General features: G+C 46.7%; 1 protein-coding gene across 1 annotated transcript; it reads right to left on the reverse strand.

Annotated features, from left to right (window-relative positions):
- Window positions 1-9,053: 9,053 nt before the first annotated feature.
- LOC135399636 (probable serine carboxypeptidase CPVL) lies at window positions 9,054-36,302 on the reverse strand. Its single transcript, XM_064631356.1, has 5 exons — window positions 35,975-36,302; window positions 28,412-28,715; window positions 25,677-25,881; window positions 11,579-11,701; window positions 9,054-9,162 (listed from the first exon to the last, which is right to left on the reverse strand). Exons 1-5 carry the CDS (start codon window positions 36,234-36,236, stop codon window positions 9,160-9,162), a joined length of 897 nt encoding a protein of 298 aa, XP_064487426.1. The 5' UTR covers window positions 36,237-36,302; the 3' UTR covers window positions 9,054-9,159.
- Window positions 36,303-72,089: the final 35,787 nt, after the last annotated feature.

The following is a 72,089-nucleotide window of genomic DNA, read 5'->3' on the forward strand; positions in this document are numbered from 1 at the left end:
ACTGAACTCGACCGAGAAGTATAGATCTATACAGTACACTAGAATCGGCGTGAACAGAAACATGAATTTGAGAATATTATGGAAAGTAACCAAGACGAGGCTTCCGTAACTATAACTGGGTTAGTCCGCCGTGATCCATGCTGGAAAGGCTGCTTTCGCGGGGAGACGCGCTGACGCGTTACGAGCGAGATAAGAGGTTAGAAATGGAAGATAACCGCATGCGGAAGAGGCGAAAATTCAATAGAGAGTTTTTGTATAGACCGTACGCTATCGCGTTTTCGTACGTTAGGAATAGCGTTCATGGTTGTGCGCACGCCCATAACAGGAAGAGAGCTTCACGCAGTGCACAGAACCACCAACGCTATCTCTTACGTACGCAAAGGCGATAGCGTACCATGTACTAAAGCTCTCTAATATCTGAAGTGATACCGTTTGTGTGTGTGTGTGCAATTTACCGTCTATCCACACGAGCGACATTCCCCCAGAAGCGGAAGATGCTAGACTAACACTAGGTGGCATTGGTTAGGTTCGTGCTCCGGGAACGTTCTCTCTTTCAGGGGATCACTTAACACCTCCAAAGTGACTTCCGGTGCACGTTCCCGGATGCACCCTGCGCACCTCTTCTTGACAGTCGGAGAACGCTGGGGAAGAGCGGGGCCAGTTCCGGTGTACTGTCTTTGGAAATGGCGCAACCGTTCCAACATGTTGCAACCGCCCATTGCATTTTGTGTTTCCGGAATCATCGGATGTCGGCGGTGAATAGTGATACGATTCCAGAGGACTGCTATGGTTTCCTGCTATGTTTACTTAGAAGCAGACGACAGAAGAAAGCTGGATAGGTGGCGCGCGCTCAGCGGCTCTGGCGCTCGGCTTCCGGATAGCCTCACAAACACCATTAAGTGGAGACACCAAGGGTACATTCCCCTAAGAAACCGGGATATGGCGCTCGGGAGCCTGCTTAACGCGCCCATTGCTAACCGTGGGGAATATCCTGCTACACAGCCTCAAGATATGCCGTAGCAGACGACAGGAAAACACGCTGACGGTGTCGCCTGCTAAGTGTCGTCTGCTAAATGCGCAGAACGCCACTTTCGATATTCCACACCGTGAGAATGCTCAACATAACTCGGGACGTACTCGTAACTTCGGCTCTGGGAGCAGTGTTTTCGCTTTTTCTTCCACTAGAATATTCCGCGTGAACACACGGTTATGAGAAACAATGATCTAATTCATATAAGATTGATAACTAATCCAGAAGCCTGGATATACATGCGCACACTAGTGATAGTCAGGAGGGAAAGGATTAAAGATAAAATGTTGTATCGACACGACGGGGTCTCCACGACACGACCCTCTTTCCGTGAAATAGAGTTGATTGTTGGTTACTCGAAGGTGCTCACTGCGCAGGAATCCGTTCAATACTGTAGAGAACGACAAGAAGAAACCCAGGTGAAAAATGTTTGCAATTACGAGCGGTTTACGAAACAATTTCCGCTTGCAAACCATGTTACCATTTTGTGCGTACCAAACCATTTAAAGTGGAAATTGTTTCGAAAACCACTTGTAATAGCGAACATTTTTCACCTGGGAACGTTGATTATGCCAAAGTTGATTGTATCTCAATGGGGGAAAAAAAAAAGGTAGTCGCCATAACTGACAGTACAGGATGGGTATAGATTGATACTACACGGCGACCTGACTTGAACTTCGTGTTGGAACCCGTGGTAGCTTTCGTATCGTCCCCGTCAATTAGGGAGGGTGGTACCCTATGGTGCTCATAAATCACCGGCAAACAGCATCGGCGATCAGACAACTTCTTTAGTGGCCTCGTCGGCATTGTTTCGAGAGAAGCAAGATAGAAAGAAACACAGCGAGAGTGGTTGGCTAATGGAACGAAAGGTAGAGGAAGCTATTAGCTCTTAATCTTCGGTCCCCCGTCTTCCCCTATCGTTGGCAAGACAAATGGATGACATCAGCTGCTTCTGAAGTGAGTAAAAAGAACGCTCCTGAAATATGGCTATAGCTTATTCGCTTTCAGCGCTAGCCCGGTTAGCTCCGAGCTATCACTATTACCGGCGTAATTGAAACCTAGCAGTCGTCGCGAAAATACGTGAGAGAGCACAAACCAAAAACGTACAGCAACACTGCACCGGGCAGCAACACTGGCCGTTTTTTGCTAAGAGACTATGTTTCACGTAGTCTATCCTTTCAGCATCCGCAGGATGTCGTGTCGATCACATCACCTTTTTGCTCTTCACTACAGGGTCTTAAATAGTGGGCCCGAGCGCTTTGGGGCACACACACACACACACACACACACACACACACACACACACACACACACACACACACACACACAAAAATCAGAAAAACAAAAACGACGTCAATAAGATCGCGTCCTGACTTCGCACAATGGTTTATCCAGACGCCCCCAACTCCCTAAGATGTTTGGCGGCACCTGTTTCCATTCCTTCCTGTGCACAGAATGCGCTGTCTTACTCCAGCCTTGGACAGGCCGTTACAACTTTTACGTAACTGTAATAGGACCCCACTCTGGATACACCTCTGACTGTGCATGCCCAGAACGCAAACCGCCCTCTGATATCTTCTTTTTCTTTTCTTTTTTTTATGTGCGCACGTTTCTCCTTGAACATAGTGTGCGCCCAAGCAGCACAATGTACTGAAAGTCGAGTGCAATAGGGGTGGACGGTATGTGTCTTATCAATGTTCTTTAGTTTCACGAGACTGCTCAAGGCCTTCCACCTACCCGACCACCCCTATTGCACTCGACTTTCAGTACATTGTGCTGCTTGGGCGGCCCCAAGACTGACATGCGTCGCTTTCGCGTCCGGCTCCGATGCTCGGGTACAACCAATATGTCATTAGCACTATGGTGTGGGTAAGAATTGAGATCAAGTTGTTTGCCATGTTCTTGCTACGCTGCTACTTTGGACCCGGATGATGCTTTCAAGGTCAATAGTCATTCTCAGAGCAACGACATTGTAGCCGTCCTCTCTTTCCAGATTTTTAGATTCCTTTACGTCATGGGCAAGGAGTCGTTGCTGCTTACCATGAGTTGTTTACGTACCACCCAATGGTCCGGCGCCGCACGCAGAAGGGGTTTCTGTACGAGTGGTGTTGATGGCGGTGGCGAAAACCGGCTTCCCGTTGGTGGCCACACTTTTGTACTGAAATACGTCATCAGACACTAGCGTCCAATTGAAACGCGAACTTTACCAGTCGTCCTTAGAACAGCGCCGTCTTATCTTACGTCTATCTCTCTTTCATAAATTCTTACATGACATTCCCCCTCACAGGGTCCGATTCGCCGATCAACTGCCATCTTTCCCAGCCTCGATCACCCAAATAAAGTCGACCGCATTCTAATGGTTTTCCAAAATATTTTTTTGCCGCACTGTCCTAGAATGGAATGACCTTCCAAGAAACATCGCGACAATAATACAAACTCCAGAATTTCATCATGCCATCTCTGTTCTCGTAGTTGCTACCCGGGTAGCTTCGTATGGGTTATCCTCGTGTCCAGGACTACTTACGTACCCATTAATGTACATCATATGATCCATTTTCATCGTAGCTGATGATATACCATATTGCTGATTCATCATGCACAAAGTTCGTTGTATGGTACCTTATTACCTCACATCATCATGGTTTTGTATTTTGTTGTATTTTTCTGTTCTAAAAGTTATGCAAACTCGCGATGCATTACAGTATCGCTCTAATTGAAATTGGGTATATTGAAATAAATAAATAAATAAACGTCGTCATGTGTCAACCGCCTCCATGCGTTCCAAGAGTGTGAACAAGAAGACGGAAACGCAAGTCTCCGAAAATTTTGCCCAACACGCTGGACGCTCAAGGCTTCCTGCCTGCGATCGGTTGTTCAGACTTGCAGCCGATTGATGACATTTCTTGGTGAGATTGCATCAGAGGAACGAAACGAGGCCGGAGCGAAAGCAGGTGGTTTGCGAAGGTATTATCAAGATTCGAGACGTTTTTTATGCTCACGCTCCTGACACTCTTGTTCTCGAGACTAGAGGCCGTGAGCTCAACTTTACAGAAACCGGGATTGGGATTTGACCAAGCAGAACGAATGGTGTAAAATGCAGACTTGTGCCTAACGCGTTACTAGTAATTGCGTTACTTGTAATCAATTACCTTTTTGAGTAATTTGTCGTGTAATCAATTACTTTACTCTCAAAGTAATTTTTCGAGTAATCAATTACTTTTCTGAGTAATCGATTACTCAGTAATTGATTACTTTTCCGGCAGAGATTAGCTTATCTTTCAGATGTTCTGCCCCAAGTCAAGCCCCTGGTGCCATCAGCCTTTGTTGGGCTGTTCTACTATAGCAAGCGGAGGTCATTGTAATAACGCTCTGGAATTTCAGAGTCTCTCTCCCTACACCAGTGTGATGGTACCTGAAGTATTTGGAGGTTTAGTGAGTCATGGGGAAGTTCCACGCAATGCTCTTCCACAATCGGGTCAACGTCTTCCCGGGCGTACAGATCTCCTTGTCCTACGTGTTTTTGTTTGTCTTGTTATTTCAGCTGTTCCGCTGTTGAACCTTTTTTTTTTTTTTTCTGAGGCGCACAAAGACGGTTACAATTTGCGTGAATGCAGAGTAACGACCGAAGTAACGCGTTACTTTTCTACTCGTTACACAATTACATTTGAAGTCGAGTAATTGGCAATGGTAATCAATTGCTTTTTCCACAGAAGTAACGGTAACGGTAATCAATTACTTTTTTCGAGTAACGGGCATAAGTCTGGTAAAATGTCAAAGAGAGTATTATTGAACTTAGGCGCGGCAAAATGGAACAATCAGCGCCGATGCTTAGTTGAACGTCAAACGCCACCGGCTGTGAACAGGGGCGGATCTAGGATTTTTCCGAGGGGGGGGTGGGGTCCGCTATGGACAAGTGCCAGGTGCATGCTGGGATTGGTCCATTGAACCCTATGTTCAAGTCTGGAATTGAGGGGGGTCAGGAAATCCGCAACCCCCCCCCCCCTAAATCCGCCCCTGGCTGTGAACCCCGAGCACAGCACACTCTAAGAAAAAAAGGAGTAAAACGAGGAGTAATTGCAGCTTCTACTCCCCTAGTCTGCAATTACTCCCCATTTTAGTCCCCTAACCCAACATTTAGTCCCGACATTTACTCCCCAAAAGACTGCAAATTGTCACTAAACTTCGCGAATGGTCTCCTGAATGCAACAGTCTACGTAAATATGTGCCCTTGGTCAATTTGATAGCATAAGGCCGTATAACTCAGCCAACTTAGCAATTTTCCAGCCACACAGAGTAAGAAACAGTTAGCGCATCTTTCTTCGCAAATTGTGCACTATGTATGGCGCAAGATTTTATATCACTCGATATATCACCGTTTACGGTTTGCTTCAAAGTATTTTCATGCATGCGCACCAATTATGTACCTGGGACTCTTACAACAGCGCGTGAAATTCGGTCTTCACTCTGTGACATTCATTTACTCCCGAAAGGGACTATTTTTTGTGGCAATGCAATTACTCCCGAAAAAGGAGTAAAAATACTCCTTTTTTTCTTAGAGTGCAGCTGCCGTAATTTTTTAAGAGTAATGTTATATATTGCTGCGAAAGCATGCACCAGGTTTGAATCCATTGGCGAAATTACGTGCATTTCTTTCATTTTTGTTTCATCAGTCACACAGCACAACCCACGAGAGTCGGTAGACGGCGCGCACGAAACCGTGACCGTCATGGCGAGTTCCATCTTTTTGAGGCGAATGGGAGACGCGGGGCTCCAGCGTTCGCGATATGGGAGGGATCGAATTGGAAGAGCGCAATAATGGGAGAGCGTCGCGGTGGCATCCATTCATTCCGACTCGGTTCTTCCACCCCTGTGGGCATTTTGACAGCGACGCTCTTCCTTTTTTCCCCCCGGTATTTCTGTGTGCGGGTGGAAGACAGCTGTCAAAATGTTCTTCCGCTTCCTTAGCGCTGCTCGGGAGAAGTTTTTCTTTGATCTGGTCATTCTCGTCACGGTGAGCGTCGCTGCGCCAAACGTCTGTGCAAAGCATTCATGATGTCCAATCTCAAGTGTGTTTAAAACAGACATTTAGGTCCGAATGGGATGTGTAGCAGATTACACATCAAAATCAGAAGAAATTGAGAATATTCAGAAAAAGTTTGTAAGAATTTATTATGACAGATACATAGGCAGGAGGCTGTATTATACATACTCTCGCTTGCTGAGACACTTGCAACTTCCCGCGTTGAGTTCACGGAGGTCACTGTGTGACGTTTTCTTTCTCCATAAGCTTTTGAACAATAAGGTCGATTCAAGTTGCCTTCTCTCTGACATATGTTTTCGATGCACTGCTCGTTCTAGTAGGACTCCTTTACTTTTTTACCCGTCCGTGTGTAACTCAATAGTACCTACTTCTCGAATGCAACTTTTGTATAATCAGATAGTGTGCGCGGATCTTGATATTTTCTCTAATTATAGACAATTTAGGTCTGTATGTGTATCGATTATTTGTTAATTCCACAGTATTGTATAACTTGCGCCAATTTTGGCCTTTGCCTATGTATCTGTATTTTGTAATTTTGACTGGTGCACTGCCTAGAAGGCCTCTGGCTGTTGGCAGGTACCGAACAAAAAATAAACTCACTTACTTACTTACTTACACTTGCTGGGGTGTGATCATAACCTGATTAAATGACAGTTCACTGGTATGTATTCGCTGATGTATTGAGCATTGAGCACGTACGTCGTATTCAACAAACGAGGAAAAAGTGTACCCGAATGTGTTCCAGCGTCTCCAAATTTTTTTTTTCCGACCTGATATAACCTAAGAAACGTACACAGTCAAGAGTTAGCTCGTCAAAGTCAACAATGAACGGAAATATATTGATCAGTAAGATCAGTATAAAGCATGCGTTTTCGCCGTCTGTGGTTCGCATATGTCACTATTAGCGTGAAAAGGGTGTAATTGAGCAAAATGCTCAGCACTGGCGTGCAAAGAATATGAATGTCGTGTACTTGAACTAGGTTTTAATTTGTCCTTTTCTCTGTCTTGCATTATCTATTGAATTACCTCCATTGTAACAAAGTGTCTTCAAGTACGAGTACATGCCTGTTTTATGCGTAATTCACATGTCGCGGCGTATTTTTGCCAAGATGTTTGAACATTTGAAGTATTGAGTGAGAAGTAGTGCATAGCTGAGCCATATTTTTTTTTTTTTTTTTTGACACATGTCACTTTGAGTCACCTTCAAATTAAGCATTTCATTTTCCCCTTTCCTGAATACGAAAGGATGTGAGAGGCTTTTCATTGCGTGTCTTCTGCTAGTAAAAGGCATAACCGAAGGGTCTGGGTAGAAACAGACAGAGGAGTTATCGCTTGTATGTTGCCCATGCCGTTCATATCGTTGAAATAAAACACAATGTTGAGATGATCGCTTATGTATCGGCAAGTCAGTTGCCATGCACAACACCGTTTCCAGAGGGTGTACTTTTGTTGGAGTGTGCCGACTTACACACACAGAAACACACAAAAAGAATCAGTTAAGATCTAATTCGATAACACACCAGACGGTGTTTAATTAGAACCACTCCTGGAGGGTGTACTTCCATCTGAGAGTGTTGATTTAGACCAATCATTACGCACAAGAAGGTGTATAAAATTTAAGATTGCACTTGTACGAATGCCTTTTGAGATATATGTGAATGATACATCGAAATGAGCAACCTTTATTAGCAATTTTTTTTAAAGTTTAATACACAAATAGCATACTCCACAAGCTATGCGAACGTCTGCTAAAAAACACACACTGCCGGCACAGTCTCATGCCGACACCGCTTAGAGCGAGAACGGGGGGGGGGGAGGCTCCGACCCCTCCCCTCCGGACTCCCTTCGAGCCATGGAGAAACCCAACTTGATCTAACATACCCAACCTAACCTAACAATCTGAACCGTCGCCACCTCAAGGCCTCCTGGAGCAGGCACAATGCCGATGGTACAGCCTGTGCAAATCTACTTCCAATTGTTATTAGCGGAAGTTAACCGTGATGTACAGATAACTCAACTCGGACAAAGTCCCTATGAGATAAAAGACACAACTGTACACCGAGAAAGCGGTTCGCTAGACTTCGGGTTAAAAGACAGACGCAGACGCTTCCAAAGCAAGAAGGCGAAAATCGGAGCCTCTTCTTTTATTCCAAAGGCATGCGATCAGCGGTGCTGCAGGATAACCGCGACTAGTGTCCTTCTGTATACACAGAGGGCGCTTGTATTCAGGCACCCTAATCCTGACATGCACTGTGGCCGTGATGACACCAACGGTCCAGGATTCGAAGGCGAGTTGATGCTCCTGAGGACAGAGAGAACGCACGTTTTGGAGGGCACGTCCCATTGAACTTTCCCTTTACTCGTCATTTCTATACAAAGTCTACATGAGGAGGAAAGGAGAAAGTGAATCTCATTGTGACCGAGCTGATACCGGGCTTCACCAAAGTGAATTAGTTCTTCAACCGCGAGTGAGCTTCATGTGTAAATAAACCTGCTCACTGAGCTTCGTTTCACCAGCTACGGTGAGCACAATGCCCCGTCAAGCTTGACGCCACAGTGCAGGTACAGGTATACAGTGCAGGATGTACACGCAGACGAAGGAAAAAGGACGAGACGGCCCGGGACAGCGATTGTGTACTTCCTGCGCTATACACACATACTCCAAGATCTAGAGAGATCTAGATCTCTAGATCTAGATCTAGATCTAGACCTAGAGACATATAGATCTCCAAGCTGCACTGCCGTGTACTAGGTGGGAAACTATTGGCAAGAGAGGGCTAACAGGTAAGCAGCCTTTGTGTTTGGTTATGGTTAATCGGAAAATAACTTCATCAAAACACATTTTAATCTATACGTGACTTTGAGGCAACTCCTACGCTATTCCACGATCGGTAAAACTCTTATGCTGCTATTTTTTTCAATTTCATTTTTGTTACAGATCTCTGGAAGCAATAACGTTAACACTAACATTCTCATTATGACGTTTGTCCCTGAGGATTCCGACGTTACTCCGCCACGAGTTGTTCGCCGGCACCGGCTCCACGCGACGAAAGACCAGCGGACGGTGTCGGAAAGTCTTGCTCTGATGTCACTGTTGCCAGAGTACAAGGTGAAAGCTTAGTGAAATCAGTTGCTCTGAAAATATGCTTAATGCCACAAATTTTGCAACTAAATCCAACAACTGTCTCAAAAAGTTTGCCCAGTAATGTACAGAAAAGCACATTCAATGCTGCGAAAGGAAAACATGTTTCTTGGCAGAGAATGCCTGGCGTTCTAGCGGTGCAGTAGGCGAGACAGCGAGCAGACGAGAGCACCCCATAGGACGAAGGAGAAGAGGAAGACGACGACCCACGAGAGCAGACGACCACGTGCAGACAACAAGGCAGCGTAGTTGGCGTATATTCGTAGCGGAAGAGCGCTTTGATTGGCCGGCCTCGTGTTCACCCGCCGTTGACGCTTCCGGCGACAACGGCGAGCCCTTTCACCACCACCACCACCACCACCACCACGCTTCCGGAATCGCGGACGCTGGGCTAAAATATCTGGCATGGGCAGATCGCCGGCGGACGCTCACATTGTTGTCGCCTCGCGCAGGGCGTCCGACGCTGAGCGAAGTTCACAGCTTTTTCGCTGTACATTCGCTCCATGGAGGTTGCCCTATATACAGGGTGTTACCCTATAAAAGTCTACCCGCGTCGGCATGCCGTGCTCGCCAATTACTCAATGCAGGCGGTACAATGTGTTGTCTACGTATAAACCTCATAAGGACATTCATCCATGGCAAATATCGAAGTGATTGAGCACCGTTACGCAAAGTTATAGCGCAAAACGTGAGGTTCCCGTAGGCAAAACAGCCAAGATGGCGCCTCTCAGTAAGCAGACGACATCCCTTTTGGGTGTCGTCTGCTGAGTACGTCGGCATTTTTCGTACCTCACTTGCTTACTTCTGAGCAAAATACGACAGTTACACGAAAGCGAAATGAAAACTGCAGTTCCATCCGGCTGGCAGGATATGCGACACGTCGTCGTCTGGGGAGCAGCATGGCAAGTGCTCTTCTCAACGCCGCCATCTTGATTGTTTTGACTACGGGAATCTTACGTTTTGAGTTATAACTTCGTGTCGCGGCGCTTAATCACTTCGAAATTCACCAAGATTAAATGTCCTTATGAGCTTTATATGAAGATCGCACAATGTGCCACCTGCATTGAGTAATTGGCGAGTACGGCATGGCGGCACGGGTAGACCTTTATAGGGTAACACCCTGTAGAGACAGATAATGCGCGCGCAGCACGATGCACGAAGACGTGTGACGCACCCCATTCCTTCATTCCCCGCTTCACCTCCTGCAATGGGGTAGAGTATCGCCCTCGGCGATGAAACTCCCTACCCATCATCCTGAAATAACGTTGTTGTTGGACGCACGTTTATACCGAGCAAAGATCAAAAGAAAGAAAAAGAAGGTCGCGGGAAATTCTGTTTTAGGAACGAAAGTACTCGTGCACACAATACGTTCTCTTATTTCCCTACAACATCGCTGTGCAATTACTATGCACCGATACTATTATTTTCAAGTGTTATATGTTACACATGTCACGCCACGTTAAATGTAACGCTTGTTGTCATTGCTTGTGTTGTCGTCAATGGACCTTTTTCACATTCGCGTCGTATCCTAGCGGCCGTCCATCGAAACACGATCGGCGCGCGTCAAAAGCACAGCCGGCTCCATTTGGCGCCATCTATTAAATATCTAGGGAACCATCCTCGGAAAAAGGTCCCTTGTTGGGTGGTTCTGCATCCATCGTCCCCGCCTGCACTTCTCACTCACACACAAAGTGTGACGTGTTGTAGTACCTGACATGCACTCTGCACTGCATGTACACTCTGTGGTATTGCATGCGACATGAAAACCAAAGTACCCTGGTTCAAGCCTGGCTCGGTATACATGAAGCTTTCTTGAACGCACTGCGTTTTTCTGAGCAAGAGGAGAGGGAGAGAGATAAAAAGGAGAGCGAAAGCACGCATCACCACGAACATGTATTCAGTCTTCTGGCTTCTGCTAGAACGCATTTTGCACAAAAATGGCAACGGATATCGCCGTTGTCTGAGCGTTCCCCTCAGCGAGCGATAAAACGCTGGGAGTATATGCGCAGGCGCGTCCGTAGACTTGCGTGTGGCAGTGCACCTTGCAGCCTGCCCCCCTCACCATGAAGGCCGCACGCTGCAGCAGAGTTCAGTTAAGGCTTGCTGAAGACAGCATGAGGCTGTAAAGAAATCGTGGTCCCAAGCAAGCCATCGTGAAGGAACACCAAAACGAGTTCCACAAAAGTCTATGCATCTATCTTTTACTTTCACTGAACGGCTGTTCAAATAAGAACCTGCCGATCATATCAAGAGCCGACCAGGGCTGATCATAGGGAACGATGTGTCCTGCGTTTCGAACCATCACTTCCCAAACGTTATAGACCTTGCGCACGTAGCCGGCGATTTCGGGATCGTCGGGATGTACCTTCCACACCATGCGCTTTGTATTCTTCCAGGCGTCCGAGTGTTTCCACTTGAGGTGACGGAGGAAGTTTTCTACTAGGGGGTAATTGACGATGATGTCCAACTGGCCAGTGTAGAACAGCACCTGAAGCAGGAAAACGTTGCATTATTTGGGATATATCACCACAGCTATACACTCGAAAAAAAAACTGTCATACGAAGGGTGGCGCGATCACCCTTCCATTCACATTCAGGGTGCGTGCGTTAGTATCGCTGGTGCGCCTCCATAAATGTATATAGAATCCCCATCATATGTACATAGCCACAGTCATGTAGTCATATGGACATAGTAGCTTGCGCATTTCTCATCGTAATGAATTCTGAATTGACGTTCAGCAAATTTCCTCAAACAAAATCTGAATTTCACCGCCAGCCGCTGCACCCAATGATGCACTTATCGATTGTGATTTGAGGAGAGAAGCAGGGGCGTACTCGTTTTTTGTGTCAATTGACACACATCCAAATTGCAGCAAAAAAAAAGGCGTTCACTTCCCATTTTCAAGAAACTAGGAAGGAGAACGGTATCATTCTGAATAATTCTTTATCATCAGTTTCCTTTGAAATCTAAATACGAGGATGTACAACGTAGATTCATACGAATCTATTATGATAACTATCTCTGAAGGCGTTTCTGTTATGAGTACTCGATAATTGTAGGTCGCTGTGATATGGAGCACCGTTAGAAAAAAAGACCTTGGAAGGTATAAACCAGGGCTAAACTACCATATTTATACCTCATCACCAAAGTCTATACCCCGTTTAAACCATGTGGGAGGTATAAATCGCCGAGGCTATACCTTCCACGCCAGTTGAGGGTATAATAAGGTACTCCTCTCGCGCGTTTATACCTTCGGTATTTTGTATACCTTTAGATATGAACCTGTGGTACCACATTAATTTGTGGTGGAGACATAGCATCCCAGCTAAGCAGTAATTTAATTAAGAAACACAGTCAGTAATACAGTTGCATCGTAATTATAGGGGGAGTGATTTATAGCAGCGGGCTATTTGTTCCTGAAATGACCAAATCTACGCGTTCTCACTCATATACGTAGTTGCTCGCCGGGCGAAGGCGTCCTCACATTTCGCGAAGCCACGATGTATTATACCAGTATCTGTTCTCCACCAAATCCTCCTACGTTGCTTCTTATTGCGTGGCGAGTAATCTGCACGAGCTCTCCTCTACGTTTTACACCTGCACTTTGTGAATATGAGTTTGTGGGTACGTTTGTGTGCGTGCGTGTTCAGGTATTTTCTCTCTTTCCTTCTCGCGGTAGTTGTTGTTATTAAAGCACTTATCGCTCAATATTATTTTGTTCTAATTTTGTTATGAGCTGGATCAGGAAAGTGACACTCTTATATAGCGCTGAAAGAAATCGAATACTCCATTTTTCCTAGGTTACACCCCGGGTTTGAAAATATACCTTCGAGGGGATATATGTTTATACCATGAGGTGCAAATAATATACCTTCTTCAGGGAGGTATAAAGTTACTATACCTCGAAGGAGGTATAGCGTTTATACCTCAAAAGGTATGCGCCCTGGGACAAGCCGTTTATACCCTAAAAGGTATACATTTTTCTAGTCACTGGATTTTACACGTGCAGCTCGTGACTTGGTCTCCCTTTAGAAGTGTGTGCATGGTATTTTTGTTGTGAATGTTTGACCCGAGCTATTTGTTTCAACGCTCTCGCTGGACAACTAAAACATCAGGTTTTCGACGTGACCGAGGTGTATTTACTGAATCCAATAACACGGTTGCGACGTTTATTTAATAACGTACATGATGTTTGTGACAATCTCTTTATATGAAACGTTAAAAAAAATCAATATGCTTTTAATCAGCTTTTGCTAATTAAGTTTACGGTGTTGTGAATGCCCATGTCCTATCGTTTGTGTTTGCAACATTACGAAGGGCCTAGGGGGGGGGGGGATATGTTTATTAAGAGAAAGAAAGGAAAGGTCAGCCAGACGAAGGTCGGCTTGCTATTCCAAACAAAAAAGGCAAAGAAGGGAAGAAGGAAAGAAAAGGGGACGAAAAGAAAAATAAGGAAAGAAAAGGGAAGAAAGAAGGGGAAAAGAGGAAGAAAAGAAGAATAAGAAAAGGGAAGAAAAGGAAAAGAAGAAAAGAGAGGAAAAGGAAAGGAGAAGAAGAAATCAAAAGAAAAGGAAAAGAAAAAGTTAAGAACAAAGGAGATAAGGTAAGGAAATGGTCGTTTATGGGCATATAAAATAAGTAAATGAAATGAAATGAGAAATATCATTATATCATCATCATCAACACCACCAGTATTTACGAATTACATAAGTATACAAACGACCACAATGATACAAACGATACTTGCACATATAGGTTGAGAGCCCAACCATTTGTACCGCCCGGACTGGAAGAGGAGAGTTCAAATCGAAAGCATTATTTACGAAATGGCGCACGTTTTTTCCCCTCTCTCCCAATTTCCTTTCGGTATATCCCAAGGAGGGGAGGAATTCATTTCCACCGAAACGGATCTGTCAGCATTCCCATCCTTCCTCATGTCCGTCTAGTCTACAGCCCAAAGGCGAGAACAATTTTCCCGATTATGAAAATGCGCGAAACTCTTCCTGGGGGAACCATTAAGGCGGCCCCTGTAAGTGAAATCCCCGATGGCCGCTTGGCAGCTTCCGAAACTCGAATAGCGAGTCGCGGAATGCAATTCGCTTCCCCGGCTGTCTGAAAGACACGGAAGAAGAAAAATGCTCCGCCGCCCGAAAGCACTTTCAATTCGCTAAATACATTCCCTGTGGAACTGTAGTGTGCTCGTTGGAAACACAAGTGTGAGCACGTGATGCGTTCAAATGACATATCGAGATGCGCATATAAGAACGGGCGCTGTTATGTCTGGTGTCATTTAATATCTCGTCCCTTATCGATACCTCGAAACATAGCGCTCACATAATGACGTTGCTCCAAACTCCCCGCTCTGCAGAACTTGCAACGTCCCTGAAGATACGCACCACGTCATAATGCATTGTCCAGTGTTTGAGAAACATAGAAGAAAACTTCAAACGACACTGGAAAAACTTGACAACCGTCCATTCAGCTTCTACAAGATTCTTGGACCTTGGTCCAGTCCTCAACAACAAGACAAGGCCATGAAAGCATTATGTGCATTCTTGAAGAATAGCGGCATATCGAGCCGCTACTAAAGAACAAGTGTAAACAAAACACAATAGTACATGTGATGCTCACTACAGAGTGTCACGTATGACAGTCACTGCCATATTGGCGAAACTCACAAGAAATGGAGCTGCAGGCGCCCTTTTGGACAGCCACCAAGTTCCAATTCCCACTCAGTTAGTGAAGAAGAAGAAGAAGAAGACGTTGCTCTAATCATTTTAAATTAAAATTTAGATGAAATCGGCCGGGACGACTTCTGGTGTCAGACAACCCTCAATCTAGTGGGCAACAGGGGGCTCATCTATCCAGCGTATTTTTTTGTGCGTGATTTTCGTAACCACAAGTGGTGTAATCAACGGGGGATTTCGGGGGTCCAACCCCCCCCCCCCCCCCCCCCCCCCCGAAATCGTACCTCTGGTAGTGCATATGGGAGAAGGAATACGCGTTTTCGTCGCCCAGTTCTTGTGCCACGTTGTTTCAGTAACCGTTTTTCGTGTTGTAGGAAGTTGCAAAGGGAACAGCCACGAAGGGAATGTAAATGTAAATCTCACAAACTTTGTTTTGGCAGCTGTCCTGTCCCAACCTACTTACGCCGTCTTATAAACAGACGTTTTTCCATGGGGGGATATATTTATTAAGAAAAAAAAGGACAGGAAAGGTTAGCTAGGCCAGCTCGCTATTCTCATGAGCCTTAACAGCACAGTGGGTGTTAGTCTAGGCTATCCTGCCTGAGTACGAGATGATAAAATTCGTGAAATTCCTGTCTGAAAAAAAAAAAAAAAAGAAAAGGAACAACAACAACAAAGACAGAAGAGCTTCGACAAAACCACGCTGGGAAACTGACGTGTAGAAAGTATTGTCGTACCTGACTAACTTAGTTACCACTATACCATGTCTGTCCCCCCCCCGCCATGTCAGGAAACCACTTACCCCAACTAAGGACTTTGATCAACTTAATTAGTTACAGCTTCATTTTACAGTTACTTTAACCAAACGCGGCAACTCATTACACAGGCTACTTTTGGAAACAAATAGTTACTGCAAAAAGTAACTAATTACATTAACAAGTTGCTTATAACTTAGTTACCACCCAAGGTTGTTTCCCAATGACTCTCGGTGTTCATCTCGGTGCACATAGAAACAAGGCGGGGTAGCTGGTGCAGCTTGGGAGTTTACAGAACGCTCGTATTTTATCCCCGGCGGGCGGAAGCGGGCTCCTTCACTCGTTCAGAGGGGGCAGGAACGCGAGGGGAGTACGCCGGCAGCGACACCAATCCAAACCACTCCGCGAGCACATTTAAGCGATACCGAACCAGCGCACTCACTCACCCCCTCAAAATGCGTGAACTCGCCCGTTTCTGCACGCCGCTAGGGTGTTCGCGGCGAGGAGAAAATGCACCGCTCACGCGTTCCGTAAACTTTTGTCCCAAGCCGTGCCAACTCGTAATGTGACGTACTGCAGCAAGACGACAAGGACGAGTATTCGAAGGAAAGAAGTTAACAGGACTACTGCAGACTAGAGCACTGCACGGGCCCGGGCCCCCGACCCGGCCCGGGCCCGACCCGGCCCGCGGGCCGGGCCGGGCTTGTTATTGGCTGTGTGCTCCGGGCCGGGCCGAGCCCGGGCCGACAAAATACGCCAGCACCGCGGGTCGGGCCGGGCCCGGGCCGTTAAAATACGCCACCACCGCGGGCCGGGCCGGGCCCGGGCCGACAAATATGTTCCCGAGAGTCAGGCCCGGCCGGGCCACGCAGCTAATTCCACACATTGGAGATGCATTAGTTCATATCATCATGGGCTTGCGTCATTCCTGTGCATATTTTGCAAAGACAAGCAAAGGGTACTGCATTATGCATATGATTCGACCCTCTAGAACATTCTCCAAGCCACTTTACATTGCTCCTCACTCCTCACATATTTCACAATCACTTTGGCAAAGCTTGGTGAGAGGGATAGGGACTGGGAGAAGCAGTTTGTCGACAGCATGCTCTATCTCCGCAAAATCTTGACAGTGTAACGATAACGCCCCGTGCGTTCTGGATTTAATTTGGTCTCGTGCGGTTACGGTGTTAAACCGCCATCACTTGTATGTTTGTCTTCTCTCCTTATAAATTTACTTATAAATTTGTTTGATAATCGCCAGAAACGCGTACGTCGCGGCTGGAAATACTAGGCCGGGATCTACTCGCCGGGTCATCGGGCCGGGCTCTATTTGCTTAGACGCCGGGCCGGGCCGGGCTCTAGTCACTGGGTCACCGGGCCGGGCCGGGCCGGGCCGCATAAAAATATGAAGGTCCGGGCCCGGGTCGGGCCGGGCCATTTTTCGATGCGCCCGGGCCGGGTCGGGCCCGGAAAAGTCGGCCCGTGCAGTGCTCTACTGCAGACTCTCAACTAATGTTTAATCACAGGAACACAACACTCCTTAAATAACAAATATCGCCAATCTCAAGCTCAAGGACACTCACAATTCCACTGCCCCCACCCCTCGAACGCTGTTTAGGCAGTCCCAACAAGATTCACATATTCACGCACAGATTAACACACGGATTCACAAATTGTGACCAACAGACCAACAGATGACCATGGTCATCATCCCGTGTAGTTAAGTTGTATAGGTTGTCAGATTGTGCAACAGCATCCTGTCCATGCGAAGAAATTTAAGTCAATTTCCGCCTCCTTTAACGCCACTGAAGGGGAGCTGACACATCTTTCATCACACGCGGCGACAACAAAAGCTTCTTATCTTTCGTACCAACTGATCTTTATGCTTGTCTAGCGCTCTGGTTTGATCGAAAAAAGGCATACACATGCACAATCTCAGCAATGAACGCTCAAGTTCCGTTCGGTGCTCTCAGTTTTTCCTTTTCCCTTTATTGTATCCTCCTGTTGTTCATCACAGCACAGACAACCGAAGACACCACTGTTGTTCCGTGAACCGACTTGTACTTCCCTCATTTCACTTCATCCTGGTATCGCTAATGTAATATTACACATGCAAAGGGATGCGGTACTGCCCTCCAGCGGTGGAACACCTCGTGTCATAGTCATTATTTATCTGTTATTGTTGTTGTGTAAGGCTAATGGAACCACGGCGTTGCAATGATCTCAGAAATAAGGCGGAGTCGACATATCTTTCATGATTTCATTTTCCTTGCACGTAGTACAGTTGTTGTATTGATTGATGTCTTGATCTCCAAGTTCTATCGGATATTCTGTGTTCGTCGAGGAAATTGACGGTCCATCTCGAGCACTTTATCACAGCCTTAATCTTGAGAAGTCTCAGCGTCATTGCAAGACCTCCTACCGATGGTGCGTCATCCTGATGGATGACAGTGATGTCGTTCTCCAACCTTGTAACTCGATGTGGTACTAGCGTTCGCAGCTCCGCCAACCTGTTTATTGTGAACTGTAGACTTTCCAAGTTCGTTGATGTATTGGTTTCGACGGCATACCGTTTAAATCGCAAATGACGCAGAGATAGATGAAGATAGTTTAAGAGCTGATGAAAGAATTTTTTCCAAATTACTGCAGAACAAAGAAAAAAATAAAAACGAGTTGCTGTTGAGTTGACTTGATTAGAGAAGAAAAAAATGGAGAAATAGGCACTCATTACGAGAGCCGGCTACTCCAGATCACTTAGGAAAACACAAATGGCTATAAAAACCAATGAGTGACAAAGACTCTCTGTCAGTCACTCACACACACTGTCCACACACACTGTCAGTCACACTGTGTCCACCAACTTGGAGTCTGCGCCAAATCGCAGAAACGCTTGCATGGCGTGAAACTGGTGGTCGGGTGTCCAAGGGCCCAGAACCTTAACGACATCAAATGGTCTGCCATCCAGCCGAGCTAAGGTAGCTTGTAGTACGAAGTACACAACTTAGTAGATCATTCTTCAGCTTAAAAGGATTTAATTGGCGCTGCGAATTCGATGTTGCTCCTCTTGGGTTCCCAAATGCTCAGTGTTTCACGAGAGCCACATACTTTATGGTCAACAATAGGGATCCTGTTTACCTCCACCGCTATGTTTACTACGGGATCTCTGGCGACACCAGCACAAGATGTCTTACACGCACACCATGCAGCAGTTTTAAAAGGTCATGACATCCAAATGCAGTGGATCCCTAGCCACTGTGGCATTGCAGGTAACGAGGCTGTGGACGCTGCTGCACGCCGGGCTCTTCAACTAAGGCGCGCCCAGGTGTTGCCCATTTATTTCACCAAGGGTGACGCGGGGCGAATGCTGAACGAGTTAAAACAAAGAATGTGCAATACCTCCTGGTTAACAGGATCGGCTCGGGATTCGCTTCTGTATAAGGTCGACCCAGGGTTACGCTTTCGAGTACCACCTTCCTTTACGCGACAAACGACAACTGTCCTACATAGGCTACGGCTCAATGTACCGTACAGCGCACGTCTCCTCTTCAAAATCGGAAAGCGAGACTCTCCGAACTGTAGTGAGTGTGGCGTTGTAGAGGATGTAGAACACATCCTTCTCAGGTGTCAGAAGTACGTCGATGCTCGAAGGGCATTAGAGACAAGCCTCTCTCGTTTGGACTCCCGAGCCTTCGACATCACGAAACTATTAGGTCCTCCTTCGTCCGACAAGGCGCTAAGGGCACTTGAAGACTTTTTGCATGCAACCGGGCTTATGGACATCCTATGACACGGTGAATGTGTGATGTGTCCTGTGTGTGCCCCCGGTGATTCCGCCACTTTACTCTAACTTGGGCGCAGCTCTTGAACTTTTGACCTACATGTTGAACTCAATTATCATCCCTGTTCGTCTCTGGACATCATCCTTTTGCGGTTTCATCATCTCATCATCAGATTGAACTTTCTGTATTAAGTGTACTGGGGTAGCCAGTTTGACTTCGTCGAAACTTACATCCCCATTTTTTTCTTTATTCACATCACATCACATCACATCCACCGCTATTGGCGATCTGTGCTTTTGTTCCCTTCGGATACGTTGTATCACCACGTGGGACTTGCACGTATTTCAAGTGTTCTACCAATTTCGTGTTTGTTTTCCTTTTTGTTTGTTTGTTTTCCTTCTGTTTGTTTGTTTTTCTTTTTGTTTGTCTTTCTTTTTCTTTTTTCCTTTCTTTCCTAGGAACAGCAAGCCGCCGTAGCGGTGGCTAACTTTTCCGTCCTATTTTTTTAATATAATAAACATATCCCCGCCCCTCTTGTGTTGCTGCGCAAATAGCTTCGTTTTCTCGTACAATATTTTATTGCTTGATATTATTGCGTATAATAAATTCTTCCTAAAAACTCGAAATCTCAGTGCTTTGTTATCGATGGTACAGTTTGCTCAGATGCGATGGAAGTGGCTACACATTTCAATATGTACTTTTCTTCGGTATTCTGCCACAGCAATGAAAGTGTGTCTCATTTCGTAGCGAGAATGAACACACCTGGGATAGGTGATATTGTGTTTACTGCTGCTGGTATCTTTAGTCAACTACCGAAATTCAACAAACCTGATTCAATTTTCAACAAATCTTATCAATCGGGTAAAGTTCTAGATGCCTGGAGGAAGGCAATTATTATTCCCGTGTTGAAGCAAGGCGACAAACAGTTGATGTCAAAGTATTGGCCAATCTCTTTGGCTGCCACAACATGTAAACTTTTTGAACACGTGCTTCGTGGTCATATAGTTTCTTGGAAGAACATCCAATTCTTTATCAGTGTCAGCACGGCTTCCGCCATGATTACTCTACTGTTACCCAACTTGTTGATTTTGTACATAATTTGGCGTCTAGTATCAACCTTAATAATCAAACTGGTGTAATATTTATTGATTTTCGTAAAGCGCTTGATAGGGTGTGTCATCTAAGGCTTATCGCTAAACTGAAGAACTCGCCCAGGAATAATAATATTGTTGTCATTGGATTCAAAGCTATCTGTGAAATCGAATACAGTGTGTACTATCAGGTGTTCCTCAAGGGTCAGTATTGGGACCTTTGTTGTTCTCACTGTTAGCTGAGGAAGTGCCAGTTAAGATTGGGCTTTACGCTGATGACTGCGTCATGTATAGTGAGGTCAAAAGTGCGGAGGACCAGATGCTGCTTAAAAGGTCGTTGAATCGAATTTGCAACTGGTGTCAGACGTGGAGCATGGAGATTAATAATGATAAATGCGTTCATATGACATTTACACTACGCCACACACCACTAGTATTTCAATACAAAATGGGAGAAAATATAATAATGCAAGTTAATTCTGATAAGTATTTGGAAGTTACCTTTAATTCTAGGCTTACGTGGTCGGACCATATTGATTTTGTCACCTCGAATGCTTTGAAAAAGTTAGGCTACTTGAAAAGAACTTTAAAGTCTTCTACTGTTGAAACTAAACTATACTTGCATACGTTGATACGTCCTCTTTTGGAATATGCAGTAGAAATTTGATACCCCCTCAAAAAAAAAAAAAAAAAAAAGGAAAAAGAAAACGCATATAAATGAAGCTGGAGGCTGTATAAAGTAAGGCCATTCGTTTCATCTTGTCCAAACATGACCCCCCTTTTCTCCTACTTCTGCTCTTCCTGACCTTGACTTGTCAACTCTCCAGGGCAGGCGTTGAGCACTTCGTATGAAAACATTCCACGCGGTGTACTCTGGTACAGCTTGGGACAAAAGTTTACGGAACAGGGCACTGGCGTATTTCTTCATCGGAGCGGCCCCCTGCTGGCTATAAATAAGAGATCGCATAAGAAACGGGTGGCCGGTTAGTCTATCCATGTCCCATTATATGTGTCCGCTCCTGTTTGCTGCTACACTCTTAAAAATGAACTTCACCGCATAGCACGCTCCTAGCCAACCATTATCTCGAATGATATCGTTACCTGCCCTGATTTGTTGAAAACAGGGGGCGTACGCCTTTTCTGTGACAATTATGAACAGCATAAGTTCACAAAAATGGCGTACGCCCCCCGTTTTCAACAAATCAGGGCAGATAACGATATCATTCGAGATAATGGTTGGCTATAGGAGCGTGCTATGTGGCGAAGTTCATTTTTAAGAGTGTAGGGTGCCACTCCAATGGAGAAATGCGACACCCCGGTGTTCGGTAAACTTTTGTCCCAAGCTGTAACCTGAATATTCCCTCTGCATCACTCGTCACTTCCTCTGGCACTTCCTCGCTAAGGTCGTCCTCACAGACTAAATATTGTACATTTACCTTCTAGGGTCGATTGTCTTAAGTAGAGTTGTTTTTGCACGATGTACAACAGAATGGAATACCATTGATGGCTATGTCCGTGAGTTGCCACCTGCTCAATTTTTTTCCTCTCCTGCTACAGCCTCAGGTTGGGGCTGCAGTATATGCAAGAAAAAATAAATAAATTGCATTTATTGATCCCTCAAGGGCCCGGTGACATTGCATAAGGAGGAAGGAGGGGATACAACACAAAGGAGGATAGACGTTTCTAATAAAAGGAATAGCGACATCAACTGACGTGGTAATTATAAAGACGCGAACTGTGATATACATCAAAATAATAATTAAACTAAGGTAAGCTGTTTTATTGCTGTCTGTTGAGTTAGTACCCATCAGAAGCTATCAGATGTTTGGTTAGTGATTCTTTAAAAAGTGAGGTGCCCGTAATTTTTGCTACATTGCTTGAAAGGTAAACCCAGCGTATTACCGCGTATTACCCAGCGTACTGGAAGGTAAGCCATCAGCGCTCAAAGCAACGCCCAATCTTGTCGTGCTGCTTGGGAATTTGGTACAAGTACTAATCCGGGTACGTCCCATTTTCCGCATTGTCAGTCAATATGGGGCGCACATGGGCAATATGGGGCCCATATTGCCGACATTTTCCCCATATTCGTTCAAACTTGCAAATATGGGTCCCATGTTGCCAAGCTTGAACCAATATGGGGAAAATCCTGCCAAAAAGGGTCCCATATCGGACCCGTATCGCCAACACCCGGACAATATGGGCCCAATATTGTGTGCTGCCTGGGGTGTGTGGTTATGCGGGTTGTAGCCTATCATGATAAATCTTATAGTACGTACGGTTTTGAATTATTTGGAGTTCCGCGCTACCTGCCAAATGATCTACATGATGGACGCATACTCCAGGTTAGGTCAGCTTATATAGTGACTGTAGGCCCAACTAAAGTCACTGAATTGGGAAAGGTACCGCCATCCTCTGATATTTGCGCCACGACCTTAGAACAACAATGGCGGCCGTAGCAGGCGAACATATGCTGCAGCCGCCATTGTTGGTCCAAGGTCTAGGTGGGAAAAATGAAGGATGGCGTCACTTTAGGTACAACTAAAGTCACCGGATTGGGGATAGTAACGCCATGCTTTCCCTTTCCCATCGCGACCTTAGAGCAATAATGGCGGCCGTAGCAGGCGAACATATGCTACAGCCACCATTGTTGGGCCAAGGACTAGGTGGGAAAAATGAAGGATGGCGTCACTTTAGGTACAACTAAAGTCACCGGATTGGGGATAGTAACGCCATGCTTTCCCTTTCCCATCGCGACCTTGGAGCAATAATGGCGGCCGTAGCATGATGCTGCAGCCGCCATTGTTGGTCCAAGGTCTAGGCGGGAAAGGTGAAGGATGGCGTTACTTCAGGTACAACTAAAGTCACCGGATTGGGGATAGTAACGCCATGCTTTCCCTTTCCCATCGCGACCTTGGAGCAATAATGGCGGCCGTAGCATGATGCTGCAGCCGCCATTGTTGGTCCAAGGTCTAGGCGGGAAAGGTGAAGGATGGCGTTACTTTAGGTACAACTAAAGTCACCGGGTTGGGGATAGTAACGCCCTGCTTTCCCTTTCCCACCGTGACCTTGGAGCAATAATGGCGGCCGTAGCAGGCGAACATATGCTGCAGCCGCCATTGTTGGTCCAAGGTCTAGGTGGGGAAGGTGAAGGATGGCGTTACTTTAGGTACAACTGAAGTCACTGGATTGGGCATAGTAACGCCATGCTTTCCCTTTCCCATCGCGACCTTGGAGCAATAATGGCGGCCGTAGCATGATGCTGCAGCCGCCATTGTTGGTCCAAGGTCTAGGCGGGAAAGGTGAAGGATGGCGTTACTTTAGGTACAACTAAAGTCACCGGGTTGGGGATAGTAACGCCATGCTTTCCCTTTCCCACCGTGACCTTGGAGCAATAATGGCGGCCGTAGCAGGCGAACATATGCTGCAGCCGCCATTGTTGGTCCAAGGTCTAGGTGGGAAAGGTGAAGGATGGCGTTACTTTAGGTACAACTGAAGTCACTGGATTGGGCATAGTAACGCCATGCTTTCCCTTTCCCATCGCGACCTTGGAGCAATAATGGCGGCCGTAGCATGATGCTGCAGCCGCCATTGTTGGTCCAAGGTCTAGGCGGGAAAGGTGAAGGATGGCGTTACTTTAGGTACAACTAAAGTCACCGGATTGGGGATAGTAACGCCATGCTTTCCCTTTCCCATCGCGACCTTGGAGCAATAATGGCGGCCGTAGCATGATGCTGCAGCCGCCATTGTTGGTCCAAGGTCTAGGCGGGAAAGGTGAAGGATGGCGTTACTTTAGGTACAACTAAAGTCACCGGGTTGGGGATAGTAACGCCATGCTTTCCCTTTCCCACCGTGACCTTGGAGCAATAATGGCGGCCGTAGCAGGCGAACATATGCTGCAGCCGCCATTGTTGGTCCAAGGTCTAGGCGGGAAAGGTGAAGGATGGCGTTACTTTAGGTACAACTAAAGTCACCGGGTTGGAGATAGTAACGCCATGCTTTCCCTTTCCCACCGTGACCTTGGAGCAATAATGGCGGCCGTAGCAGGCGAACATATGCTGCAGCCGCCATTGTTGGTCCAAGGTCTAGGTGGGAAAGGTGAAGGATGGCGTTACTTTAGGTACAACTGAAGTCACTGGATTGGGCATAGTAACGCCATGCTTTCCCTTTCCCATCGCGACCTTGGAGCAATAATGGCGGCCGTAGCATGATGCTGCAGCCGCCATTGTTGGTCCAAGGTCTAGGCGGGAAAGGTGAAGGATGGTGTTACTTTAGGTACAACTAAAGTCACCGGGTTGGGGATAGTAACGCCATGCTTTCCCTTTCCCACCGTGACCTTGGAGCAATAATGGCGGCCGTAGCAGGCGAACATATGCTGCAGCCGCCATTGTTGGTCCAAGGTCTAGGTGGGAAAGGTGAAGGATGGCGTTACTTTAGGTACAACTGAAGTCACTGGATTGTGGATAGTAACGCCATGCTTTCCCTTTCCCACCGCGACCTTGAAGCTATAATGGCTGCCGTAGCAGGCGAACATATGCTGCAGCCGCCATTGTTGGTACAAGGCCGAGGCGGGAAAGGTAAAGATGGCGGTACTTTCCCCAGTCCAGTGACTTTAGGTCCAACCATTGTCACTCATGTGAACGTAGCGAACGGTGATGCCAAAGGCATATTCCGTCGAAGATAACCTGGGGTCTTCTTATCACTAGCAGAAATTGTGCGAATGTGCATACGCCATGCTAAATCTGCTGTTAAGTGGAGGATGTACTCATAGTTATTCGCTCTGGCTAGAAGCGATGCTCCCAATACGTAACTGAAATGAGAGAGTTTGACCTAACACGTAAATGTCATTACCTTGAACTTGGAGTAGTCAGTTCCCATTAGCTAATCGATGCACGGGTGGTAGAAATAATGCAGATCGTTCCCTAAATGGAAAGTATGACCGGTATTATATCCAGGCAGCTACCGACTATTTATCAACCTAGTGGCCGACCTCCGTCTGGCTGACCTTTCCTTTTTTTTTGTTGTTGTTAATAAACATACCCCCCCCCCCCATCTACTGGGCATGGCCTGCACACACGAGTTTCTGTACAACAAGTCACCGACTGCGTGGCACGCATCCCCTCACTATGACACTGCCTTTCAAGGCTACTGACCTTGTAATAGTTGCATATCTCGCCGACCCACACGGACACTGACTGCATCATGTCTTCCATGAGGTAGTACCTGGCTTCGACACCGTCGGAGATGGTCCTGTTGCCAACATGGAGCGCTGCACGAACCAGTCGGTGGTCCAAGTACAGCCTGTAGTACAGCATGTCTACAGGATGGTCACTCTTCAGGATGTTGTAGTAGTGAGTACTGTAAAGGAATGAATACCAATAGCGCCTTGAAGCGGCAAGTAGGCCCGGCATTGGATAGATTTGCGACTGTCTGCTTGTGCTTCGAAACAAAAGAACACAGTGACGATCTAAATTTCATGCACCGTGAAACTTTGAAGTTCAAGTGCCAAGTGGGCACACCCTTGTCCAGCGACGTAGCTGGGGGGAAGGGGAGGGTTCACCCCCGAAATCGTACCTTCGGTAGTGCATTTGGCAGAGGGAAACGAAAGGGAAATCCTCCTGCCCCATGTAAATTCCCCACAGATCTTCTCCAAAAATGCTGTTGTGACTACGCCACTGCCCTTGTTGCTGCCTGTCAACATGACATCTCAGGAAGGCAAAGCGTACTCCATTTACTCGTCGTAACCGTGTACGGCGTATTCGCGACGGAAAACTGGTGCGCTCCGCGGTCGGGACATGAGCATGACGGAAAGTCATGAACTACGACCACAACGTGATCGCGAAAATCACAAACAACGATTTCTCGACGGTAAGTCGCAGTCCTGCGCGATGCTTGTCCTCCGGAGTACCCTGCCGACGTCCTTTGTAACGAATCTCGACATGAGAGACATACGTGGCAGTAGGTAAGATATCACGCGTAGAATATAGAACGTATATAACTGCACGAATATAATCTGTTCACAAATGCAATAAGTACGATGCACAGAAACCCAACAGCGGTGCGCACGAAAGCTTGCAACAGCTCCTAGATGGGTCCAGGGGATATTGACTGGGCCCGCGACCGGTTCGTGCGTTGTCCTGATTGATCAAGACGGACCCATTACTTCCTTCGTTCGCGGCCAGGGTCGTCGAAACCGGTCGCGGTGTACTGGTGTTGCATATCGGAAAGGTCAAGGGACATCAGAACAGTCATCTGCTACGCCCATTATGAAATGAACACTTTGCACATGTCGGCTGATCAAAAACTTCATCATTATCAAAATAGTTTTCAAACGACAGAGGATCGAAAATAACATTTATAAAGTTTCTGCAGCCCGTTCGCCTCTACAAGTTTCATGTGGGGTGACCCTGCAGGGACAGTGAGCAGTGGCGGCCGTGCATTAGATGTAACAGACGTGGACTGAAATCGGAGTAAGACGCTGCTATTTTCCAGCACGTCTTGCGCCAGAGGCACATCTCTTTTCGTACACTAAAGTCAGAGCAGAAAAAAGAACAGAAACAGAAATCTTTTTCGATACTAGTGACCAATCGTCTGGCAGTACGCTGCTACGTGTACGTATGCACTACTTCTCTTATCTGTGGAAGCCAACGATATATCGCAGTGAAATATCCCAAGCAGCACAATGTACTGAAAGTCGAGTGCAATAGGGGTGGCCGGTATGTGTCTTATCAATGTTATTTAGTTTCAGAACTCTGTTCAAGGCCTTCCACCTACCCGTCCACCCCTATTGCACTCGACTTTCAGTACATTGTGCTGCTTGGGATATCACTACTTGTGTTGCAACGTTACTCCGCGTATGGTTTTCTTGTGCACCTCATATCCTTCCACACCACGTTCCATCTACGCCGTTGAGTCGGTGGCTTGTCCACCTACTGATCTAAAACTCATAGGTAGGGTATTTGGTGACTGAAACATGACACGTATCAGCTCAACCCAAGACAAAGAAGAAAGATGAGAACACAGACAAAGTTTCTTTTTTCCTTGTCTCATGTTAACAACAACTTTCTTTCGAGATAATGAATGGGGAGTTTCATTGACAGCGGCGATACTTACCCCATTGCTGGTGATGACGTGGGGATGAAATAACGAGCCCCCTCACGTGTCTCTTGTCTAATGTTTTGCTGACTTGTAATACTCATACTTGATACCTATTGTGCTGATACTGGATAATCTACTCCTAGTTATTTGTTATCCTTGTCACGTTTCACTGCAGCCTAGTGATCCAAAGGCCGCGGACCAAGATCCCAGCGGAGGACGCCAGCAAATAAGAAACAATCAGGATACAAATTGCTTAAAAATCGGGACAGTGTATGTATACCGAAACTGATCCGACTATGACATGAAAAACAACATCTCTGGCAGTGAGGCGTCCGCGAGACGGATTACGTGTTTACGAGAACCAATAGGAATGACCAAGGTTCTCGCTCATCTGACGTTAGAGTTCGACGCTGCACATTGTTCAAGGGTTTGTATTGCACCAACTAAAACACGTTGGAAATAAGAAATCTTGTTTTCCCTCTAGGCTCTGCCATGCATTGCGTAATGTTACATGAGGTAAATTGTTGTTCTCTTCTAATAGCCATGAGGCCCTCCACATTTGGAAATGCTTAATAAGCCTGTAATCATGTTATCTTTCCTTTCTGAATATATATTAGATCTCTATGGCCCTCGCAGTTGCTGCTCCTGTAGAGGAGTCGAGGCACCTCTCAAGCTGCGAAGCTTTTAGCCTCGTCTCCTCCCATCTTTTGATAGAATAAAGATATACGTATGTATGTAAGCACTGAAAACACCAAAATATATATTCCCATGGGATGGTAGTAATACATACCGTCCCGTCATATTGTACAGGAGCGTGCCCGAGTGAGCGTAGGCACCGACGAGGAGATGGTCGACTATCATGTACGCGTCCACCCATCGTTTCTCCTGTATGAGACGCTTGACGCGTTTCTGGAGCATGCGGATCTTGGCAGCCTGCTGTTCGTCCACCAGACCTACTTGGTACAGGAAGTCTGCGTAGTTGAGCATATGCACTGGATCGGTGTAACCATTGCCGATCACCATGCCCTTCAGGTTCATCCAGTGAGCGTCTGTGTCCGTGTGAATACGGTAAGCCAGCGCTGGAACGTACTTGCCTGCAGCAGGATGATGAAAGAAAAGACAGTGACTTCAGCACAGGGGGCGCTACCACGTATAGACTTAAAATCAATAGGGTGTAGGGCGTACACAATGCATTTTGGGAAGGACCTGGTCACACGTCATTACAAGCATCACCATGCACGTGACCATAAAAATGGCCGCGTCTATGACCAACGGGCAAACCGTTTTAAGGACGCGATTGCTGTTTCTGTGTGTCACTTTGTAACCTTGTTGTTGATGCTCCTCCGCTGCCGGACCTATGTCAACGAGAGGCGTACACTGCAGTCGCAGCTTGCCACCCTTGGCTGCCGCCCCTTCAACTTGTCGACCATCCTCGGCCCTTGGGACACCGCGGCCGACTCCAGGGCGGCCTTACGTCACGTGGTTGACTTCTTTGAGGCGACAGGCCTAAAGGACTCACTATGACCCCAGCAGCGCCCTCGGACACTCCCACCACCACGATCACGTCCAGCATCGTTATCGCCACTTCGATCATTCCCGTCATCTTTCATCGTCATCACTGATCATTGTCACCACCCCTAGCTATGGGGTAGCGTTCCACTCCTAGAGTGGAAAACCGCCCCACTTCATCATCACGATATATATGTTGTTGTTGTTGTTGTTGATGTTGACAAAAACTTTGTAACTTATTTGGCCCGCGTAATTAGTTTTATGCCGATATCCTCTGAGTAAGGCAAGTGAATTTGCAAATGGGACGTCGTATACATGATCACTCAAAAAGATGTGATAACGACAACGGCGTTAAGAAACTCACCCAGTCGGTGCAATGCACTCGCGCTTCGGAGGAATAAGCTGCCATACCGAGTAAGAGGTACCATATAATTTACATTGTCAACATACCTCCACTTCTTTGTTTTATACTGATGGGGATATGTGGATAAGCGGTAAAATGTAACATAAACAGAGTGAAACGGTCCCAAGATGATGTTATCCATGACTGGTGACCACGGCAAGATGGTGACTTTGCCGCAAGCGACCGCTCGGGGTAGTTACAAAAATGGCGGGTGCACTGGGCGCCCCTGTGGATTTCAGGGGAAAGGAAAACCGGTGCAAAGGTTCTCCTCTAGGGCGACTAAAATATGATCAAAAAGATAGAAAGCAAGCGAGCTGGAGGCAGATATCGATCACGAAACCCGAGACTGGGGTTTCGTTATGGATAAATATGTGTCCTCTTTTTTGCTAGAACGACAACCCAGACCCAAATCAAAGCTAAGAAAATTAAAATAAAAAGCTGCAACGTGGGTTAATAACAACGCATGGATGGATGGACGGACGTAGAAAAAAGAAAAAAAGAAAGGGAAACATCCCTAATCTAACTCGCCCGCAACTTATTTTCAAAACGCGACGTATGGAAGAAGAGGTCGAGCAACATGACTCCGACTCTCGCGCATCATGGATAATTTAATGATTGAGAGTAGATTTACGCGTACTTATAAGTCAGCATACATTTGTACGACGACATACTGTACTTGTCGAAGTACATGTCGAAGGGTAGGACTGCGGATAATGTCGACCACCTACAGTTCTTTAACAACAATGGTTACCTCCCTTACATTGTTACCACGTTCGACCGGGATGGAACCCGCGATCTGGAGCTCAGCAACGAGCACGTAACCGACTGAGCTACCAAAGCCGGCGCATCATTAAATTATATCGTTCTCAGTAGACCGGATGTTCCCTGTCGTTCATCAGAAACATTGACCGCGCAGGCTCCAGAGCGCCCTCTCCCAGGTTCTCAGCGGAACGTACCCTTGGTGTGAACGGTGTTTGTGAGGCTATCCAGAAGCCGAGTGTTCCGCACGCGCCCCACATATTGAGTTTTCTTCTGTCGTCTGCTTTCTGTAAACATAGCGAAGGGCGGGAGAATTGAAACCGCCAACCAAACTAAGAAAGCAAGAATTGAAGGCAAGTCCGCCAAACGGAGCGTACGCCAGAACATGCATCACGGGCAGGAAGTGGTACCGCTTTTCGCTGGCACGAGACAAGGGCCGCACAAGGTGCACCCGGGAACGCGCACCGGAAGCCGCTTTGGAGATGATAAAGGGAGACTTCGCAGGGATGCGAAAAAAAAAAAAAAAAAAAGGTGATCATTATACCGAGCGCGAACCACCCCGTCGATATCGAATACGGCATTCGCATTCATTTTATGCGAGTAATTAATTTGTAAATGACGACAATTGCAAACCGAACTCAAAATGCGAAGAGCAGAAAACAGAGCTCCATACTACGACGGTTCATCCGGAGGAGGATTTCGTGACGTCACCCAGAATTGTGGTCTGCTTCCAAGCCCGCATCCTTTCTCCCTTGCTGGATGCCAGATCATGTCAGCAGTGGCAGAGCCGTATATTAAAAGGGAGTCTGGCCATTGGGAGGAGTCACAAAAAGAGGCTCGACCTGTCAATCACAGTTTCGTTCCTCTGATTGGTTTGCTTTTTACCAAGGGGATCGCCATGACACCATACTGCCACCCAAAATGGCGACGAAAACAAACACAGTGAAGCGGGGATTTCGTGACAAAAAATTTTCACAGACTAACCTGATTTTACGCTGCAAATGTACATCCTAATATAAATTTCTTGGAAATCAGTTTCAACTTATGCTCATCCATCGATATCCAACTGAAAATAATACGTTTTGTCGCCGGTGTTAGGCCTAGTGAACACGGCGATCACAACGAAATCATAACAAAAACGGCGCTGTGCTGTACAATCTTATATTTAACAGCTGGATTTCATGGATATAAACATTCTTGCCTCTTATATTCCAACTATTCATGTAGATTTGTTTAAAAATCATACCGACAACAGAACGTGTCCCAGCAGGTGGTTCTGCCGGCAGCGGTACAAGGACGGAAGCAGACGACAATTCCCGACGTGCCCTACGCTCGCTAGGTGGCGCTTGTCAAATCTGCACCAACAATTCACTACTTTTGCAGATTGCGAGTGGTATCCATTTCAATCCCATCCAATCCACTTGCCACCCAAAATGGCGCTGCCCATGTTGGATAGGGGGGAAAATAGTGAGGATAGGCTGATTGATAGCGCCCCATATTTCAAGACTTCATTGGTCGGAAAGCTGAAAAAGTGGGTGGAGCTTCAGGTATAGGCATGACCCATTAATGGCCAGACTCCCTTTTCATATACGGCTCTGAGCAGTGGTTGCTTTCAGCGCCCTCTCGCTTCACAGAGGCGAAGCGCTCGCTTCGTAATAATTCGTTTGAGTAAAATCTGCGCACGTTTGGATCGAGATATTTCGTACGCGTGTTCCTGACATCCCAAAGATTAGGCATATACCACAACCCTTGTGGTGATTTTGTTGCAGAGCCCCACTTTAAGTGATCCCGGGAAAGAGGTAACGTTCCCGGAGTACCAACTTGACGCGCCCACAATTTCATACCGAGCGCTTTCGCTGCCGTGACGCCACTTTTAGTAACTTCCGGTGTCTGTTCCGCAGAGCAATGAAGCCACCGATTCGACACAAAACATGATGACTACGTTTTACTATAGCTTAAAGGTATTGTAAAGCAGCAGGCAAGCTGTTAATATTGGCAGCGGCATATGAAAGCTTATTCCAAAAGAGACCCACATGCAAAGTTTATGTGCGACAGAAAACTCTAAATATTTTTTAATCATGACTGAAATTCCGGTGGAAAGACGCGGGGCGACGCCCGGTGGGAAACAATCGCCTATTCGTCGAGCAACAGTGTTACATGTCCCCAACCCGCTATCCGTCAATCGGCTAAGTCTTAGGCTAACTGACCGACTTCATGGACTTTCTTTGAAAAGTTTGTTCAAACGGGATAGTTCCTGATATATATTCTCTCAAAACACAAGAAGAATGAATAACAAGCTGTCGGCAGGATCACCATGAGAGTCACCTACGCAAAAATGCACCACGTCCGACATGCCCGGCAAGCAGACGTAGTTATGGCAGCGGTCCACAGATGTCGCTGTGCACTCCTATCGTTATTGGCATGTCTATGCTCGCTGCCCTACATGGCGGTAACTGCGGAGTTCATGATGGGTCTTAGACACAGGGGTGCCCGTAATATTAAATCTGAATTTTCTAAAAAAAACTACGAGGTGGATTTGAACAAAATTTGTGGCGTCTGTGTACTGAGCACCCAGGTTGTCAAGTGAACCAGCAGTATAAAATTGTATTCTTGCTGCTTTACAGTACCTTTAAAAGAGTCCTTGTTCACCTCTACGCCCTTATTTGTCTCGGTCGCATACCCTTATGACGTGACACAAGGCAGTGACACAAGCTTATGCTTCTGTCACCGTGAAACCAAAACAGGTTGTGAAGATGATGATGGAAACAACGCAGATAGATGAATCCCGTTCCTTTTGTGTTATTGTGAAGGTAATGGCATGTTTCATTGGGCGAGGAGAAATTCTGTACTTTCGTGTCCGTTTAAAGGGGCGCTGACACTTTTCGCCGCGAGTTATCCTAGATGAATGTAAAAGACGGTTACCTACATCGATGTGGAACTGGATTCCAAGTCTTAGAGTAACGGTGGTAATAGACTAGTAGAAAATCGGCCCCGCAAATACCGGCTGTGACAGCAGTATAGAACGTCATTCATCGGTATTGCCGTTCAAGTGACTTAAGCGCGAAGCAAACCAACAACTTACGCTTTCCCTCCTCTTTTCTTCTGAAGCGGCGTGACAAAAGTGGGAAGCCTCCCCTTGGTCTCCGCAAATGATTACCCACCGTCATTGGACACACAAATCTGCGCCGCCGCGTCGCGCCTCTTGAAAAGAAAAACAGAAGGAGAACGTAAGTCGTGGTTTCCTTCACGCTTGGGTGACGAAGATCGCGACCCTTTCCTTTTTCCGTGGCGTTCCTTTTGTAAGGGTGTCAACGTAACGACATTTTTTGTTCTGCAAGGAGAATGTTTTTCACTTCAGTGTCCCTTTAAAAACCTACGAGTGCTTACTTGAGCTATGGCTGCCACCCATAGCTCCGCATGAGGGCAGGAGATCGTTTTCTTCGGATGTTGTTGTGGGAAAAAATTTCTTCATGGGGGGGGGGGGTGGCTAGGTTCACTTCCAAATGGCTATATGCAGGCGAGAGGAGATGGTGGGTGACAGATATCCACAAATGGCGACAGAGTGTATTGGCATCAAATGGAAGGCTGGCCACAGGGGCCGGCTTCCTGTAGCAACTCGACAACATTCTGAACACCAACTCTCGGCACCAACCAATGGCGATAGAAAGTGATGATGGCATGGAATGCTTTCCCGCGGTGGTCGCAGGACCCTACCCTACTTCAAAGAGGTTAACATTAAAGTATGAATTGATGATGAGCGCGAAGGAGATGACAGGTCCGAGTTCTGTTTAGCTCTCTTTCCTCGGATAGTGCTATACAACGCAATGCATTTTTGTGCTACACCTCCATATTTGACAGCAATTTAGCTGCATCCTGTTGCTGTGCACGTATCACCACCCGACAGCGCACATGTTGTTAGGCGCGTAAGATGGGCACGATGTGCCTATGCGCGAGTCCTGGTCCCTGATGTACTGGAAGCGGGTGTGCTAGGGCGCTTCCCAATGTGGGGGAATATGTTTAATGCAAAGTCAAAAAAAAAAAAAAAAGAAAGAGAGAGAGAGAGAAGGGAGGGAGGGAGGGAGAGATGATGGAGAGAGGTCTTAGCCGGAGCATGGCCATTTAAAACATATTTTGTTGAGACGCAGCGTAGAACGGGAAGGGGGCGAGGGGAGGATACCGGGCTTGCACAACAATTACTCCATGCAGTGGGAACATTGTGTTTTCTACACAGCAAGCTCTGGAGTGATTCAGTCCTGGTAAATTTCAATGTACCAGCGTGGTGCAAAGCTGTGACGCCAAATATACGAACCCGAAGACAAAACAATGGAAATGGTGTTGAGATGCTGCTCCCGATGACGACTTCACGCGCAACACTGAAGTGACGGGAACTGCAGTGAGATGTTCTGTGACTGCGTCCGCGTCGTCGTCGTCCGCGGAGCGGCATCTCATCTATTCATCGCAACACCCCCTTTCCATTGTTTTGACTACACGCAAACTGCAAGTGATGTGTTAAGGGACACTAGACCCCAGATGTTGACAAAGTCTCCTGCAATACACGATCGAAGCGCTAGTGTAAGCGACACGTCCAGTATAGCCGCAGCGCTTCTCAACTACCTGTGGGGTACCGGTCTCCACAGCAGCCTGTGACACCGTGGGTGGGATGGCGGAAGACCTGTGACCCCACACCGCCTGACTCTAACTACGCCAGGGGCTTGATTACCCACTAAGGAACTATTTACTAAGGAATACCAAGCCGTCCTTTCTGACTGACTTTTCCTGCCAAAATAAATACAGGGTGTTACCCTATAAAAGTCTACCCGCGCCGGCATGCGGTGCTCGTCAATTATTCAATGCAGGCGGTGCAATGTGTTGCCTACGTATAAAACTCATAAGGACATTCCATCATGGTAAATATCAAAGTGATTGAGCACCGTAACGCAAAGTTATAGCGCAAAACGTGAGGTTCCCGTAGTCAAAACAGCCAAGATGGCGCCTCTCAGCTAGCAGACGACATACGTTTTGGGTGTCGTCTGCTGAGTATGCGTCGGCATTTTTCGTTCCTCACGTTGCTTACTTCTGAGCAAAATACGACAGTTACACGAAAGCGAAATGAAAAACTGCAGTTCCATCCGGATGGCAGGATATGCGACACGTTGTCGTGTGGGGAGCAGCATGTCAAGTGCTCTTCTCAACGCCGCCATCTTGTTTATTTCGACTATGGGAATTGCACGTTTTGAGTTATAACTTCGTGCTGCGGCACTCAATCACTTTGAAATTTACCAAGATTAAATGTCCTTATGAGCTTTATGCAAAGATCGCACACTGTGCCACCTGCACTGAGTAACTGGCGAATACGGCATGGCGGCACGGGTAGACTTTTATAGGGTAACACCCTGTAGATCACCCAACACGTCGAAGCATCTCCGCGTCCTTTCCCCTCTAACACTGGCAGACTCATGGAAATACCTTGACTGCAGCGAACAAGAGGGACTAGGACGGACATGAGACACACCCTACACTTTCAACCATGTTTATTACAATATTGCAATAAACTTGGTTGAAAGTGTAGCGTGTCTCTCCTGTCCGTCCTCGTCCCCTTTGTTCGCTGCGGTCAAGGATCATGTTCCAACTCCCTGCCCCGAATGCTCATGCAAATACACTCAACTTTCTTTGGTACAGTACCTGCGTACGACTGCCCTCCAAGATACAGGTCATTATTCTGGTACTCCGGAAACAAGACGAAAAACTGTCGCAGCGCCATGAAAAGGTCTTCGGCAATCTTCTTCTCGTTCCTGGCGTATCCCTTGCTGTCCTCTGTGAAACTGAATCCGCTGCCGACGGGGTTGTCAATATACAACAAGGACATGTGCGTTATCCATGAGGATGGCTTGAGTCCCACAGAGAGGTCGGGTCGCACGATGTACGGTCCGTTCTCAACGAACATTCCAAACAAGGAGCTCGCTCCAGGTCCACCTTGAAGCCAGAGGAGAATTGGCGCTGAACTCGCATTGACCTGGGAAGTAGTTCAGCAAAGTAAAGATATCAGTGTTTCACGAGCACTTAAGGGGAAAAGGTGCACTTTAGATTACAATATAAGGTCGTCGTGTACTTTGTTATAAACTGGTGAAGTGATTGATTGACTGCTTGAAAAAAAATGTGGATATGTGAGTCCCGAAGTGTACGTGGAATTGAATGTTCAATGTTTTGCTCAGCACTAATGGGAAACAGTGACCTGGACGGTACTGTTGTAGCTTTGACGAGAGCGCCTCTGGCCCTGGTATCTGGCATAGTCATACGCAACGTACGAGGGGGAGATCAAGAAGTAATGCCTCCATGCCTGTACTTTCCAATCTAATTCAATGTATGGAAGGGTTCACGTACAGTGTTGTAGGGTTGTTCTTACCCTGTCAACTCATGCTTTTGCTTTCTCGATTGCATGATTGCAACCATGGATCGCAAGCTGAAACAAAGAGCCGTCATCGAATTTTTGGTAAAAGAGGGTTGTGCTCCCCAGCAAATCCAAAGTCGGCTGGTGAATGTTTATGGAGAGACCGTAGTGGAGATTAGCATTGAGCAGCGTTGGGTGAAGAGGTTTCAACAAGGAGAAACAGAAACAGCGGACGTGCCGAGGAGTGGCCGTCCATCAACATCACTGACGATCACCGGCAACACGCTAACAAGATTATTCGCGTAGACAGAAGAAGCACGGTTCATGACATTGCTGATGCCTTCGGGGTGTCGTATGGTTCTGCACAAACTGACTGGGATACTGAAAGATTTGTCCTATATGGGTCCCCAAACAGCTCACAGTGGATAATCAGAGGGGGAAGGTTGAGGAGTGTCAGGGTCATCTGGATGCATTTAAAGCTGAGGGACAGGACATTTCCAAGAATATGGTTAGCGGCGACGAGACCTGGGCGTACCACTATGGCCCAGAGACCAAGGTTCAGTTCACGGAATGGCAGCATAGTTCTTCTGCACGTAACGAAAAAAATTCAATTCCGTGAGATCAACGCAGAAAGTGATGACAAGCCGTGTTCTGGGACGTTATTCTCGTTGATTTTCTGAATGGCCCTGACACAATGGATAGCGAAACCTTTATATGCCATTAGGAAGAAAAGACCACATGGAGACATTCATTCCATACAGATTCATCTCGACAATGCACGACTACACACTCCACCAATGACGACGCAGGCGATTTCCTTGATTGGGTGGTCCGTCGTGGCTCACCCACCATACCGCCCTGATTCGGCATATTCAGACTTCTGCTTGTTTCGTCCGATGACGGGCAGCCTACGTGGTTCACTGTTTGAAGATTTGGATGAAGTTCAATCCGCTGTAAGGTCGTGGGTCAGGAAGACCTGAAGACCTCCAGAATTTTTCCAAGCTGGAGTTGACTCTTCGATTTAAAAAAAAATTCCTTGTTAGCGCCGCAAAGCAACTGTGGCTGTGAGCGGTGTACAGACGTGGACAGATGGAGAGAGGACAGAAGGAACGAGTTTGGGACAGGTGTCCAGGACGGACTTTATAGGGAACTGTGCCGACATTCTGCCGGAAAACATAGCGAAAGCCTCAGACAGTACAGCCGGTGCGGGGATTCGAACACGCGTCACCTCACAGTCTTGGCGTAGAAAGAGGTCATCCTAACCACTACGCCACTACGGGAGCTGTTGGCTTGGGTTCGAGGATGGCGTAAACGCATTGAAAGTAAGGGTGTTGAGCAGTAGCTTCATGCAGATGAGACATCAGGCTATATTATATGTAAAAATTGCCTTAATTCGTGTTTAATAAAATTGTAGTAAGTGAGGAGGCATTATTTTTTTTACTGACCCTCTTATCTCAAAACTTTTACTTAATCTAATGTACCAAGCAGGCGTGTCGAACCAAAAATTGTATAGGTAGAGGTTCGGGTTCAGACATGAAAGTTGAGCTCCGATTCAGCTCCAGCGGGACAATGCGTTCAAACCGGTTCCCGAAAAGATTAACCGGTACGTTGTATAAAATATATTCCACGAAGGTGTATCTACAACAATCTAACATATAGGGTAAGGGGGGGGGGGGGGGCAAGATGAGACACGGGGCAAGACGCGACATTTTTTGTTGGACACCGCCTGTCTCAGAGACGCGTTGCTCCATGCTCTAGAAACTTCACCCATTGGTGGCTCTGCATGTCCGCTTTATTGCACGCAAGAATTGTCTGGATTGGTGCATGCGTTGAAGAGAAAAAAAAATCAGTTACTTCTGCCACGAATGTGGAGACCCGCCAACGAGGCGCGACTTACTGTAGTCCTTTTTCTTATTATCTGTGCAGCAGCGTTTCGCAGGATTATTCTGTCAATGTAAGTCCACATCCTATTTCTTTATTCATTCATCTAGATATATGCAAAATATTCGCACTCTTGGTTATCCGGTGTTGAACAGAACAATTAATGCCTCCGATGATATGCACGGGGCAAGACGCGACAATTTAATGTAATTTAAATTTAATGTAATTTAGAAACGGATAAGTCAACTATTAGTTGACTTTAAGTTTGTTCCTCAGACATTTCTTTTTTGCATATCGTCTAGGATTTTCCAGCCCATTTTCATGTTTCCTAGGATATTTCCAGCAAAGCAGAAGCGCGCGGAAACGCGAGCGGCCAGCGACACATCAGACTGGCGATGCCTTGCTCGCAAAGGACGGTGGAGCAAAATAGCCGTGTTCTGTGTGGTTTTATTGCACATCACGTGGGCGATGGGCTCAAGGGGGTTGTGTACGGGCCCACGGGCTTTACTTTGTCCGCTTGGAATTCAAAAACTATTTTGTATAATGCATAATGTACAACCCCGAGACTGGGGAACACGAAGGGACAGACACAACACGAAGTCTCAAACACAGCTGAAAAATTTACTTCACATACAAGAAATATGTACACAAACAGAGGAAAGAGAACATCCAGTTGAGTACAAAATAGGAGGTCAGTTCGGGAGAACGAGAAGTCTGCTCAAAGCCGCGGACCGAGGATTACGGATGACACAGTTCCCACAAGAGGTTATGCGAAGGGTCTCTCTCAAAAGCCTTCTGTGAGGGTCCACTTCAGAAGCCTTTACCAGCTTCACCAGCTCGCTTGCTTCCTAGCCATTTTTATAATATGTATACAGTGAAACCTCGTTATTATGACCATGGTCGTTCCCGAAAATTTTGGTCATAATGCGGAACTGTCATATTAACGAGGGGGATTTGCAGAGGTTTCACTGCATTGTTTCCCAGAAGCATGGTCGTAAAGCGCGTATGTCAGATTATCGGGGGTCATATTAACGAGGTAGCTCATTACCACTAGAGTCACTAAATTGAGGTACAGAGTATCGCATTCCTTTTCCGCGCCGGGGCCGCCCTTCGGTGTTTGCGATTCGACCCGATCGTGTCACGTGGTTTCTCCGTCGAAGAATGCGCCGTCCATGTTGAGTCCCCTCCCTCCAAATCCGGTTTCCTCGGTTGCGAGCTGGCCCGACTGCGCGCTGTTTTTCGTTGGCGAAGGGGGAAGTTCGCGTCCCGTTGCTAGGCGACGCAGCCGCGCGGGACCCAAGATGGCGGCCTCGCTCGCCGGCGTGCCTCCGTGTCGCTACTCTGCTCCCTATTTAGTGACTCTAATTACCACGGCGTGTCTCGTCTTACCCCATGCAATATCTCGTCTTGCCCCGAGGGTTGAGGCAAGATGAGACAATCTCCATTTTTGAATTTTTTGTTCTATGTTTATTTTAGACCGGCTACGTCCGTGCTGCATTTACAGGTCAGAAGCTCTAGACCCCTAGAATGTACCTATGGCTAGTTCTTTTGAAAAACACGAAAAATAAAAATTACAAGTTCAATTTCTGCCCCATTTTGCCCCACCTTGCCCTATATCTACAGGGTGTCTCAGTTAAATCCCCGGGCTAAATAATTTGCGAACCGGTGCACCAATCGAAGAACTTTCTTTGTTACAAGTATATGTCCGATACCGCCTACAACCTGTGCACCGTGTGAATGAGTTGGAGCCGTTCATTATTTAAATAAAAAATCAAATGAGTTTCATGCAAAACATAACTTCTAAAGCAATGCGCCGTTGGCATCAGTGGTTCGGGCGGACCATGCGGAGATCAGGCTTTAATATCGCAATTGCAATGTGCTCCCTAAAGTCAACAATTAAAAAGTTGATCAGAACAGCTATGTTAATTAGTCCCCTAACTGAGCAAAGATACGGTTTCCTAGTACCCGTCCGCGTCGAGTAATCCAATGACAAAAGTAAAAGCGCCCTAGGGCAACTCCCCTTTTTATGAAAATTTGTTGCAGCAAAAAAGAAACACGCTGTATATGAGATAACTGATGTTCTGAGGTCGGAACAACATAGAAGGGACAATCATATACAAGGCCTCAAGTTGCCTAAGAAATTCACGATGAAAGATAAAAGTCACTGAAAAGGTTAGCCAGCTGTAGGACTCGAACAGCTGTAGGACGGTAATCCAGAATATGTGGGTTCGAGTCCTACAGCTGGCTAACCTTTTCAGTGACTTTCATCTTTCATCGTTAATTTCTTAGGCAACTTGAGGCCTTGTATGTGATTGTCCCTTCTATGTTGTTCCAGCCGCAGAACATCAGTTATCTCATGTTCAACAATTGCCGCTTGCGTCGATCCCTGTCGTATGAATGTGTGTATGAGTGAGCAAAAATGTAAGAGTGAAAGGAGGATGAGTGAGAGAAAGTGGCTGGTTTGTCCCTTCAGATGACGCACCCTGGAAGTCGCTGAGAAGGCGTGTTAGCTTAGCTCAATTGGTAGAGCCCTGGATCGGTAATCCAGAAGATGTGGGTCCGAGTCCTATACAGCTGGCTAACCTTTTCAGTGACTTTCACCTTTCATCGTTAATCATTCACCCTGTATATACTTTGCAAGCGAGCACAGCAAAGGACATCATCTGGTTGTAGGTAACATTTCGCTAAGTCTTGGGAGTTATGAACACGGGACAAGCCAAACTAGCCTACACCAGCTTGCTTGCATTTTGATTCCTTGTTGTAACATCATCCATAGTTGTGTCGGGTGACTGATTGATTGATTGATTTTAAAAGAAAAATATGGAGATGGTAGTCTCGAGCCACTCGGAACTGGCTACTCCAGGACGCGTCGGGTGAGTCCACTTGTGTTTCAATTCGAGTCCGGAGAACGCACTTTCACCAGCGTTCCTGGGACTGCTACTTGTGCACCTGTTCATCACAGACAGCGTGATCATCATAAGCAGGCCGTAAGAATCAAGGTTAAAACTTCGTCTGGTTGGTAAGACATAGTAAAAGCGATAGAAACCCTCAGAGCTAGGAAGAAAAAATGGCCGCCAAGGAATAAAAACGTTGTCTCAGTTGTCTGGTCATGTACCCTTCATCAATGCCTCAATGTGCGGCGTATATAGACGTGGACAGACGGAGAGAGGACAACAGGAAGAAGTGGAAGGCAGCAGGGTTAGTATGCGCCCTGGGCCGACTTCAAGGGGAACATGTGCCGACATTCGTCCGGAATGTCTGCCTGAAAACAGAGGGAAAGCAGCAGACAGCACAGCCAGTGGTAGGATTCGAAGTCACCACCACCTTGTCTTGTGAGGCCAACGAGGGCCAGCTGATAACGACATGACCATCAGGAAGGTACGAAAAGCGGGTGCGCTCCACAGCAAGGAAAAAGTGAGGGTGAAGTTGGCCATGTACCACAGTTCGCTTCTAGCTTCCCATTTTATGTTTTTTTTTTTGCGTGGTCATTTGAAGGTTAAGATTAAGAACTTCTAGGCATATGTCTAGGCAACTTCTAGGCTTCTATGTCTGGCAACTTCTAGGCTTCTATGTCTGGCAACTTCTAGGCTTCTATGTCTGGCAACTTCTAGGCCCATGGCGCATCACAATAACCCCAAAAGCAGTGTGGTCAAAGCCGTCGTCTGATCGCTAGCGTGACAACCACAAGACGAAAGGAAAACAAAAAGTTTGTAGGTTACTTTTCTTATAGCTCTCTCTAGTTTCGCATTCACGGTTTCCTTTGTTTGATCCCTCCTCGAGGATGCCGCTCTTTCGTCGTAACTAGAAAAGGGTCATTACGATACCAAAAAGATCTGTTAAAGCACACTGAGGATTAATAATAATAATAATAATAATGAAAACTGTAAATAACGGAGCCAGGAAAGATACGGAAAAACGACAACGATAAACGTCGCGTAATTAACACACCAGACATCTGCTAAAGCATGCCCACAGGAATTCCTATAGGAATAAATCTATAATTGCAGTTTCTTCTTTCCATTTTTCTTTCTATATCTATTTGTATACGCAGTGTAATGAGGGCTTCAATTACAGACGTCTATAAATAAAAAAAGTGGCTCGTCTCTCTAATTTAGTCTCGCATTGAGGGAACGGATAACATAACGACACTAGACGGTAGTAAAAAGAAGCAGAAAAAAAAAAAGCATCGCATTTCAACGACAGTTTCAGCGCAGCGATTTCTGCCGTGATTTTGTTATGCGCATAATAAACACTCTTTTATATACTACGCATTTTAATTAAACTGATCGAAAGTACGTTGAGACTCCTTTTTAATATCTGTGGATTTGCGGCGACGTGCATGAAGTCCCCCATGGGAGGTTCTGTAAGTGTTTCTCCGGCGGTTTCTTGTGTGGATGCCACGGAGGGATTCGATTGGAAATGTTATCGATTATGCTGTTATTACGTTGGAATCCAGTGCGGCAAGGTGTGGGAAATCTATCCGTTGTGTGATGTGATGTGATAAAGAAAAAAGTGGGGATGTGCATTGTATTAACTTGTCCTTGTATTACTCATCCCACAGTTGTCTCCACTGTTGCTACACAATCGGTTTATCAGTTATCGGGATCGGTTATGAATTCTATCGCTTTTAAAAAAAGTACTACGTATTATAACGAGGTTGCCTTGCATCTCAAGTCTAGTTGCATTCCCAAAAACTCTTCCCGGCGGTAAAAAAAAAGCTCCTTTCGTTTAGTCATAGAGGAAGACCACCTTCGCAAATTAGTGCATCGCATTACATATAGCTCCCGGGAAAAGGAGGAACCCGAGAAAGAATAATTGACCTACAGTTCCGCACGCTTTCCATAGTCATATTCGTAATAAACATCATCAGTGCCTTTGGTGAATCACACAGGGCTAAGTATATTAGTGCGATTAATTACGCAATTGTTTCTCTCCTCTCCCTATGCTTGCTATCTTCCAGCCGAAGCGCTCATGGAACAGTGGCCCTATACCCATAACTTGCAATGCCCGTAAGCCTATACGAAGCACATTGTTGATAAATGTCACGCTATGACAAGATGGTGGTGCGGTTGTGCTGCTGAAAGGGCTCGCCGTCGTCGTCCTCACAGATGTGGTCAACGTGACGACTGACGCCCTGGGGGAATGTGCGTCCTGGGCCGACTTCTAAGGGAACTGCACCCAAGGCCAGCACGCTAACCACTGAGCCACGCGAGCTGGTCGCTAGGCACCAGCTGCGCAGTCTGCGCAACAACCCTATAAATGAAGCCGGTCTCTCATGCATACTACACCAAAAAGATTGCAGACGACCGCTATCGTAGCCGCACCGCAAAACAATCAACATAAAGCGCCACGGGGTGCAATTGAGCTCCGCAGCCTGGCTGAAACGAAAGCTTCTTTATAGGCTCCCCACTAAGCCTCGCGGTCGGGGGGCAGAACGTTTCAAAGAAACCGCCTTTAATCAGATTTCATTAAGGCGAGCCGATCTCCAATAGGGGATTACCTCCCGGAAGGATTAAAAAGAAGGGAGCTAATTCACTGGAGGGCCTTATTGCTGGCCGTTACGGTTTTGTTGCGGGAAATTGTAAGGGAAGCCGAAGCAGCTTGCGCGGTATTGATGCTGGTAATGATTATGTAGGATCTTGTATCGTAATGTCTCGTAAGTTGGTTGGTTTTATAACTCGCTGCTATATATGACACCTGCGCTACAAGTGCTCCTTGGCCAACGAGGCAATATTGGTAATTCTTTTATCGCTGCGTATACCGTGACGACAGAAGGCAGGATGTTCCTATACCGGGTGTTTCGTGAGTTATACTTGCGCACCACGATGATAAAATTAGAGGAGCAATGAGGTGACATTTAACGTCGCTCGAAAACCTGCCTCGTCTGCCAGGCTGTCCACCAGGAGTCACTATGCCAAATATGTTCGCTGTACGGAGCGTTATAGCTTTGCAATCGAATTAAAAAATAAAAGAGAAAGAAAAGACGGTCACAGAAAGCAGCCGCGGACGGCCGACACGATGCTCTCGTGACGTGGTGAGGGCTCCGTGCCTTGTTTATTTGTTTTCGATTCGCGCTGTTCACGCGCCGCTTATACATGCTTGAGCTGTGCCGCTGTATACGCCACCAGGTCACGTGAGGGATGTAGCGTATGCCCCGACGTCCCGTCGTTCTGCGATGCGCTCTTTCCACGAGGAAAATTTATTTGTCAGAGCTGCACGGAACAGAACCCTCGCGCCCGCCCTGTAGGTAACCCGTGCTCATCGTTCTTTCGCAAGAGCCCATTTTATTCGTTGGAAAACACTCTGCAACCGAAAAACGAAAAAAAAAAAGCCTTGGGGTTTCCTCAGCGCCCTCTTAGTGCCTAACACTTCGAATTTCAATGTCATTCGAGCAATGCCACACGAACAACTTTAATTGCATCCATTAATGCCATTTTCTGTCGAATGAGTTCCCCAGAACACGTTCACCCATGAACTGTTCACTCCCGCTTCCAGATTACTGTTAGTTTGCTTTTAGGTTACATAAAAGCGCATATCACTGTACAGTACGAGGTCTTCTTCCTAAATATTAGGGAATCACACACGTAACATGAAAAACGGCTAGGAGCAACTAATATTTATTCGAACAAGAACTTTCGTGCAAGAGACTGCACTTCTTCAGGTTGAAGAAGTTCCACCTGAAGAAGTGCAGTCTCTTGCACGAAAGTTCTTGTTCGAATAAATATTAGTTGCTCCTAACTGTTTTTTATGTTACGTGTGTGATTCCCTCTTCGCGGGCTCCTTGACAGTGTTTTATTTTCCCCTTTCTAAATATCAGGCTATGAAAGTGCCTCTCGAGGAACAAAATGAAAAGACGCGGAATGACGCCGAAACTATTGTTTTGTGAGTCGGCAAGTGCGTTACCTGGTTACGGTATTAAAACACGTTAAACCAGAACCCCATAAAAATTAGATTAATATTATGCAAATATTCAATTTATTTTCAAAGTGTATTCTACGCTTAATTTTGACAAGTTAATTGTATCGCACGAATTTTACTTAGTGGGGCGCGTCATCATCATCATCGTGATATACCTATGCGTATACGAAGAGGGGAGTCAAGTCCTGTAGATCACATAAACAAAATACAGAAGCCGACACTGAAGATTTTTCTTTAAGTTTAATTTGTACAAGCTTTCGCGTGGAGGTCCACGCTTCCTCAGGTACAAAGTGAAGTGGTGACACACATAAGTATATATAGTATAGACATATACACTGCTGTACAAAGAAAGGGAAGAGGAAAGGAGATATGGTGCCACATGTCTGTGTACAATGAATAGCTGGGCAGACGGATAGGTGACCTCTAACCGTTTAAGAACAGTAAAAGGTGTTGTTGTGAACAAAAAGGCTCGCCAACCCAGTTTCGCGGAAGGGGGGTCAGGAGTATGGGAAACGAGTGGCCCAGAATAGACAAAAGGGAAGGTTACGGATTATCTAACGGAGTACCAGACGATGACTGAAAGTGGGGATTCAAGAATTGTGCACAAATAAATATAGATATATAGCTACTAAATTTACATAAGCGGATATAACGAGCCAGGACTAAGATTCAGACCATTTGGTGTGAGACACTTGAATTGCGAAATTAAGTAGGACTCTCTATTCTTACGTTTAATGTCGGTGCGGAACCCAGATTCTAGCAATATAATTTTCAAATCAGTTTCAAAATCGTGATTAGGTTGATTGAAGTGAATGGCGACAGGAGTTTGGCGGGCATTTAGGATATCAAATTTGTGGCCATAAAATCTTTGTCTCATTGTGTTGGAGGTTTCACCGATGTATTGTGAATTGCACTTGCCGCAGAATATCAAGTAACAAATATTGGGTGAATTACAGTGGAGTGAATGACGAATTTTCAAACAGAAGTCACCCAAAGTGCTACGGGCAATGGTGGACGGCGCGATAAATTTACAGGTCTGGCACCGTGTACTACCACAGGGATAACAACCCGGCGAGCGCTTCATCGTGCATGATGACGTAAGGATGTCACGCAAATTTTTCGATCTACGGAATGCTACTAATGGGGGAGTGGGAAAAATTTCCTTTAATTGCTCGTCAGCATGTAATATATTGAGGTGGCGTCTAAGAATGGAATTGGTATTGACAAGTGATTTATGATATGTGGTGGATAAAAATAAGAGGACTTAAGTAATGTAGTTTTATCCACCACATATCATAAATCACTTGTCAATACCAATTCCATTCTTAGACGCCACCTCAATATATTACATGCTGACGAGCAATTAAAGGAAATTTTTCCCACTCCCCCATTAGTAGCATTCCGTAGATCGAAAAATTTGCGTGACATCCTTACGTCATCATGCACGATGAAGCGCTCGCCGGGTTGTTATCCCTGTGGTAGTACACGGTGCCAGACCTGTAAATTTATCGCGCCGTCCACCATTGCCCGTAGCACTTTGGGTGACTTCTGTTTGAAAATTCGTCATTCACTCCACTGTAATTCACCCAATATTTGTTACTTGATATTCTGCGGCAAGTGCAATTCACAATACATCGGTGAAACCTCCAACACAATGAGACAAAGATTTTATGGCCACAAATTTGATATCCTAAATGCCCGCCAAACTCCTATCGCCATTCACTTCAATCAACCTAATCACGATTTTGAAACTGATTTGAAAATTATATTGCTAGAATCTGGGTTCCGCACCGACATTAAACGTAAGAATAGAGAGTCCTACTTAATTTCGCAATTCAAGTGTCTCACACCAAATGGTCTGAATCTTAGTCCTGGCTCGTTATATCCGCTTATGTAAATTTAGTAGCTATATATCTATATTTATTTGTGCACAATTCTTGAATCCCCACTTTCAGTCATCGTCTGGTACTCCGTTAGATAATCCGTAACCTTCCCTTTTGTCTATTCTGGGCCACTCGTTTCCCATACTCCTGACCCCCCTTCCGCGAAACTGGGTTGGCGAGCCTTTTTGTTCACAACAACACCTTTTACTGTTCTTAAACGGTTAGAGGTCACCTATCCGTCTGCCCAGCTATTCATTGTACACAGACATGTGGCACCATATCTCCTTTCCTCTTCCCTTTCTTTGTACAGCAGTGTATATGTCTATACTATATATACTTATGTGTGTCACCACTTCACTTTGTACCTGAGGAAGCGTGGACCTCCACGCGAAAGCTTGTACAAATTAAACTTAAAGAAAAATCTTCAGTGTCGGCTTCTGTATTTTGTTTACGTGATATACCTAATGTAATTTCAGACGGACGCGTGGCACGAGCTCCGTAAATAACGGCGTTCGAGATTCGAATTACGTTAGACACTAACGTCATGTTTTCTTCCTTTTTTTTTTTTTTTTTTTTTCGTGCCCGTGCGGCACGGATATTACTTGTCGGACAGTGTCGACCCGAGTGCGATATGAAATGCCATAGACCTTTGTTGTAACCACGTGCTCGTTAATTTCCGTTCGGGAATTCCGCGATAGCGGAATCATGAACGTATCAAGCCATGCGGCAAACACGAAAAATTGGCTACCGAGAAAACGGAAATGATCCGCCGAACTTTAGACGACGGTACTGCCGTCAACAACGTTTCCACTCTCACTCCAGATCATGCACTCTTTAGAAAGAAGCAGGACGTCGAACAAAGATGACGAGTACAGAGGAAACATGAATAACATTGCAGAAAGAGTTCGTTTGTCATCATAGAGCTAAAATGTAACATTCCGAGTTATTCGAGTTATTTGAGCTATTCGATGCAACTGCGTCCCGATTGTACTTCCAAGGGGGGATAGACGGTCCCTTCTTCGTGACTGGCCTGCCTCCTTATCCGTCGAACAATGGCGTCTGGATGTCCCTGTCAGTACGATGCTGGGAATGGTGGATCGAACATTCTCGTGCCGCTTCCCGTCATCTTTACCGTGCGTCATTAAGTCCCTCCTACATCGCTTACGGCTGAATGTTGCCTTTACGCCGTACTACCCTTACGAGATATATGGTGTGCCACACTGCCAGTAGCCCCCTGTGCCCGGAGTGTGGTGTGCCAGCGACCGCGGACCATGTGATCATCGCATGTGCCACTTACAGGAGGGAGCGTCACTTGTTGGCAAACGACTTTGCGCAGATTGGCAGCCGCGACCCCTTGACCTCAGACTCGTTTTGGGACCATGGGACAAACGAAAAAAGATGTCCGTCTTGCGACCCTTTATCAAATTCCTTGAAACTACTGGCCTGATCGACTCCCTCTAAGACCCCGTCAGCGTCGACAGCATCATCCTCATCACCATCCTCTCATTTTCCCCCAATAGCAACGGTGTAGCATTCTGCTCAATGAGCGGAAGACATCCCCATATCATCGTCATCATGTATCTCTCTCTCTCTCTCTTCTTCGCAGAGGCAGAGACTGTGGCACAATCTGAGCTAACTGATGCATCGCCACCGCAATGCTACTCCTTCCACCGCCCTCGAAATACGTTGGCAAACAGTATTATCGGTATTCGATTTATCACAAAGTGTACGGAGCAGTGTAAAAGGAGTACAAACCGCAAAATGCTAGTGGTTGTGCCACTGGCAGACCTCTCGGTTCCTCCCAACGACACTCCTCCTCCTCCTCCTCCTCGGCACGAGAGCAGTAAACAGTAATTTGAATTAGATTACTCTGCTGTGTTCCTACAGAAGTTAAATACAATTTTACAAAGTTGCTAAAACCGTGTACTGTCACACGCCTCAAATGCCTCATGCTCCTCAAGGCCTCATCGGTGAGTAGCCCTATAGCAGACCCACACACTTCGAAGGCCTCACGTGAGTGGACTCATGGTGGCCCTCATGAGGGGCAAGGCCTCATATGAGTGCACTCATGGTAGACCTCATTAATGCACTCACTGTAGGCCTCATGAGGGGCAAGGCCTTATGAGTGCACTCACGGTTTGCCTCATGAGGCGAAACGCCTTATGAGTGCACCCACGGTAGGACTCATGCGGGGAAAGGCCTTATGAGTGCACCCACGGTAGGCCTCATCGCCAATTTCCCTTCACTCACCCTCTCCTCATGGGCGAGGAGGTGAGGGTGAAGACACTAATGACGTCCCTTATGAGTGAGTTCGCCCAGCTATGCCTGCAACGCTAGCAACCGCGGGTGGCGCAACCACATACGGCCAGCCTATAGCTTCGCGCCACTAAAGTTGCATCTTGTAAATAGACCCTTAGTCTTCTTCTTTGTTTTGTTGCGAAGCAAGTGTTGCAATGAGAGGCGTACAGACATGGACAGATGGAGAGAAGACAACAGGGAGGAGTGGGGGACAGTGTGTTTAGTAGGCGTCCTGTGCCGAATTGAAGGGAAGCCGTGCCGACATGCATGTGGAAAGTCTGCCGAAAAACTCTGGGAAAACCTCACTTGGTCTTTGAGCGAGGTTGATTTATCATACGATGCAAAATAAGTATCTTTTTTTTTAGTTAGTTGTGGCATCATATTTATCCGTCCATCCATACATTCCATGCAGCCTGTCCTCCTTCCACACATCACATCTATAGTACCGCTGTGGCGCGTGCCTGTAGGAAATACTAAGAGTCCCATAACAAACTGCATGATTTACATATGAGTGTACCTTTTCCCTCATTGAAAAATCTTACTGCTTTTATGGTACGTATCGCAACAGTTATATCCCTGGGAGAATATTTTTGCTCTTGTTGCAGCGATGGAAGCTCTGCATTACAAAGAGCGTAGTCACGGCCAACGGTCCGTGAAATACGACTTCATCCTAGCCATAAACTTTCTCCTGCACCTTTGCACTATAAAACTTGTTGCAGCGTATTCGTGGAAACCATAAAACGTGTCTGATTTATGCTAGCCCTATCGCCTAGACGCTCTTAGCCGATCCTCGCCTGGCGAAGGAAGTAAATGACCGAAAGCTAACTTCCTGGCGCACGTACATTGGTATGCGGCGGAAGCGGATTTCGCAACAGCATATAAACATTCGCGTGTCTGAATAGGCCTACTATTGCTCGTGCAACCGAGCAAGCATAGGGAAGCGATCGTCATAGTAAAAGCTAAAGTAGCTGCAGTACTGGCTAATTTTTTTTTTTTAATATTGAGTGTAATACCTATGTCACACAGGCAGGCGGGCCTCTGTAGGGCAGTCTTCACCAGCTCGCGTGGAGTTGTGGTTAGGATTAGCACTTTCCACGTCGAGACTTGGGGGGGGGGGGGGGTTGACACGGTTTTCTATCCCGGCTGTTTGAGGTTTTCCCTGATTTTTCTGACAGACTTGTCAGACGAATGTCAACACAGTTCCCCTTGAAGTCGGCCTAAGACACTTACTCACCCCCCTGTCCCCCACTCATTCCTGATTTCCTCTCTCCATCTGTTCCCCTCTGCACGTAGCCACAGTTGTAGCTATAGTCGCTTCGAGGCGCTATCACGGCACTAAAAGAAAAGGCGCAGTTTTCATTGTTGATTGAAACCAACGGCCACTGAACATGCACCTAGCGCCACAGCGCGTGTAACGTGTCAAACTGTCAGAGAACATTGTATCCAATGCTCTTTTGAGAAGTTGACACGTCATGCGTTTGTTGGCGCTAGGTCCTTGTTGAATGGTCATCGTTTTCAATCATCATTGAAGACTGCTTTGTGACAAGGCACCTCGGTGCAATTGTGGCTACGGCCGTGCATCCTGGACGACTCCAGGGGGAGCTGTACTGACCGGACGGACTGCTGGGAAACCCCGGGAAAAAATCACGGGGAGCACAGCAGGTGGTAAGATTCGATCCCGCTATCTCCGAGTCTCCAGCATTACCTTATGGAGCTACCAGCAAGGAGCGGATGGACGCTGTGTCTGCGCGCCCACGTTGCTTTTGATTCCGTGTTATCGCCGCGAAGCAACTGTGGCTATGAGCGGCGCACAGATGTGGACAGATGGAGAGAGGACAGCAGGAAGGAGTGGGGGACAAGAGGCGTTATAGTATGCGTCCTGGGCCGACTTCAGGGGGAACCGTGCCGACATTTGTCTGGAAAGTCTTCGGGAAAACCCAGGGAAAACCTCAGACAGCACAGCCGATGGTAGGATTCGAACCCACCACCTCCCAGTCTTCAGCACCATCTTGGCTACCACCAACGAGACGGTGAGGCACGGTGGCAGGACGGTGAGGCATGGCCGAGCCGGGCGCCCTAACCCGCTCGGCCATGCCGCTGGTGGCCATGTCGCTGTTCCTGACTAAACGTGGAGGAAAGAAAAGTGAAAGGATGGCAAGAGTGAACAAATCTCTACAACTAATGAGTAGTGCGTTATGATGTTTGGATGCCAATGGGACCGCAAGGCGAAACGCGTGAGGACACTCTGAACGAACTGTGAGAGCTGTGAACGAACGTAGCCCGTTTTAATGGGAGCTTATTTTTTTTTCAAAAAACAGTCAAGGTAAACATCCACGAAATTAGATACGTTTTTAGGGGACACAGTACCTCGGACAGTTAATGGATCTGACTGGAGAGCAAAAGGGTGAAATGACAAGGAGAATGCAGGTTGACTGGATGACATTTGAAACAGAGTAGTTACATAAGAAATTCCCATGAGTTACTGAGAAGAAAGGTCTTCGATCACTGTGTACTCCCGCTGTTAACCTTAGTTCACTTCACTACAGTGAACTTGAACGTTCAGTGAATGAATGAAAAGTGTCATGCTGGGAATATCCCTGTTATTGATTATTAACATCCCTACTACCGTTACTTTGTTCATTGGGAACGTCCCTCAAGCACCGGAAGTGGGAGTGCGTGGGAATGAAAGTTAAAGGGGGAGGGGGAGGATATATAGCATATAGCATATATATAGCATATATAGAGGATATAGTTTATTGCAAAACAACAACAACAAAAAAAAAACACGAAAGAGGAGAAAGGTTAGCCTGGCTCCAGCAGCCGACTTGCCATTCCCGCTTACAAAAGGAAAAGGAAAAAAAGGAAAAATAAAATAAAAAGAAAGAAGAAAAAGAAAGACAAATCGAAAAGAGCGAAAGAAGAGGCGGAGTCACAGGCTCAGCGCGAGCCCTCTGTCAGTAAGGAAGCGTACGAGTTCCCTTCCGACGCGCCACTGAATGGGGCGTTGCAGAGGGCCCAGTAGCGTTGCCAGCGTGACCTCCCTCAGCCCTAGGGCAGCTAGCCGCTCCATCAGAGTGGCACGGGGAGCGGCGAACAGGCGACAGTGGAGGAGTAGGTGGGAAGTGTTGCCCTCGGAAAGTTAAAGGCATTTTATAGGGAACGTCAGGAGAACTAAATAGACATGGGCGGTGGCATATTGCAAGGAGTAAGAATGGAAGATGGACAAAGATATTAATAGAATGGAGGAAGAGTGTCAGCGAGGTAGAGGACGATCAAAGGCGAGATGGACATCGCCTTTTTGTAGATGGAAACGGATCTAAACAACAATAATAATACTAAATAGAACTGCAGGAGTGGAACAGACGAGCGCAAAACATACAGCCATGGAAAGAGTTGAGATAGACCTTAGTCCTGCAGTGGACTGATAGAGCTTGAAAACGACAGTTTTATCAACAACAATTTAAGACCCATCTATCTATTCGAATCAGTCCAAACCAAGATCTAGCCCAATCAAATAAACCGATTGCGACCTTAACCGTCTGGGGCAGGAGTAGTTCAAAGCTTGCCGAGACAAAACGTGATCGGGTGCACAAATGGTTGATTCCTCCACTCGCCAGTACGTTACTGATGCACAATCGGAAACCAGGTTTATGTGTGTAGGATTAGTGCATTTAGTATGATGACGGAACATTATAGTAAAGCAAGGAAGCCCGGTCCACCCGATAAGTGGTCGTGTACAGACGAATATGCGAATCACGCCATTCATGCAAACCTGCTGGTCGTGAAAAACAGTATATATGTTCTATAATCGTGTTCGGATGTGTACAGCTTGGGACAAAAGTTTACGGAACACTGGGGTGTCGCTTTTTTCCCTTGGAGTGATACCCTAGCAGCAACCAAGAGTGGACACACATACTGAGAGATTGATAGCACAGCCGGTCATCCGTTTCTTATTCGACCTCTTCCCGATATCTAGCACGGGACCTCTCCGATGAAGAAATACGCATGTGCCGTGTTCCGTAAACTTTTGTCCCAAGCCGTACCTAACTCACGGTGCGTTCAGTAATAGAGTGAACCAGAGATGAAGTGAAGGGAAGGCAAAAAAGAAGAAGAAGAAGAAAAAAAGAAAAGAAAAGTGTGAATGTGTTTTTGCGTTGAAAAATGCAGTTGAAGGTTCCTTTATCAAGACTGAAATTATATACACTATTGTGCTGCTGCACACCAAACGCGATCGGCAAGTCCTTGTAGTTCACAGACTCCACTTCAAATTCTAAGCACAGTATACGTCCATAATTTTACACTTAGGACGCAAAAGTAGGTGGGATTGTCTTAGAGTGCATGATGTATATACTCCGTGACGCGAAGACCGCTGTAGAAAATATCCCAACGATACGCAAGTTCTCGAATATCTTCATACGCAGGTTTAGTTTAAATACACAAGAGACGCATACGATATTACATTTGCTTATAACGGGCTGGTCTGAAGCGCAGAAGTTGGCATTTTCTATTGCATCAAGTCCCTGTGTTTTGCATGCGTTGAATAGCAGAGCAGTTTGCTGAAGCAGTGGAGCCGTTTTCCACTACCTATGTTCCCACACCAACGCGCAGTAATAGATCGGGAATGAATGCGAGAGTAATACAGCACGATATTAAGGTTTCACAGGAATAATATTCTTCACCTTACATGACATTCTGCGTTACATGACATGCACATCAGGAAGTGGCAAAAATATACTAGGGGCAAATGCCGTTGACCGCATGACTCTAGGTGGCGTAATCTTTTCATCATAATTCGATGGCACGCTTTCTGGGGCACCCAGTATATGAAAGCCCTACAGCCTTGCAATCTCACCGCCAAAAAGAGTCTTAATATGGTCGATCGAAGAGAGAAGTTCACGAAAATTGCGACCAGGAACGTTATTGAGTTTACTCCTCCAATGGCAGAGTTATTGAAGATAACAACTGGATCGAAAGAAAGCTATTTACCCGGAGTTTGAAAACGAATCTGTTTTTTTTTTTTTTCAGTATTCAAAATCTATTAACATTAGGCGAGGCAAGAAAATAGCACTTACGAATTTAATTGATGTTGAAGAGAGAACGAAGACGAACTCGAGATATATGCCTGATAAATATATTCGTGTCACTTGCAGAAATTGTAAACACGGCCGGCTTCCTTCGGTATATTTACTGTGTCGTTATTTAGGAGCAGGAAGAACACTGGGCACAACAATGAGTTTTGAGGGACCCCTGAAATCACTTTATTAAGTCGGGCACTATAGTTGATTGATTGGTAACACACACACACACATATATTGGATGGTGATGGGGTGGGCGATTCACCGACGCTGAGGCGGTACACTGCCCTATTTCACGTTGGGGGAGGATGAAGGGATGATTATGGGGCTTTCAAAGAGCCGTCGCCAGACCGGTGGAGCACAAGTACCCCGCCAGAAGACGAAGGCCCTGCGTCTGGTGGGCAGCGTTCGACCACGGACCGAGGTACTTCTCTAGGTTGAACGGCCGCTTGTCAATGCGTTGCATAGAGAGTTCCATTAGGGCACGCTCGTGGTGGTACTGCCCACAAGCCAGGATGACGTGACTGAGGTCGCCGTGCACTCCACAAGTGGGGCAGAGGGAAGACGAGGTGGAGCCGAGACGGTGTTGAAAGGCAGGTGTAAAGGCAACGTTGAGCCTCATGCGGTGGAAGAGAGCAGTTAAGGGGCGCGGTAGTCGCGGAGGAAGGACGAGAGAAAGCGTGGGGTCTACATCAGAGAGAAGGGAGTGAGCTATGTCGTGTTCCCACTGAGCCTGCATCTTGGGACCGGTGAGTGTCGAGAGGAGGTGTCTTCGGTCGCCCGACGACATCATCATCGGGGAAAAAAGAGAACAAAACTTGATATGTTAGTCCCGAAACGCTCGGGACTGGCTAGTCCAGTGCTCATAATACCTAAAACAAATGAAGGGAAAGGAAGGCGGGGAAAAAGAAACAACAACAACAACAACTTTATTACGGGATGATGGTTGGGGAGTTTCATCGCCGGGGGCGATGCTCTACCCCATTGCTGGTGGTGATGCGGGGAATGAAATAAGGGCCCCTTCACAATAAGGATCCGAGTCCTGTGGTGTCCAGAAAGGTGAAGATAGCCTTGAGGGCAGAGCGGTGGTATGCTGGGTGTGGCCAGGGACCAAGCAATTTTGTGTGAGAGAGAGGGAGCGGGAGTCTAGCTCATTGGTGGATGCGGAGAGTACGGTTTGGGAAGGTTGGTAGTGTGGGCAATGGAGAAGAATGGGCTCCAGATCTTCAACAGCACCGCAGTGGCTGCAGTGGGGAGAGGCAACTTGTGGGGAAAAGAAGAAAGGGAAAACTATATACACTTTGTGAGAGCACGTATTTATTGGTGGTGTTGTTGTTCGGCACGAAATGGAAGGTGAAAAGGAAAGTACGAGGAAAGGAAGAGCCCAGTCGAGACGATGAACAGACGATTTTAAAAAGATACGCGCGCCACCAAGCGCGTGGCGCAAGGCAGCATGGGAACATTGAGGGACACTGCTCCGTCGTCTGCTTCGGATATGGTTTATATCGGCTGACGCTGATGCTGCCCACACCGGGGGTGTTGTTGTTCTTCTTCTACCTCCGCCTCTGGCCGTATCGTAATGATTGAAGGGGCTCTAGGTTCCCATGAGCCCTTGCGTACCACAGGTGGCGCTTGCTTTTCTAAAATGGTCTACCGCACGAGGGCACGCACGGCAGGTAGGAGCTGATTTCCAGGCCCGCACCCGAGAATCTTTTCGATGGACTATGGGGAATTATCCAGGCGGGCACGACTGTGTACACTGTATACCTCGGACACTAGTTCATTGGCAACAACGTATTGGAAGCGTTCACGCAAGTAGCACTCCATAGAAGCAACCCCACGAACATAATAAAATACCTATTTGTCGAACAGAATATCATGATCCAAAGAATCAAAGGCCTTTTGAATATCTATAGAAACAATCTTGACGCAATGAAGCGGTTCTCGGAATTGGTCAGAATTGTTAACTGAAACGAGGCCGATTTAACTATCTTTTTCTTTTTGAAAACCAAATTGAGGTTACAGTTAACTATTGGCCATTTTGGCAAACATTTCATTTCATTTCTTCCAACACGTTTCGAAAACAGTAGCAAGACTGACATCGGTCTGTAGTCGAATAATTTGGAGGACACGGATCTTTTAAAAGAGGATTTAAGGAAATGCCGCACGCGTTCCATCCTGGGCGCTTACTGTCATGGCGGAAGGAGAATGCTCCTTTTCGTTTCTTTCTCGCCTACGTGGACACGTCATAGAGAATAGGCCGAGAAAGGAGAAATCCAAACAGTCTGGAGACCTTCTCCTTCTTTCCTATCGCAGAAGCTCTCATAGTTCAAAGCGGCGCTAAGTACTCTGCGATTTTCTGAACTCGTCTATTGGCGTTACTGTAGCTATCTTTAGCCCTTTAAGGAGGACCCCAGTAGAAATAATTGCAGACGTGAATCAAAGGTAACCCGACAAAAAAGAAGTCCACTGGCTTTGCCTTTATATCATCGTAGCCAGCTGGAGTTATGTCGTGGAATTCAAAATTGCCTGATTATTTCGCTTTAGGTCACAGGAGGAATAAAAAATGAATTGCAAAAGTCAGGTGGACTAAGGTGCAAAAATTTCTTCTACACCAACACAAAAGGAACGGAATTCAGAGAGGACTCATTGAGAGCCACAGGTCTTATGATCAGACTTCACCCTCCGAGCGACCTTTGCAACTCGGAAATTGACTTCCAAATTTGGAAGTCTGGGTGTCGGCTGGACTTCGGTAGCCCAGATGTTGGCAGCACGGCTATTTTCCAGGCAGTGAGAGCCGGGCTGCGTGCACATATCATCAATGAGCAGTCATTGTTCGGGTCTGTGGGGTGCTCTCGCCGCTGGCGACTCGGTGACTCGGCGACAGCGACTCGGCTCTTTGGTCATGATCAAGGTGAGTGACATATGAAGCTCTAGTAAGCCCACTAGGACTGTACTGCCCCCGTAGCGACTCTTCCGGGGTTTCAGGATTGTTCGCATGGTATGGCACGTAAAAAGAAAAAGAAAAAAAAAACAGGCAATCTCCCTTTGGAGCGTTGTTATCTGGTATGTAAGATAGAGTCGGTGTAAGAGGGGCTACCTCCATAGGTATAGTTCTCTTGCTTGATGACAATACATACAGTGCGGCAACCAGCAGCTGAAACTTTGCGTTCTACACACAGGGCATGTAAGCACATGCATTATACTTATACGTACATATACGAGGCCAAAAGCCCACAGCAGCAGAACAAAATTTACACGCCCGCGGCTCAGGAGACATCCAAATAGGTAACTTCCTGGTTGCAAAAGGACTGAGAGGGGCAACTGTAGTATAGTCGAGTTACCAGCGTTTGCTGTGTAGTCCGCATTGACAATCTTGCTAGTGGTATTAAGAAAGTGCAAATAATAATGCAGGTGCGGCAACCACATGCCTTACAGTGAGCCTGTAGGTGGGATAACTTATCAGCGTCAACAGACTTTTGATGCTCACGTGCTCGCACTTTTACACATATGCCCGTTTGCCAAATACAGACGTGGTGAATTGTAGGGATCTTTTACACAGCGCCCTCACAACAGGACAGAAACCTAAACGCGTGTGCCATATTGCGTGTGCACAGCCGTGGCCACACCACGACAATACCTCTCAGATCTAGTCTGAACTGCACGATGCGAGACAGTGACACGTTTTCTGGGACATCCTGTAGTATATCTAGCTTCTATGTCGATTAAAAAGTTTTAGTTGCTGGTAGGGCCTTCTCGCGTCTTCTTTGTGTTACTCTTTCCTCGTCCTTATGCGCGCTTACCTCTCATCACTGCATGTGACCAACTCGATCAACTGTCGCTTTTGCCCCTTCAATATATAATCCACATTTCTCACGCGGAGAGAGGTCGTAACAACTCACCGCCTTCTTTCGATCTCTACCTGCGTAACGATTTCGCTCCTTCATTCTTTCTCTCCCTCTTTCTCTCTTTTTTTCTTATCGTTTTTCAATTTGCGAAGAGTCGCATGTTCTGATGATTTCGGTTCCATTAGCGCGAACCGCGGGCAAAGAAATTGACGTTCAATATTGCGGTATCCATTTCTATTTCGGGCTTTGCCTATGGTGCCATCCACAGTGAAGTCACATCTTCCAGTTTAATCGCCAACAATCATTATACGTCGTTCTGTCGGCAACAGCTTGATGGCCCGTAACGACCGTTTACGAGCGCGTTACGTAACGACGATGCGAATATACACGGTTTCGGTAATCACGATAAATACCGTGCGGAGCGATGCAGGAATATTTTGTTGATCCGCACAAATGCAGTCGTCATGCAAGGTAGAGTTGACCAAACATTGTCGTGTCATTATTAAGCTGGCACCACCCGAATAACGACCATACGGTGACATTTTGTACGCTGCGACGCACTAAGCTATACGTAATTCTAGACCACGCAAAGATAAGGGGACACCTGATACCCACTTTTCGATTCGCGTTATTTTTGAAACAATGTACGGGTCTGCGGGGACGCAGTCTAGGCCCTAAAGTAACACAGTAGCGCAGAAGAAAAGACAAGGACGACCAACCATCCCTCTAGCCTAACAAGCAGCAACTAGCCCAATCTTCCACCTTCTAGGTACACAATTATACTGGGCGCTTTTTGTTTTTTTCTTGTTTTTTTTTTGCCTCTACTTTTTTATAAAAAAATCATGAGAGCAGTATAGATGCCATTTTTGCAAGTGATGTGGAGTTGCGGGCCACACACTAGTGGAGCCAAAATATCCATTTTCTTTTTTCTTCAAATTACATAAAATCAAATCATTCTTGCAGTTGAGTTCTACGGCCAGGTGGCCTCTCGAAGAAAGTGTTTAACTCACGAGATGACTAATTACCTAAATCGGTTAACTAACTTTTTAATTGGTAGACTGTGGGCAAAAGCGAGATAACAGATCGAAAGACTATTCCAATTGCGAGCCACTTCACGTTTAAAAAATCCCGAAACACTCGCGTGCGTTAAAATATCAAATCCACGAATTTTAATATGCAAATGAGCTGAAAACCGAAACTGCGGCGACCGGTAACGCGGGGAGTACATTTCACGTCAGAGGGCCACGTGACATGGAGTGATGGAGATGATTCGAGTACACTCTTAAAAATGAACTTCACCACATAGCACGCTCCTAGCCAACCATCACCCCGAATGACAACGTTCTCGCCCTAGATTTGTTGAAAACGGGAGGAGGAGCCTATTTTGTGCCGTGCATAATGAGCACAAAATAGGCTCCTCCTCCCGTTTTCGACAAACCAGGGGCGAGAACGTTGTCATTCGGGATGATGGTTGGCTAAGAGCGTGCTATGTGGTGAAGTTCATTTCTAGTGGCTACTAGCCTGAAGCAAGCGAGAGAGTCCAATGAGTTTGCTCTCGCTTTCTTCATTGACGTGAAGACGGCATACGACTGGGTAACGCACTCGGCATGTTTCGCTGCGCTCGAAGCAGCTCGAGTCACTGGCCGCCTTCTAGGATACCTATGTGACTTTCTGTCCAACAGAACGTTTGACGTCTCCGTCCGCGGGTGTATCAGCTCTGTGAAGAAGTTTGAGCGAGGAGTCCCACAAGGCAATGTTCTATCACCTATACTATTCAACCTAATCATGGCAGGGATTCACCGAGGAATTCGCCCTACACCGTACGCCCTTCATCTCACCATCTACGCGGACGACATCTGCCTCCGCATTGTGGGAACGGACAAGGAGAAAGTTCGTGACACAGCTGATATTGCCTTGAACGGGCTCAATGCAGCGCTGCTTGCGAGAGGGCTGGAAGCATCACCAGAGAAGTCAAAATGCATGGTCTGCATTCCCCGTGGAAAGTACGTGGACAAAGACTTCCCCAGCCTCAGCATTAACAACACTCCCATCCCAAGATGCGCGTCATGTAAATATCTTGGTGTCACCATCGATAGCACATTACGCTGGTCTAAGCAAGTAAACGAGACTATCTGCAAGGGGAAGAAAACGCTCAACCTGCTACGCAGAATCAGTGGTAAATCATGGGGCTGCAATGCGCGGTCATTGCTCACCCTTCACAAAGCCCTGATCTTGTCACGCATTCTCTACGTGGCGCCATACGTAGACCTCGCGCCTACACAATGGCAGGCCCTTGAGCGCCTTCATCGCGCTGGCATAAGAACTGCGCTTGGTCTCCCAACGTTCTCCAGCGTCACCCAAACGTACCTGGAAGCTAAGGAAAAGCCTGTTAGTGTCCACTCTGAGCTCAAAGGACTCCAGTTTCTGGATGATGCATCAACATCCATCAGCAAGCATTCCCTCTTCACCGACCTCGAACAGAGGACACACACATCCCTAGGACGCCTGGCTAGTGCCACCAGCTCTCTAGCCAACAGGGGCGCTCTTCCTCGGCTCCCAGCTAGTCCACCTACGCCGCCGTGGCGGGAGTTCGTGGCCGCAACAACGCTTCACATCCTGGGTCTACGGAAGAAGAGCGAGTCCAGCCCCCTAGTGGCCAGGATGGCGGCTGAGAACCTGATCAGCGACGTTTATCACACACATACTCTGGTGTTCACGGATGGCTCCATTGACCACCGTTCCCAAAGTGCTACCAGTGCGTACTACATCCCGTCAATAAACAAGGCCTGGCAAGGGAAATCAGTTCGCTACCCAATCTCATCTACGACGGCCGAACTCCTGGCCTTGCTACACGCAGCTGCTGCGGTTCAAGTCACCGGAATACCTAAGGCCGTCTTGCTTACGGACTCCAGAAGTGCCCTCAACAACGTGATAAACCCCATGTGTGGTAGCATTCTGGCCCGATGTATAAGGAGATCGTGTGCCCAGCATAGGCTAACCGGAGGTGAGCTTACGCTCCAATGGATCCCATCTCATGTCGGCATCAGAGGCAACGAACGAGCGGACCAGCTAGCTTCCTCAGCACACAACAGCTGCAGCCCATCCTTAGCAGTCCCGGCCGACACTGACAGGCTCATGGTCGTCAAACAGCTAGTTGAGGTGCGTCACCCTGGCATACAGGACATCATGCAGAATCACCGACCCTCTCTTCCCACGAAAGATCTTCCCCGTGGTATGCAGACAATGCTCCATCGATTACGCACAGGATCTGCGTTCACGAACTCGCAACTGTGCAAGATCGGCTCCAGGGAGGACTCCAGTTGCGGACACTGTAATCATCCGGAGACAATTGCGCATATCCTGACAGAATGCCGTGCATACCATGCCATGCGGGAAACCCATCTTCCCCACGCCAGGCCTGGTATACTGACGGACGTCCTCTTCCCCGAAGGTTCTTGTGCGGAACGACTTTCAAAAACTCGCGGCCTCGTGCGCTTTCTCCAAGCAACGGGCCTAGCGGAGAGACCACTCTAGTGCACCTCTCACCTACAGTGTGCTTCTGTCCCATCAGTACCGGTCATCCTGCTTCTACATCACTTTGAAGTCCTCAACTCCCCTTTCTCCCACCTTCTTTTCCTTTTTTTTTGGCTATAGTCGTGACGATGCCCACTTGAGTGCGGCCAACAACGGCAAGCTACCTCGACACCCCCCCCCCCTCATTTCTAGTGCACCTCTCACCTACAGTGCGCTTCCGTCCCATCAGTACCGGTCAACCTGCTTCTACATCACTTTGAAGTCCTCAACTCGCCTTTCCCCCACCTTCTTTTCCTTTTTTTTTGGCTATAGTCGTGACGATGCCCACTTGAGTGCGGCCAACAACGGCAAGCTACCTCGACACCCCCCCCCTCATTTCTAAGAGTGTAAGAGTAGCTCAGCTGGCCAGATAAAGTGCTTTCCGGCCCAGATAAGCGTCCGCCAGAGAGGGTAGTGATGCGCTCCTCATGCGCGCTTTTTCGGCTTCGGTTGATTTGCATACCGAAATCCAGAGCTGGAATTTAACGGCACGCGCTACTCTCTTGATTTTTAAAAGATAGAATGGATTTCAACGAGGACAGTCTCCAGTTCTGTTATCTCGCCTTTGCCCGAAACTCCTTGCCTTCTGCTGATGCTGCCTTCTCGATCACTGTTGTACGTAACGCCGTTACAGTAATCGATACTTTTTTTCGGTATCGGAGTGCGGATCGCGATACTTTCTTTAAATCGGTATCGGAAAAGTATTTCCGTTATAAATTTATGGTAATGCGATCTCCATATTGTTACTGATGTCGATACTTTTTCAGTGTCCCACCCTTTCTTCACCGACCGTTACAAAAATGGCCACTGAGATTCCATTGAAACTCTCTTGGACTTCATCGACAGTCATTGCAAAGTTTTTATTGAAAACTCATTAGTTGTAATTGTCCTGGCTAGTGAGAGCTAATGGAATATTGCCGTTGCGTTTCTATTGAAATTCCATTTACCCTGTATAGCAGGATTCTGAGTTGTCCTTTTATTGAAATACTGTGAAAGAGCAATAGCTGTTACTATCAGTGTCCTTCTGCAGAGATTACAGATAATCTGTGGGTTATTGCGCATTTATTGAGAACACAAAGCACAACACAACACATATTAGTCGTGACTAATACATTTTGGATACGAACTGGTATTGTAAATACAGAACATCAGGAAAAGTGCATTTGTCTGAATCACACCACGTCTATTTACCTGTGCTCAGTACATGAATACAGGCTGGTAGAGTGTGTAGTGTGAGTGTGCTGCTGACATCACAAACAGTGGTTTTGTTTTATAGAGGTAGCACGCGTCTTCAGTTGAAGGAGCTCACCGTAGTTGATGTCAGCATTTTTCTTTCTGTCATTTTTTTTCAACGTCGGCCACCTCATATTTAATTGTCTGTTGTTCCTCTTCTTTCTTTCGCGTATTTTCCCATAGCAGTCAATATTTTTGCTGAAAAGGTTTTATTCACAACGACTACTTATAGGTGTAACAGATGAAAATCAATCACCGCCTATCACAAGGATGGCATGCCTCTGCTTCCAGAACGACCTTTCTCCTTGCACTTTTTTTTTCCTTTTTACGATGTACGTTCGCAAGCAACTTCGAAAGCACTGCGTATTGTCATAAGCTGGCGAACTACCTATGGAGGGAATCCCCTTTGCACTATCACTAGCTGCACGTTACAATCCCACAAGCTAGATAATAGCGTGATAGCTAGCGTGCTAGATCGCAAGCACTGAAAGAGTGTACTGGCATCAAAATGGAAGTCTAAGCACTGATTGCATTATCATCAAGCGAGTGTGTGTATTGGCATCGAGGCGGAAGACCAGTCACAAGGACTGGCTCCCATATAACTATCTCAACAAGCTAGGACTAAAACTAGAACTAGTGCAATGCCCACTCCTGCTCGTGAAATCACGTCACGTTAATGATTGCTGTTCGTGCTTGTCGTCGCCATGCAACAGACGAAGACTGCGGAGAGTTGCGTACGGGATAACGGCACGAAGGAAAGTAACGCTTAGTAGTGAACAACGTACCTTCCATGCGTTTCTTCGAATAGCACAGACGAAGTTAGCCAGCGTCTTCCGAACTCCATAGCACCAAGGACTGCTCTCTCCCTCTGTAAAACTCTGCGAACACCCGCTCGAACGAGGCTTAGAACGTGTGACGGTCCCCGAGCGCGACCGCCGTGTACTGCTATGCAGCGCGCAATCCACACTTGGTACAGTTGGTAGTTTATTTCTACGGCTAAGAGAATGAACTGCCGTCTATCCCGGATTGGAACGGGGGGTTGAAGGAGCGTTTGAATGGTGCTCTAGCAAATCTGTGGAACCCCATACAGCTCCTCAACTCTGTGCCACAAGACGTCGGGAACGAGGCACTCATGAAAAGCGTGCTGCGCAGTTTCATGGCTAGAACAGAAAGGACATCGAGGCGAGGTGAGACCATAACGATGCAAACCATCCCTGAGCGGCAGGACATCGTGCGCAAGTCTCCACTCCAAAGTTGCACGACAAGAGTCCAACCATCCTGCAGTAGCGTAGCGCCACGCGATCTGACGCGGGACAGATAACTCCGGTGCATCCGTGAGTAGTCGTATTGGCAACTGTAGGATGGGACAAACTTAAGCTTGCCCACACCCGTGAGTAAAGAGAGAGACGAAAGCTTCCCAGTTGCAAAGTTAAAGTACGCCCCACATTAAATCTTATTCGACATCTAGCTAGGCTAACGTAAAGCAGAAATGCTGGTGTGCTAGCTTTCCTTCAGGCCACATTTGCAATGACTTTTTCTAAGTTTTCTTTCGTTTTCCTTTATATTTTTGTCTGACACAGTGCCGAGAACGCATAATCAGTCTGCTTGCGCTGATACATATCCGTATTCGCCGCAATTTATATTCCTTTGCCCCTACTGTTTCAAAATGGAATCCCTAGCAATCTCCCGAAAAGGTTAGGGTAAGAAACCAGTAATTGGTTTAGTGAAGCTGAAAAAAAAAAAGCAGGAAAAAGTATGAGCAGGCCAGCTAGAGCGGAACACGAAAGCGAACCAAGATCTCTCATTCAATCCTTCTATCTTCATGTCCGATATCAACCTGCTCTTATAGCTCCTCCTCTGAAAGCACCTCTGAGGCATCTTAAGGCTAATCCTAGTCCACGTACGTTGTTATTTCGTACTAAATGAGTAATCGTAAACGTAATCTTTATTTAATCAATATCGCAAAAATGTACACAAAGCGGGACTGTAAGGGCAAGCCCTGCGGTCCATGCTCAATTTTGCATCGGAGTTTTTTATTATTATTATTATTATTATTCGTAGCATAGTTAACATGAGAAATACTGGGACTCGTGAACTATTATTGGAGAGTTTTCGGGTACCTAAGCGCCTTGAGCCCCCACAGAAATAAGGGGTGGTCACCGCGCGCGCCCAAAACCCAAGCAGTACTTCGCGCAATGAGCAGTTCGACGACTCCTTCTTACAAAGCAATTACGTACCATATCCTAAAAATTTCTGTTCCTGTTTTTTGTACCCTGTCTTTGCGTCATTATTGTCATAACCATTTCTCCCTGCGATATAGAATTGCGCTGGGTAGTATCAAAATAAAATGGAGGCGCCTTTATCCTATGCTGTTGCCAACGGGCTATGGACTAAAAATTATATTTATTTGATTTCGTATAAAAAAAAGACCCTCGCTCAGAGGCTCGCTACGCAAAATATAAATGTCGTCAGTGAACATTACGCGCTTTTTTCCCCTTCGAAATTTACGAAATAACTCATCAAACACCACGGCTTCGGATTCTCCAAGACGTTCTCCAGAACTCTGTCAACACCACCTACACTCTAAATCCGGTCCCCCTTATCGTCCCCCTTAACGGCCTGTAACCTGTGTTCCAGGGGTTACATTGGCATTTCCCCCTTAAATCCATGGGTTACTTCGTCTAGAACCCATTCCAAGGGTTACATGAGCCCGCTGTAACGCTTCGGCACCGTGCTACAAGGGTGACAGTGACGTGTCATCGACGTCACCCTTGAAATATCACCCTTACGTAATTCCAGTCACCCATACTCTCAACCGTAACCCTTATTACGAGGACAAGAACGAATTTGCTACAAGTTTCGCGTCTTCTGCGCCTGCGCTGAAACATTCAAACTGAACGGACGGGGACGCTCGGAGCTTCGAGTCCAGGCTTGGATAAAGCTGTCTCTGCGACTCGTTGGCTTTGAACTCTTCCGTCTTGTTGTTGCTGTAGTGATGTTCACTTCCGAGGACATTCGCGGCAACTTTTGCGGTCGATGCAAGCAAAATGAGTGTGATTGTGCTGAGTTCATGAGGAAGATTGAGGATCATGCCGGCGACCGCACTGGGTGGTGTGTGTTCTGCGGCCATTCACCTTCAACACAGGGGCGTCTTGAATCAATTGGTGAGTGTCTTCCGCAATTATTAAAGCCATGAATTGTGCTATCGCAAAACAAACAAGTGGCGGTGCTTTTTGTAGACGTGCCTCGCGTTGAGGAGATGGCTGTGGCCACCATTCGCGACGAAACAGTGAGTTTGCAACAGTGTGTATCTCTTCTCTTTTTACATTTGTCCCTCTCTTTCTTTTAATGTGTGACCGGCTTTTGAGAGCGAGTGTAGCTGTCTGACGTCAGCTAAGGCTTGTTCATGCATGTGTCTTTTCAAGATGCAGAAACAGTGATGACCTGGGTACACCGGGATCGAATTTCACGGCGCAGTAAGCCTCTGTGTACAACTGTTCGACTATTCTAGAATGATTGGAGTACAAGCTACGGTACACCACCAGGATAACGCAAGCCGCAGAGTGAAGTCTCATACAATATCTTGCATGTACTTGTCAGCATTTCGTATATGGTTCCCAGGAGCAGATTTGTTGTCAGTAATTCAGATCCGTCATGTTGTCAGTACTCACATCCGCATCAACAGACAGCTGGCTTAACGAAGCAAACTAATGTTTCCCGACTCTGAGTAGTTGTGAAATAATTTTGTAATTTGTCATTTAGCAATAATAAATCGATGTGTTCCATACTCGGATTTCATGTACAAGTGTGCATGCGTTTATTTTATCACAAACACAATTTTATTTTCATGCCTGTACACTGCCACTTCTCTAGAAGTACATGAGCTGGGGCCACACGGCGATGCACTCAGCGAGCGGGCTTCACCACAAGCTACACTGCTGTGAAGGGAAGAGCGCTGCAGAGGACTGGTAACCCATAAAGCGGGGTTCAGCGCCTACGGGAAGGGTTACGTTTCGTAACCCATAAGGCTAAAAAACTGCGGCCTTGAGTGTCACCCTTATGTGCAGGCCACGCCTACATAACCCGTACAAAAGGGTTAGACCATAACCCCTGATGTAAGGGTTAAAAAAATGATCATTTTTTAACCCTTACTATGGGTGACCAGATTTAGAGTCAATAATGCCTGATCGCTTGAACGACGTGACGTAACAATTAACGGTCCGCCAATCACGACGTTGTTTTGAGCGACTAGCTATGGAAACTAGCCGCCATCAGCCGCATAGGCAGCCACTGGTAGCCACAGAGAGCCAGTGTTTGAAAATTTTCTTGGCGTTTGGCTGACATCTTTACTTGCTGCTGCAATTGACGGACATTGTATACCTACGTGCGAAGGAGCGAGAGCAGGCAGTAAGCAGGTCTTCTGTATCTATAGATGGCGTTTGCTCTGTCCCTTAGGCTTGTCTTAGGCTCTGTTTTTGCTTGGCTTTCTGCCCTCAAGTGGGAGGTCTGCCAGCGGCTCTGGTGAGGGGAGGGAAATCGACATTCTGGGAACAATGTTGCCTGACGCGTGGGGTATTGCGCACCTTATGACGGCGTACTTCACAAAAGTAGAAATTAATTTCATGACACTTCTGTGTCGCATATAGACCCAGTTCCATTTGTAAACAAGGGGGCGCATCCGCGCATGCGCACAAAGCAGACGTCGCTGGTGGGCAAAAGGGAAGAGGAAACGGCTTCGTGTGTAGGGCGTATTTGGGCTTTCTGCACATCCAATAGCTACGCCACTTTGCAGCATGCCTTTAATAACGTCCGAAATCACCCGCGCGAGTTTTGCTCACCAAACAGGACTGCAGCGCCGCCGCATCGCTCTGACGTCACGCAGTGAAGCGAGTATGTAGAGAAACAATATTTTCGGTGAACACAGCGTGAGACACGGATATTGCAATCAGTGTTGCGGAATAGGATAATCCATACCGGACCCCTTATCATATCCATCATCATCTCTCATCACGTACAAGTGGCACTGGGGCAGCGCCCAGCCTGCTGGCCGGCGTCAGCCCCATGTCATCATCGTATCTCTATTTGTGTGTGTGTGTGTGGGATAATCCATTCCAATTCCATTCTGAGGAATGGAGATTTGCGATAATTCCATTCCTTTCAATTCCTCGGAATGAAAAGGTTTGGCCAATTCCCACTCCTGGAATGGCTTAGCAACCCCATTCTATTCCTTTAATTCCATCAATAAAAGAAAAGGGACCGGTAACCGTCCTGGATAGCCCAGCAGTGCTCCGGGAGATTGACATTACCCAGCACGGAAAAAGCACAAAGACAAGGTTATTTCGCCCTTGACCGTGTGGCACCCAGACCAGTCCATTCCCATTCCATTCCGCCTGCGAAAAAAATGCCTACTAATTCCATTCCCATTTGATTCCAAGGACAGTTTCCGCCATTCCATTCCAATTCCATTCCGGGCTCTGATAAATCTGGAATGATTCCGGAATCATTCCAACCTCGGAGTGGCAACTCCGCAACCCTGATTGCAACGTCATAATTTCGCTAAGATTATGAAGACACGAGATTTAGACCGCGGTTGCACTTTAAGAGGAGGCGTGCTCTTCACCTTTTTCTCGTGATGTGGCTGTGATTCTTTCACGCAACAGCGTGTGTTGCTTTTTAGAACCGTCCTGCTTTCTTTGTTCCTTCTCCAACGAGAGGGGACTGTTCTAGCGACACTCCTGCGCTCGATACTTTTCCTTTTTATCTTTATTTGCTTTTTTTGCAGGTCGTTACAAAACGTCCTATAACGTGGAATGATCTCATTAGAGAAATGATAACGGTTTCTGGCCTGCTGTAATATGGTAATAATGGGGACAATAGCTTGTGCTTCTATTTGACGGCAATACGCATACGGATGCCCAGTATGTTCTACAAAGAAGGTCTAGAGTGTGATTTCGAATCGCACCAGTCTACACAAAGTAGTTCACAGTTTATAGCATAACGCAAAAATGTCTTTTAGCTGTGCCAAGCGCCAGTTTATCCAGGGCCGTTTTGTTTTGCCAAACGTCTTATCATAGAGCTTTAAACGTGCAAATGTAACGTACAAAAAAGCGCATTCTTCGTGACGCAGTTTGAGAAAGCCAAACACGCGAATGCACGGAATATGTGTATTAATTTATTTACATAAACCGTGCAGACTTGTACGTATTTGGAGTATTGTATTTAAAATACTGTATTTTAAATACAATTTGCGGTATTTTGGTACTCTGCTCAATACTTTTTGTTTTGTGTATTTGTACTCTATTTAAAATACATTTTATGGTATTTTCTACTCAATACTCTAATTACATATTTTGGATCTCCCTGTCAAACTTTGTGTCTCGTCTTTCCATTATCTTGCTTGTTCAGCGGAAATTTCCTGAGTCCCTCGGACTTGACCAAGACATTGGCCCTTCTTGGAATCACCATTTAGAGATCTTGCTCCGTGTGTACTAACCCTCGACCAGTGAGGGTTCTATTATGTGTGCCCTGACGCGGTGACGCCGAATTCTGACCTCTCCGAGCAGGGACCTGCTAGAAGTTTGCTTTGTTCTGGGTCACATATACTTAGTGGAGTTACGTGGTATCTCTTTATCATCTTTTGGGGAATTGTGTTTAGATGACTCCTATCACACAGCGGCGGCTAGCGTAGTGCGCGGGGTGTTCAGGCAATTCATGGGACATAGCGGCGATTGCCGCATTGACCAGTGACTTTTTGCGTTCAAGGATAAATAGTATCTTAATTGTATTTCAAATACTTTTTGAAGTATTTTGTACTCTATCTCAATTACTTTAATTTTCATGTATTTATACTCTATCTTAATTACATTCTAAAGTTAGTATTTATTATCTTATCTTAAATATATTTTTGAGTATCTTGTACATGTCTGCATAAACGCCTATATAAATAGCATTATTATTATTAATGCGTTCCTGCGCACCGTTGGACTCGAAAATCTTCACCATTTTACTTTCTTTCCACGAGGTGACAGCGACAACGGAAGCGAACAAGGTTTTCCTTCTCGTGCTTTCTGTTTTCGTCGCAGCCGAATCCTTATTTCTCTTCCGAAACTTACTCCATCGAGCAGCTAAGACCCTTCCATCCGAGCTTCCTTCTATGCAGAGAATAGGGATACTTCAAACTCTCCCATCAAGAAAAGCAGCGTGTCGCTCAAGTGGTAGCACGAAGGAAGTCTCGGCTCTTCCAAGAAGAGCGGGCCGTCCGGGGGCCGTTTAGTTGCATTGCACTGAAGAGGCCATTTCCGGCCTTATCGGCAGACCGGATGTGTTCCTCGGAATCTTCTGCTTGTCGCGGCCAGTGTAGTGGGCATACGCTTATGGTCGCGTATTATTGATATTTTTTTGGACGCGGTCTAGTAGGGATCAGCTCTCTCAGTAGAGTGGCACTTCTCGGACCGGTGCTGCATGTCTGCCCGGAAATGAAGCTCTTTTATGCAGAATGTCCGTGCCGTCATACTATGTAGGTGTCTGGGCGCATCAGTGAAAACTGTGTGGGGTACTTTGCGTTTCTCCGGACGGTAAATACGGAGAGGACGTTACCTGATGATTCCGTTTTGGCGCCCTAGTAACTTTGTCGATAAGGACTTCTTGTTGAAGCAAAATTTGTTCGACGTCACGACATGCAAGACTTGGTGACAAGCACATGTACATGCACTCCCGCCGCGAAGTATGTACAGTCGCTATCTATACAGCCATTCCGGCGAATATTTACGAACGAATGATGTGTTCGGGATGAACCGGATGAGCTTCATGGATGAACCGGTGATGCTCTCAGCCTCACAACCATGGAAGGACGAGATCGCCACCTGTGCACGAACTCGCGCTCTCCGAGGGCTCGTGTTGGAACCAGGGAAGGATAACGGACGTATTTTGGTTACCGTTTTCATTTTCGTTACTGCTATAGTTTCGTTTCCGTTATCCGTTTCTGATACTGGCCTCTCAATTTCGTTTCCGTTACGTTTCCGTTACTGTTTTCGGTAATGGAACGGTTTCAGAGCGGCGGGAAGACGGCCCTTCCAGCTCCCTACGCACCCTGTTTTGCCCAAATGCTTCTTCTGTGTCACGCGTACACACTACACAAGTAATGTTACGTGTTAACGTAATGTTAAATGCGCACATCTTGCAAGATGTGTTGATGTCATGGAGTTATGAGGACTCGGACGAGGTAAGCGACGGATGCGCCCTCGAGATCCAATATTGCGCTTTCTTTCCATGCTCTCGTGTAGTATTTAGAGCATTACACGGAATGGAGTCATTAAAATACAAAAACAAAATATGAAAAGTCACTCAAATGTCATCGCACAACAGGAATAGCCATTACCCGAATTGAATACCGGGCGATAAATTCGTTTCCGTTTCTGTTTCCGGTAATGGAGGACCGTGATATGCGTTTCCGTTTCCGTTATCGTTACCATCTCCAATTTCGGTAAAATACCGTTTCTGTTTCCGTTATCATTACCGTTACCCTTCCCTGGTTGGAACCCGAAGGTGAGAAGGACGCGCACGTTCCTCACCAATAGAGAAAGGGCATGCTGCGCTGACGCTGTGCCACAGCTCTGACACAGGAGACTGACCTCACCTTTCCTCGACATGCCCCCTCCAGCTCTGCAACGAGCCGCGCACATAACACTACCGTGCCGCATG

This window comes from Ornithodoros turicata, chromosome 7, assembly GCF_037126465.1.
Source record: "Ornithodoros turicata isolate Travis chromosome 7, ASM3712646v1, whole genome shotgun sequence".
Lineage (NCBI taxonomy): Eukaryota > Metazoa > Arthropoda > Arachnida > Ixodida > Argasidae > Ornithodoros > Ornithodoros turicata.

Bases quoted from the DNA above. Each gene is read 5' to 3' on its own strand.
- LOC135399636 (XM_064631356.1), bottom strand. From the start codon at position 36,236: ATGTTCGTTGAGAACGGACCGTACATCGTGCGACCCGACCTCTCTGTG. The intron at 28,716-35,974 runs GTACTGTACCAA...ATCCTGCTGCAG, and splicing joins TGGAGGGCAGTCGTACGCAG to GCAAGTACGTTCCAGCGCTG. The intron at 11,702-25,676 runs GTCAGTAGCCTT...TTCCTGCTTCAG, and splicing joins AGATATGCAACTATTACAAG to GTGCTGTTCTACACTGGCCA.